The sequence below is a fragment of the Mchenga conophoros genome, linkage group LG6 (genome assembly GCF_057382185.1).
Source record: "Mchenga conophoros isolate Kocher_MC1m ecotype Shallow Benthic linkage group LG6, M_conophoros_male_GT1.1, whole genome shotgun sequence".
Lineage (NCBI taxonomy): Eukaryota > Metazoa > Chordata > Actinopteri > Cichliformes > Cichlidae > Mchenga > Mchenga conophoros.
This window is the reverse complement of record NC_140531.1, coordinates 22,990,324-23,045,260: the sequence shown is the minus strand read 5'-3', so window position 1 is coordinate 23,045,260 and position 54,937 is coordinate 22,990,324. Positions and strand designations below refer to the sequence as shown.

Below are 54,937 nucleotides of genomic sequence, written 5' to 3'. Positions count from 1 at the left end.
AAGGTTATAGGAGAGCTATATTGGTTGGCTTTTGTAGGTAGTGTATTTAGGCTATTTAGTTGTGTGGCTGGGGGAGGCATTATGTCTGATGTGGTGGTTAGTAATACCAAAGCACCACAGGGGCCAGTCCTGTTTCCATTCCTGTTTACTTTGTACACCTCAGATATCGAGTATATCAGTGATTCATGTCACCTGCAGAGGTACACTGATGACATCGCAGTGGTTGGGTGTGTTAGGGGTGGGCACCAGTTGGAGCACAGGGAGCCGGTGAAGAATTTTGTCAGGCAGAAATCACCTGCTCCTGAATGTCAGACATTCAGAGATGGCGGTTGATTCCCGGAGGGGAAAAAACTACAGGTGAGGAGGTGAGGAGGTTAAATCAGTGTTCATTTGAATGACATACTGAACTGGTGGAGCAACCGTGATGATGTGTACAAGAAGGGGATGAGCAACACACCCTACTTTCTGAGGAAGCTCAGGTCCTTCAGTGTGTGCAGAAAGATGCTTGAGATCTTCCACCTGACTGTGGAGGCGATTTTACTGTTGTCTGCTGGGGGGCAGCATCAGTGGGAGAGAGCCGTGCAGGATCAACAAACTAATTCACAAGCCAGGAGTCATCACTGGACACATTCTGGAGGTGTTTGAGTAAGTGAGGACAAGAGGTCACTGAAAAACTGCTCTCCATCATGGATACCTGTCACATCAGCTCCATTCATCACCACACAAGCAGCGGAGCTCATTCTTCCTCAACATTATTCAGTTATTGATGGCATAAAGAATACTTCAGGAAATCATCCATACTGTTATCAACACTGTGTATTAAAGCTTCTTGCTGTTCTATATCTATCTCTCTATACAAAAGGGCTCTAAAGAACCATTTAAATGAAATGTAGGTTACTATATAAGAAAACCTTTATTGAATCATGTCTAAATAACTGAATAATTTTAGGATTTGTGGGGTTTTCTTAAAATCCTGTTCTACACCATTGCAGATGAAGTTTTTTTTCATTTTGTTTGCTCTCCTCAAAGCACTGAAATCATCCATCCAAAACATTAAACAGCCAAAACACAGCCCAGAAACAATGCCTCTGCTACTCTGGATTAATCACAGGCATTGTTTTTCACAGTAACATTTTCCTATGAAAGAAAATGTCCGTGATTTTTACACACTGTATGAGCAAAATGAAGGGAATATAAATGTTTGTGAAACATGAGTACCCTGTATCCAGAATCACTCGATTTGAATGTTATGGCTGTTAAATCTCTGATATCAGCTTTATTTACTTGCATTTCTGTGGCTAGTAGACATCATCAGTGATAAACAGGAAACAACCCAGAATAGGTGTGTGAAGCCTCTGGCTACTTTAATAAGTGCATGCAACATCTCAGGTGAACGTTTCAACCTCACTACTAATTATTTTGATTCCTAAACCAAGCAGCAAGGTAAAATGAAATTTAATAGCTACTAAAAACTGAACCAAGGCAAAAAATTAGTATGACTCAAACACTCTGGATAATAATTGATGGTCTTTAAAAGTGAAATCTCTACCTCACCATTAAGTGAGGTAGACTGTAGAATAGAAGGGCCTCCTTCTTGTGGAAGTTATTTTGGAATAACGTGTGACATTTTTAACTTCTAAAATTAGTTTGAAGATCATTTTATTATACATATATAGGCGGTGGAAGGAATACTTCGAGGACCTCCTTAATCCCACTGACACGTCTTCCGAGGAGGAAGCAGAGTCTGGGGATGAGGGGAATGACCCGCCAGTTTCCGGAGGCGAGGTCACTGAGGCAGTTAAACAACTCCTTGGTGGCAGAGCCCCTGGTGTGGATGAGGTCCGCCCTGAGTTCCTGAAGACTCTGGACGTTGTAGGTCTGTCCTGGTAGACACGCCTCTACAATGTTGCGTGGAAATCAGGGGCAGTACCCCTGGACTGGCAGACCGGGGTGGTGGTCCCCATCTTTAAGAAGGGGGACCGGAGGGTGTGTTCCAACTACAGGGGAATCACACTCCTCAGCCTCCCTGGGAAAGTCTATGCCAGGGTGCTGGAAAGGAGAGTTTGTCGGTTAGTCGAACCTCGGATACAGGAGGAACAATGCGGTTTTCGTCCTGGTCGCGGAACACTGGACCAGCTCTTTATCCTCTCGAGGATACTTGAGGGTGCATGGGAGTTTGCCCAACCAGTGTCCCTCGGGGTGTCCTGTGGGAGGTGTTGCGGGAATATGGGGTGTCTGGCCCATTGCTACGGGCCATTCGATCCCTATACAACCGTTGCAAGAGCTTGGTTTGCATTGCCGGCAATAAGTCGGACTCGTTCCTGGTGGGTGATGGGCTCCGCCAGGGCTGCCCTTTGTCTCCGGTTGTGTTCATAATTTTTATGGACAGGATTTCTAGGCGCAGCCAAGTGGCGGAGGGCTTTCGCTTTGGTGGCCTCAGAATCTCATCTCTGATTTTTGCAGATGATGTGGTTCTGTTGGCTTCATCGGGTGAGGGCCTCGAGCTCGCACTGGAACGGTTCGCAGCCGAGTGTGAAGCAGCGGGAATGAGGATCAGCACCTCCAAATCTGAGGCCATGGTTCTCAGCCGGAAAAGGGTGGAGTGCCCACTCCGGGTCGGGGATGAGTTCCTGCCCCAAGTGGAGGAGTTCAAGTATCTCGGGTCTTGTTTGCGAGTGATGGGAGAAGGGAGCTGGAGATCGACAGACGGATTGGTGCGGCGGCTGCAGTGATGCGGACGCTGCACCGGTCCGTCGTGGTGAAGAGGGAGCTGAGTGTAAAAGCGAAGCTCTCAATGTACCGGTCGATCTACGTCCCTACCCTCACCTATGGCCACGAGCTGTGGGTAGTGACCGAAAGAACGAGATCGTGGATACAAGCGGCAGAAATGAGCTTCCTCCGAAGGGTGGCTGGGTGAGAAGTTCGGCCATCCAGGAGGGGCTCAGAGTAGAGCAGCTGCTGCTCCACATTGAAAGGAGCCAGCTGAGGTGGTTCGGGTATCTGACAAGGATGCCCCCTGGGCGCCTCCTGGGTGAGGTGTTCCAGGCATGTCCCACCGGGAGGAGACCCCGGGGCAGACCCAGGACACGCTGGAGAGATTATATCTCTCGGCTGGCCTGGGAACGCCTTGGTGTTCCCCCGGATAAGCTGGAGGAGGTGGCTGGGGAGAGGGAGGTCTGGGCCTCTTTGCTTAGGCTGCTGCCCCCGCGACCCGGTCCCGGATAAAATGGATGAAGATGGATGGATGGATATATATATATATATATATATATATATATATATATATATATATATATATATATATATATATATATATATATATATATATATATATATATATATATATATATATATATATATATATATATATAAAATGCAGTTAGTCAAGATTTCCTGTATCTTGCTTTTTATTTCCTTCACCAACATGCTCTCGGCCCTCCGTTCACATACAACTCAGTTCTAAAGAGTTTGTTTCTCCACCCGAAGACATTTTAAATCCTGGCCGGCACAGCAGCTCCAAAAAGTCTGGAGGCCACAGATTACAGCTTAAGTCTGTAATAACTGAATTATTTCCATGGTTAAGAAAAATACCATCACAACATCTATCTAGAAAGATGTAAACCACTAGTGTTTATTGATGATTGCTGATTGTGTGACTGCTGTGTGAAAATGTAGTGTACAGGACTCTCTACTCAGCCAAATGCTGCAAAACTGACTGATCAGTGCTTCACGGTGCAAATGGATATAATGACCCAAAGCATCTTGCAAAATAGCCCAAGAGTTTCTCAAAGCAAAAAAAGGGATATTATTACATTTTCAATGGCCAAGTCAGTCACCTGATCATAATCCAAAAGAGCATGCTGTTTAGTTATTAAATACAAAACTGAATAAAAGAAATCCCCGTAAACAAGCAGCAACTGAAGCGAGCTGCCGTAAAGGCCTGACAGAGTATAGCAAGAGAGCAAACACAACATTTGGTGCCGTCCATAGCTTCTAGACTTCAGAGACTCATTTCTTGTAAGCATTAAAAAATAATACTTATATCTAAAATTATGTTAGCTTGTCTGATAACCTTTGAGCCTCTGAAAATGTTGTGGCTGATGGCTGTAATTCAGAAAAAAGTTAATGCAAAATCTTTTTGTTCAAATCCTTTAATTAAAGATGAAACTCCATGCTTCAATCACAGTTTGTAAACTCCTCTGTGGTGGTGTGTTATTGTACAAATAGTTATCGTCCTAACTGGCTACACTGAAACTGTAGGTTTGGCAAAATAGTTTAAATAATGACATAAAAGCTCAAAATTTTGAGTTACTTCCATTAAACGAGTTTTTGCCCAATCAATGGCTCAAATTTGGAGTCTACACCTAAAAAATGTATTCAATGCTAGCAGTGAAAACATCATAACTACAGCTCACCAATGAGGGGAGTGAGGTGGTAAATTCAACAGGCACATGCTCGGTTTACGCTGTTCTTCATTCAGGGTGTCATGGATTTGTCTGGTTTAACATGTCCAGGCAAGCTGTGAGGAAGAAATCCAATCAATTGTGCTTGAAGAATGAAGTCTGCTCAGTGGTGTTGAGGTATTGATCTTTCGTAGGGGTAAACATTGCATTGTCCATGAGCTGACAAAAGTGAAGCATGGCGAGCAACATCCAAAGAAAACGAATGAAGTGAGTTCCAAAAAAAAAAACAAAAAACGTAAACCCTGACAAAGAATGATGAAAGGAGCTGCATAAACTGAAAATATTAGTCAGTGATATCACCGACTAAAAACCTAAATAAACAGTAAAAAAAAATAGAGAGAAGTAAAGAGGGAAACAATGCTGGAAAACAGAATCTCTGAACAAAGCCGTTCAGCTGCCACACACGCCTCAGCCTCCGTGTCAGCGTGATTAAAGCATCCACATCGCTCATGAGTATAATATGAATAATAAACATCTAGAATAAGTGAGAAAGAGATTGGTGGGAAGGAGGGAGAGGCTGTGAGCAATTTGTGGAGAAGCATTTATCCAGTCCTTCTGCATGGCAAGATAATCTCCTCCCATTACTACAGCACAAAGCAGTGCAGGTTTTCCATTAAGTGTATAACCACAGCCTCCCAAGCCTCTCACCCAGCCATTAGCTCTGAGATTAAGTAACTCTATTTACATACTTCAGCACTAGCATATGGTGAATTTTTTAACATTTGACCACAGCACAGGCTAAGAAACAGCATAAATCTTCTGATAGAGATCAAAAGAACTGCTTACCGTTTCCTACACTTGCCCTTGCAAATGTGTGCAGACAGACTGCCAGACTATATTAAGTTCCCGAGTAACTTTGCTACTTTTTGCAAAAAGCAAAGCCACATTAATGGCATGGCTGCTAAAGTCAAACTAAAATAAAAATTCACCCGTGACACAGCTGTGTTTTAGCGTTTTCTAGCATTTCCTACTTTCAGCTCCAAAAGCCAAAACCATATCGCTCACAGGACTAGAAAAAAAAAAGAAATTTTGTTTCTTCATTTCATCATAATAAAATGAGTTCAGTTGCTTTGTCTCACTGGGCCTTTAATAGGTGGAAACAACCTCAACAATCTGACCGTTCTACTCTATATTTTTTGCCACCTTACTTCAACCATTGTTGACCTGAAATATAAAAATGCTGTTTCAGTCGTGTTTGTTTGTGTTTGAGGGACGTGTCTGCTAATATAACACAAGAATTTCCTTCACCTAAACACACAGTAGGCTATGTTATTTTTCAGGACAAACAAAGTGTTTGTATTTGTGTGTGTGCGAGTGTGTAACCAGTTTTGAAATATGCTTTTAACATGAAAGTCATGGGAGGTTGACTTGCGTTTGGAGCCAGCCTCAAGTGGCCATTGGAGAAACTGCACCTTTCTGCCACTGGGAATAGAAAAGACTGGGAAAAGGAGTAAGGGGACATCAACAGTATCTTATATCAAGCAAAACACTTTATTTTCTTTCTTCGTGTATGCGTTAGCCAAAGACAGTTTTTCCTTCTTTGAAGTGTGGAACAGTGAGGCGCTGTATCAACATCTTATTAAGCAGCCGCCAGAGGATGTTTCCTGATGAGCACATGATGTGCATGATGCAAATTTTCCTCCTGTGAGAAACAGTTTGAGTGGCATTTGAATTCTGCTCAAGAATTGTTAAGAGGCACTCATCGCATTTCAAATCAACGTCAATAACGGGGAACTGAATGAATATAACAGACAGGTTGGCGGCTGCATTTTTTAACAGGTGGCTAGCTGCGGATGTTCCCCCAGGGTGGCAGTTGGTGTCACAGGTGGTGCTCGCGCTCCACATCACTCCGCTTCGAGGTGGGGGTGGAGTGATCGGTCGCATTGGAAGAGAGCGCTGCTCTGTCAAGGTACATTATTCTTCTCACCACATGCTAAATCCTGCATGCGGAGCTTCTAGTCTCGCACGAGAAGCCGCTCCCCCGTCCTTGTTTTTCAGTCGCTCTCAGCCCTCCCTCCCTTCACTGATATGATCTACTACCAGGCTCAACCTCAACTTCTACGCCTTTCTCCTTCTCCATTTCTCCCTCTGAGGGTTTTTTCTTCTTTTTTGACACAGACAGATTCCATTAACTCTCTCTCTGATTTGTCCTTAACTTTGACAAGCAGGGTCACACACACCCCAAAAAAGAAGAAAAAAAAAAACAGGTGTGGAATTTTTTTCCCGTCTACATTCACGCACAATGTCACCAAGCAAGTTTTCATTTTTCTAATGTTTTGTGACAGGCACAGCCAGCAACGCAAAAGAAAGAATGACCTCTGTCAAATTAAATGACAGACTGACAGAAGGATATTCCCTCAGGCTAAATGTGTTATTTCATTTTTTCCCCCCTTTGTTTATTTTATATGTGTCCCCTTGCTCTTTTGTAGTTTACGTGCACAATGCCCCCCTGTGGCATTTAGCTTCGCTGTTGTTTCACTTTCGATTGACTGTTTTCATATAGCAACTTCCTGTGCAGTGTGGAGCCAGAAACATGCCGCTGGATCTGAGTCGGGTTGCTCAGGAGCTTTGAGGTTTCCTTATTTCTTGTTTTGTCTCTCATGAGATTGAATTACTCTCCTGCTGACGCTGATCTCCAGCCTGCTGTTTCAACTCTGAAGCAAAGCTCAGCACAAACACAGCCACATTATTTGCCACTGACCCAATTAGATCCTGAATAGATACCATGATACACTCTTTCGCTGTCCTTGCCAGCTCCCTGATTTCTTAGTTTTATTCCACTGCTTTTGATGAATGACTTTGCTTTTTAGAAAAAATGACAACTCAGTGATTAATTGCACGTGGTCTTTCTCTCTTACACTGCCCCCCTCCTTTTTCTATTTCAATTTATGTTTCTGGCCCTAAAAAAAAAAGAAATCTATCTTTACCTGGGTTTGCCCCATCAGCATATTCCCATAAATAAAGCAGGGGGAGAGGTTGCGGTGGTTGCAGGGAGCGGTGGAGGGAAGTGTGGCCCAGAGGCAGAGCGGTGGGCATGTGCGAAATAGAGGGTTGAATAGACAGAGAGGGAAGGGGGAGAGACGAGCCAACTGCTTCAGATCAGGAGTGTGAAGGTGACTGCAGTGAAGAAGTCAGAAATGCGTTTTAAAGAGCAGGAAGCAGGGAGAAAAGAAAAGAGGAGGGAATAAACACGAGCTTAAAAAGAGAATGAAACATTTCCACAGCAAAAACAGGAAATCCATGAGCACTTCCAGAACTCCAGGTCCTTTCATAATGGTCTTTTCTATCAAACAACAAACAGAGCGTGACTGCAACCATGAGCATCGGGGCAGCAGATGAAGGGGGAGAATGGGAGCGTATTGAGATCGCAGCGATTGCAGCGAGGTGTGCAGCCAGCGTCCCGTGGCAGGATGTCATGCTATGTTTAATGAGGCAACCGTGCAGGCAATTAGTCCCTGATAGGACATTATCAGTCAACAATAAGTGAATACTTCATTAAACACAAAACCCTCCAATAGCCTCTCTTCTTTAGCGTCTCACTTTTGCTCATTTGTTAACACACTCAGCTCAGATAACAACAATTTACAGCTGAATTCTTTCTTAATATTATTCTTAGTAATTTGCATCAGAAACGACTAAATTTGGGAATAAAGAGTTAGAGAGGCAAGGTTGAGATGGTTTGGACGTTTGCAGATAGTGGACGTATTGGAGCTGCCGGGCAGGAGGAAAAGAAGACATCAGAGAAGATTTATGGATGCGGTGTAGTCGCTGTGAAAATCCCTAAAGCAAGTGGCAGAAAGAGGAAGAAAATACGATCTCAATAATGTGCCAAGTAAAAAAATAAATAATGGGGGTATTGTTTGGTGAGAAAATATTCAATGTGTTTTTCTTGCAACATCAGCTCCGATCCATACAGCAGTTCGCTCATCTGCATCATTTTGTACCTCGTGGCTGTTAGTTGCAGTGGGAATTGCACCTTCTGATGTATTCTGAGTATCCTTCACTCGCTTCAAAGCTGAGAGAAGTTCTGAGATGGTTGTGTTTGTAGTTTGCAGTTTTGGCTGAGCGATGTAGCGGTTTCCCATCATCAGTGGCAGCCTCAAACAACCCGAATCAAATTTATAATATGCAAAGAAGATGACCAAGTTTTGTTTTTTTTAAAGTAATGCTATTCACTGGCTTCTTGATTTGACTTTTTGATCACTATTTTTTTTTCAAAGATCCTACAGTAATAGTGAGAAAACCCCAACAATCAAACGCCCTCCTATAAGCAAACACTTAGTGACAGTGGGAAGGAAAAACTCCCCTTTAACGGGAAGAAAGATAGGCAGAACCCGACTCAGGGAGGGGCGGCCATCTGATGCGACCGGTTGGGGATGAGGGGAGAGCTAGAGATAATAAGTAATGATTAAAAGCAGAGTGTTGAGTGTTGAACAAGGTGAGTGAGGAAGAAATACTCAGAGCATCATGGGAAGCCTACAGCAGCCTAGGACTACTGCAGCATAACTAAGGGAGCGTTTAACTGTCACCGAATCGAACTATAAGCTGTGGACAGTGTCTTAAATCTGAAGCACAATTTTCCTTTTTTGTTACAGTTAATCAACTTAACCTGTTTTAAGGAAGATGGTGAATTTGATTTTTCTACTGATTATGTCAACTGCTATGTCAAAAGCTGGTCGAGTCCTCCAGATCCCTCTAAAAATAACAGCAAAATTAAAACATTTGCAGTGCAGTTGATGAGAGACATTTCTAAAATTTCTTGCACTAAAAGTCGATAACGTGAAAAATGGCCGCATCGGTGTTTCACGCTGCACTAACGGCACCTTTGCCTCCATCCTAACCAAGCTAACAGAAAAAAAAGCCGATTCTACTTAAGTCAACAATTCAAAGGTCCACACTCCATTGGGAGCTGAGTGGACCATGAAATGCACATTATTGTGTTCACTTGTCTGTTTCTGTGAAGGTAAGGGGTAAAATAAGTTTCTACTTCTCCACAAAAAAAAAGCAAAACGCTAAATAAGGGCTTTGGTTGGATGCACTAAGCATATTTGAGCGTGGCGAGGGTTGCACAGGGAATAGGTTCTTCAATAGTTTCCCACTGCTGCGCTGCCTCAACGCACAAAGAACAGGGGAATGAAGGGGGAGAGAGAGGAATGGAGAGAAAGCATAAAAATTAGATTATGCTTTCTCTCCAGCTTTTGTTTTCCTTTGAGCACAACAAAAAGCCTTTTCTCCATTTGCAGGGAACACAAGGCTGCGGGATTAATGAAAAGTTGTTCTACCGGTGGGTTTCGGTAAAATTACAACAAATTTTTCACTGAAGAGGCGAGGCATGGCTGTTTTGCATTTCTGCGCATTTTGAAGTGAGGTGACATTTATGTGAGTCACGGGTCGTGCAGCAGCTTTGTCCTGTGAAGTGAGACAAAGTTCACCAACTGACCGCTCCAGAGCAAAGCTAAATGCCAGGAGAGGAAGAACAGAGTTCATCTGGAAAGTTTACACATCTGATGCCAGAGGCTTGAAATTGTGTCATTTATGTTCCTTTTCTCTTTTTTCCCTCTTTGTGACAGTTAATATCATACACAGAAAGTTAAAGATGGTTCAGGTGAAATTTAAGGTGTACTTTCAGCAAAAACAACCAGTGTGTCTGAGCTACTTTGGCAGTCAATAAACTGCGTAGGGTTTAATAGGAGAGAGCCCCGGGGACCCGAAAGCCCATTAAATTCTGTGCCCGACTAACTAACAGCGCGAAAATCTGTGAAATCAGTTAGTTAGGAAATGAAAGGATGAAAAACAGGACTGTACGTGCCATACACACACACACACACACACACACACACACACACACACACAGCATATACTCTATACACTGAGCTGCCAATGCAGAGATATCTTCACAGCACTTCAAAAAGTGAATCCATTGTGATTATAGTGGCAGCTTTTAGCATCCCATGCATCGGCGCCTGAGCTCATTACTTAGGGAAATACTTACTTAAATTGATATCTACATTTTCTTCAACTGTCAGTTAATTAACCTCTCAAATCACACATTTTGCCCCCAGTTCTTTCTCTAGCTGCTTAACAGCCTTATTCTTCACATTTACTGCTATATATACACACACACTATATATATATATATACTTGATTTAATTCATTAAAAGTAAACAGCAGCAGCAGTATTATGACACTCTGCGTCAAGAGAGTTTCAAAATTTCCACAGATTTTACATGTGCAGCAGCTTGACGAGGTAAACTCTTATGTGCAAAGTTTGAGTTTCACTTGGGTTTTTAGCTCAACCTCTCATCTTTGCTTTGAGGTTATACTCATAACAAATCACGTTAAACATACAAATTTATCCACACACTCGTTTATCTGACTCTGTCTGTGATTAGAGATTTTTCTGGCTGCTTTGCCCTGTCCATCTGCACTGTTTGTGCACTCTCTGTGTTCAGGGTTTGTTTGGCATTTTCTTCTGAGGCTTATTTGTTATTTGCATTATTTGCCCCCAAAGGCAGGCTCAAAACTCAACACATCAAACTAACCTGACAATCCTTTGTAGCAAATAACTGCCTGATATCACAGACATCACTGTGTTTCCTCCCTTCAGATCCTCTTTAAGGCCTTTAATGTTGCTGCCTTCAGTTGTTTCTGGTTTTTACGGCATTCAGTTTTGTATTTAATGACTGAAAAGCGTGCTCTGTTGGGCTGAGATCAGGTGAATGGCTTGGTCATCAACCATACCATTTCTTAGCCTTGAGAAACCTCTGGGTTATTATCCCTTGCACTGTGAAGCACGGTCTGATTATCCTGCTACTTCTATCATCAGCAGTCACATAATCAATAAACACTAGTGGCCCAGTTCCACTGATAGCTATACATGCTCATGTTGTAACATGGCCTCCATCAAGTTTAGCACATAACTCTTCCCATCATTTTGGCACAAGTTCATCTTGGTTTCATCTCAACAGGCTGTTTTATCAATTTCTTTTCTAATCTTGGAGCAGCATGTTGATGATGGTTAACACAGCTCACAGCAAGAAGGACCTTGTTTTAAATCCACCATCTGGCCTTTGTGTGGGGGGTTTGCACACAGAACGGTACTCTGGCTTCATCCCACATGCAGTTTGTGGGTTAACCAGTGACTCGAAATTGTCTGTCTCTTTGTGTTGGCTTTGCAACAGGTTGTTGCAGAGTGTATCTGGACAGGTCAACAGTGTACCTACTTACTTCCCTGTAAGACTGAACTAGATAAGCAGCAGGAAATGGATGGATGGATGGAAGTCTAATCTGAACTGACAGGTTTTGACAGTGGGAGGTTGTGTATATTTTCTACCAACTGACCCTTTTTTGACCAATGGCGCAGCAGTGGATCAATTTTTACAAGTTCTCATTAAATGAACCTAACTTTGTTACTGTTTGTGTTAGAGACAAAAATCGAATGATTTTGGAAAGAAGAGGAGACTAGCATTAACACCTCAACCAATTAGAGAGAGAAAATTCAAATTGTTCCTGAAAGATCAGAATTATTTTGTAATTTTACAGCCAAAACGACAAAACAATTCTGCATGTTGCGTGTATTAATAGCCAAATGATGAAAAGTGTTATTGCTGAAAGTCTGCACTTCGATCAAATATTAATTGTTAAATTTGAAAGGAGCTGTAGTGGTGTACAGAACTTAAAACTACATAAACTGTGTCTTTGTCCAGTAAATTATGAACGATTTAGATGTCAAGAATTATTTGGTCTATTGTCTTCAAACACTAGCCAGAGCTCTCTGAACGTATCCCTTTTGTTTCATCTGTCAGTCTGTTGATGCCTGTTGTGCAATTCGTGACTTACACCTGCCGATAGAAGCACCGCTTTTCCGTTTCAGTGTGTTGTTATTCAGGCTCAGATTGTTTGTTTCTCCTGGACAGTGATATGGACCCTGTGCATGGATGTGATGCCGTGAAATATATATAGAGAGGGACAGAACAGAACAGAATGGTTGATCTTTGCATCTTGAATCTAAAGTTTTTCTCACCAAACTGCACGGAAATGAAATATAAACTGATCAAAACACAGAAAATGGCAAATCTGCAGGAACACAATGTCACTGCCCTTTTTGTTCTTGAGAACAGAGGCGACCGGTTAGATCTATCTACCTAATCCAGACATATTTAGCCAGATAATCACCTTTCATTATATAATCCTCAGGTTAGCTAAGACTGTACACATGCCCTTCATCCACATCTGCTATCCAAGACAAACAAGAAGAACAGTCAGGGTAAGTAGAAGGAAGAAATAATATCATATTCTTTTCTTCTAGCTTCTTTTGCTGTTTTTATATATAATAATAATTTATAGTTAAGTGTTCAATAATTCAGAACGACGACCACTGGCTGTAGTTCATTTGTAGGGAGCAGGCATTGCATGGAGAACGTCTGAGGCAGCCTGCTCACACTGGCTAATGAAACTGACAAACATTTCCTCTCTGCTTTGTAATATTTGATTATATGGATCCTGAGCTTTGCTGTACAAGCCAGCAGATGGCCAGACCTCTGTTTTCATTTGTTTTGGTTCACCATTTGTGCCCCTGTTGCTTGCTACAATGCAATTGCATCAGCTGACTTATTCAGAGCAGCTCGCTGTGTGATTATCAGGCTGGCCTCCAGAAAAACAGGCAGCGAGAGCTTGTAATTAGACTCGAATTATATACAAAGCAATGGGGAGAAATTCCCCAAATGACAGGGAAAACATGAAAACGTATCTCTTTCTCACCCTCTGTTATCCTGTCTGCACAGAGACCAAAGGCGACAGTCTCATTTTAGAGCCGTGACATGAAATCAGTGCTGGGTAGGGGAGGAGGGATGTGAGGATGAGAAAGTGGTGGTGAAGTGTTAAGATGGGTGAAGATAAGATGGAGTGCCAGGCCTGATTGCATTTCTATCGGTTGTTTATGGATCAGACACGGACTGGTTTGGCTCCTCTGGGACCGACTTTCTTCCGACTGGACAGCAGGCGAACGGAAAGATAATGCGAAAAATAAAAGAAAACAAGGAGAGTACACAGGAAGGTGAAGCCACGCCTGAACTCACAATCAATGTGTGTTTTTTGTGACTCTGATACTTTCTGTTATGCATGCCAGAAAGGTTCATTTTTGTTTCAATTTTCTTTTTAGTTAAGAAATACCTTGAAAACCACTCAAACAATTTCCCTAACTGTAGGCATAAATTTGGTTTTAATTTAATGTTCTTTAATAGTATTTTATGGGGAAATTTTAAGTTCTTGTATAAAGCGCCCTGTGGCACACTAGCATCCTTGCTTGTACTTTGCTTCCTGCCCGATGTCACAACCTTAACCTCAGCATGACCCAGGATAGCTGGCTAAGAAATCCTCGTCCAAACAGTTCAGTCTTCAGTCTGGGTGTAAAGACTTCAATTTTTACAAAGGATATAAAAGAAGTGAGTGTAGCAGAGTTTCTTTAACTCTTCATCTTTGCTTCAAGCTGTTAGTTTAAGGCTACGTTAGCCACTAGCAGTACCCTAAGAGAAAACTTTATCTTTGATTCTGCTGCTCTGCTTTTGATCCTTTAAGAAAAATAATACAATGTTTAAGCGGTGTGGTGGTCTGCTTTTCCCAAATCAAAGGCTTTGGGAACTTTTAACTTCTCATAGTCTTTGTAGCCTAGATTGTGTCAGATGTTAACAAGAATTCAACACGCTTCAAATATTTCCCCCAAATAAGAATATCTGCTACACTCATAAAAGAGAGAAATAGCCAATACGACACCACTATATTTCTGAAGTCTGGAGTTGAGCATAAAGGCCACTGCAGTTTTTCAGACGCAGAAGTAGCCATAAGTGCTAAATTGCTAGCTAAGGTGTCTAGACTTTATTTACTATAATCCACGGACAGGGATATTTAGTGCTAACATATTGATATAAATTAATAATAGATAATGGATGGTGAAAATGGTTTACTCACCCAAGATTAAAGAACAAATATCTTGAATGGCTGTATGGCAACAGTAGAGGCAGTACCTAGCAGACAGGCAGCAGCACCCATGAACACTTACTAAGTGAGGTCTGCAGCTCTTTAGACGTTGTTCTGGGTTCTTTTGTGATCTCTTGGATGAATCATCAGTGGCTTTAGAAAGGGCTTTGTAACCTTTCCAGGCTGATAGATGTCACTGACGTTGTTTTGCCTGTGTTCTTGAGTTTCTTTAAATCGTGGCATGATGTGTTGCTTTTTGAGATATTTCAGCCGGCATCACTCTGTCAGTCAGGTTCTGTTTAACTGATTTTTTGATTCAGCAGAGTTGGCAATAATCAGGCCTGAGTGTCACTAGTAAAACTAAACTCAGCTTTCTAAAAAAAAAAAAAAGTGGTTAATGCCAACTAGTTAATGTTGTAACAATGGCAATTGGATAGCTTTTCTCCCCGAATAAGTGAAATCATCATTTAAAAACTGCATTTTATATTTAATCTTTCTCAAATGTCAGAACTTGTTTGATGATCTGAATCATCTTGGGCTACGTTCACACTGCAGGTGTTAATGCTCAATTCCTATTTTTTGATCAAATTCAATTTTTTTGACTGCTTGTTCACACTACAAATAAAATGCGACAGCAAACGCGCTCTAGTGTGAACGCTCAAAGCGGCCCGCATGCGCAAAAGAAGACGTCACACACAACGCGCTCTGTTTAGACCCAGAGCAAACAGTATTGTTTGACTGATGGCCCTTAATATAAAGACTTCAGACTTTACGTTTCCCAATTTTTGCTTTAAGTTATTTTGTTATTTACATAATAATGTAGATAACCTAATAATTATCCTTATTGCTGTTTTAGAGGAGTGGTGCTTCAAAGGATAGTTGCAGATTTCTGTCAGAATCTGTACAAATAACATGCTCACGTTTCTCCAACGTTGTCTTCCCAACAGTTTCACTGACATCTACGCTGGATAGCCAGGAAGCGTTCGCGATGTCTTCTCGGGCGCTTCTCCGCCGCTGATAATTGCCGTCTGTCTTGTGTCAGTGACGTAAAAGACGGATTTAATGTGACATGACCGTTCAAACAGCAGTCGCTTTCTAAAACATCGGATATGTATCGGATTCAGTACCACATACGAAAGTGACCCAGATCGGATTTGAAAATATCGGATTTGTGCCGTTCACACTGTCATAGCATGATAGGATATGGGTCGCATAGGGTCAAAAAAAATCGGATTTGATACACTTTTGCCTGCAGTGTGAACATAGCCTAAGTGGCATTAATAAGCAAAAAAACTAAGAAATCAGGAAGGGGGCAAATACTTTGTCCTAGCACTGTGTGTAGGTTTCACAGGAGCGCCTAGAGTTCTCTGAAAACCTTCCTTTTCAGTATGTATGCACTCAATGTGGGTCACGTTTGCATGACATATACAATGTGTCTCAGCGTCCTTCACTCCAGTGGCTCTTGTGGAGTATATTTAGAATCCCTATTTAGTGTTTAACTCCCAACACCCCAGGCTGGCCCATTCGTCGTCTTCCACATCATTGCAGAACTCAAGTGCAGCTTGCTTTCCATCGTCAGCTGTGTTTGTTGTGTTGGTTTCGTCTAGTCCACCTGGCCCTCCATTTCATTACTTCAATTAGAATGATTAGGATCTAAAATTGCTTGTGTCGGCTCAGTGATTGACAGCAATTGGCCACTTAGGGAGGAGTGCTGCAGACACAAAGCGCTGCTCAACGGCTTGTGTAGTGAAACGGGTACAGGGTGTGCATGCGAGTGTGGCTGTGTTTGTTTACTCTGATGGGAGTTGTGCTCACTGAAGACGAGAGCAATTCTTTAGGCAAACAATGCGAGGCCATTACTATAGAAAGTCCAGATATCCTGCTTTCCCCACAAGTGCAGCGTGAATGTTTGGGAAAGCGGCAGAGACGCTGTGTATATGTGTGTGCTTGCATTATTGCAAGGTTTTGCAAACACTGCAAACTTTTTTCAGTATGCATGTAAATAAATAAATAAATAAATAAATAAATCAGTGTATAGATAAAATAACTTCTGACCACTTCAATTCCAAAACTGTAATTGTGGGTGGACATTAAAAATTCCTCCCCTCTCCATTCATACAGTTTAATATGCTTCAAGCGTGTTGCAATCAGGACGTATCGTAAGCACACTGATTGTGCGAAAGCATGACAGACAGGCAATCACTACTCAGTCATGGCACGTTTTGTTCCACCCAGCTGGAGCTGGGAATGTGGCTTGTTTTTTGCCGAGGTGCATTAAACGGTCCAACATAATTTAGACGACTGGCTGGTCTTCGTGTCTCTTCTCATTACAGCCCTCGTGGTCCGGGGCCGCCTTAAGTAGTGACTGTTGGAGCAGATCTTGACGGTCTGTCTTTGCAGCAGCTTCGTGGCGTGCGTGCTGGTGGTGTGAGGCGTTGGGTTTACAGCGCATCAGTGTCAAGTACGGCCGTTCATCATCAGGCGCTGATACTCAGAACTGCCGAGGCTCGTGACAGAACATTAATCTGTCTCTCAAATTGAAAGCCATAAGTTTCTCCTCCTCCTCCCTCATGAGTTCTGCACATGCGACTGTCATACACTCCCTTTCCTTTCATTTTTCTGTTCGCCATCTTCTTCTGTTGCTGTACTGACATTTCCATCCACACTGTCCTGTGGTCCATGTTTTTTGTTCTGCTGTTTGGGTATATACGCTGTGATTGCATTCAAACTCAAACTGGTCCCTACCTATTTCAGCTGAGCCCCCACCCCTGCAAGTTTTGCTATTACTAACGTTTAAAACTGGGTTTGAGTGACTCCTCTTCCCTCTGGCTCAATAGTTGAATTAAATAGATTTCTATAAATGTGATTAATGCTGTGATGCGGTGTGTAATATCTAGCCCTGTGCTCATTTTTGTTACTGCAACTTTAGCAGCTAAGACAGCCCTTTTAGCTTGTCTCTACCTTGCATTTGAAAAAGCCAGTTCATGAAGACTTTAGTGTTTAATATCAGGTTTTGTTTGGTTGTTTGTTGCTTTGTGTGAGCCCAACAAGCCTTTTCTTCATTATTTTTGAAAGCTCTTTTGGAGCCTTTGCCTTTACATTATGATATTTGTGTCTTTTCCTCTCTTCCCTTTTGACATTTTCTTTTATCTTCTGGCCAGGATGTCCGTGAAAGGTGCAAAGGGAGGACCAGAAAGTAGACCATCCTCTGCCGCCAGGTCAGTGAAGAAAAAAGTCAAAATTAACAATTCAAGCTCAGTGTGAACCCTAAACCTCTCATTTGGAGCATTTCAGTGGTGCATTTCCGTTGTGTTTGTCTGTTATGTAACAGTACATAAGCAAATTCAGTAGGAAAAGTAATTCTTGAGAGATTGTCTAGCTGATTTTAAACGGTCTTAATAGCTTTTCAAGACATTTTTTTTGGGGGGGGGGCGCTTTTAGAAATCCAAAGAGCTGTCATCAGTATCCTCCCATCGTAGCCAGCTTTTTTAATGGGAGAAAGAACTGGCTGTTAGACTCTATCAAAGTCAGTATTTATGTTTCTTTTTCTTTAAATAAATAATGGGACTCTAAGTTGATTAAGGCCTCTCTCTTTCCTAGCACATCTCCACGAGTGGGGAGGGCTGCAGCAGCTGGAAGATCACCCGTTGCAGGCAGATTTAAAAACAAGGCCCTTCAGCTCAGCCTCTCCAAGAAATTCTGGTTATTATCGTTCTCTGTTTCTAATCAACATTGATTAGGACAAGGGGAGTGGGACGTGTAGAGTTGTGCACCCAATTATGTGATACATCACCTGAAAAATAAACTTGTAGAGTTTCCAGGTTTCCAAGTTGCCCTCCTGGGAAACACTGCCTTTCTTCCTTTTTTTCTGGTGATTGATGTTACCACTGATGTCACCTGACTAGGCCCAAGCAGCTGATGCTGCACGAACAAGGGATGGAAAATATTACCTCAAAGGCACTTAAGTGTATTTGGTAAACTGCTGGAGGGGAAATTATAGACTTGGCTTTTATGATGATAGCTCTCAACAATTGGCGTGCAAATGCACTCTTCACAGCTCAAAGTCCCCCACACCCCAGGGGAAGGGCCCTGAGGAGCAGGGTAGTCGGCGTGGTAAAAGGAGCCTCAGCAACAGCTCAACAGTGGCCGCTGCCTACGTCGCCTACCTTAATAAACTTTTTGGACAGGTCAGTTCATGCATATACACATTAATTTAAACAGAACCTGACACTCAATAGTGATAAATAACAAGGTTTCATTCTGGAGTATGTTTACATTCAGGGGTAACAGCACATTTATAAAGGGCAAATATAAAAAAAACTGAGCAGGTGGTGTGGATTATTAAAAAAATAATGTACACAGTCCATATCAGCATGTCCTGGTGATGCTTTTATAGTAAAAATGCCTCTTAATTTAACAGTAACTGCACCTGAATACTGTATGTTTGTGTTTGAAGGGGAATCTCGTGGTGCAGACAGGAATCAAAGAGCAGGCACAGAGATGGAGACACAAAAGATCAAAATGGTTAGGACCCCATCACTGAGTGCTTGGCGAGTGATTACTGGAAGTTGCTGCCAGTCGCTCGTGAAATTAGTTGCAAAAGAGGGTGCTGCACCAAAGACCTTATGATTGTTTTGATCACCAACTTTTCAAGTAGAGAAACTTGAAAATGTGTGACTCAAACTGGAACTGTTCTCCTTCACTGTAGTGAAGTTGTGTCCGGCCACTGAAATCATGGTCAGACACAACATGTTTCAAGAGATGCAACTTTTACTTTGAAAGTGAGTCGTTTGAGTTGCGTGGCACTCTTCACATTTTCACAACTATGTAGGGAACAGTTGGTGAGTGTCTGCATGTTGGTGTCTTCCATGCAAATTACAGGTGGCTCAGCAACTAAACCAATCTCAAAGAGCTTGTAGGTCCAGCATGGTAAACCTCACTGTAACTGGTGTTGCCCATGGGATCACTCACCAGTCTCTAGATGTAGTGGTCTGTTGTTCAGCAATACATTTCTCACTGGCTATTAGCAACCGGTGTTAGGGTGTTTTATCCAGTTTTTCTGTGCTGTGGATTTTACACAGTACGAAGTGAAGAGCACCAGAACCCAGCTGCATGACTATCAAGTTAGCCTTTATCTCTACATGGGACAGACAGGACAGGTGGACAGATCATAAGTTGTTCAAGTCATGGTTGAATCAAAGCCTAACTTTATTTATGAATTTACTTTATATATACTGAATTATTTACACTTCATTGATTAAAAATAGATACATTTTCTGAAAAGCTGTGAAGTGGTTGTAAGTAATCCAGAAAAGTTGGAACACCTGCAGGAATTAGTAGCAACAGCTTTCAAGGCTTGATCAACCTGCACTGACGCAGAACAGCTTTAAATTGTTAAGCCATTTTGTCCTCACTTAAAAAAAAGACCTTTTTGTATAATTCTGAAATGTACATTATTTTTTCAGTTTTTGGTAATTTTACCTTTATATCAATTCAAGCTATTCATTGGACTTGAACAACTTGAACTGCAATAAATAATTGGAAAAACTAGGGTGTTCTAAAAGTTTTAACTGGTAGTATCTGTTGAAAACATGCAGTCATACTGTATGTGCATGTGTATCTCATTTATTCCATGTTTGCTGTCATCATACTTGTCTTTATCTTACTTTAGCAAGGCTAAATCTATTTTGGCATACGCTTAAATGACCTCTGACTGAATTTGTCATTTGTGGTGCTGATCAAACGCTGTAATTGATTAATGTTATATTCTGCAACCTGAAATACATCGAAAGCAAAACTGAGTTTGATTTTAGACACAAATGATGATAACCAGCCCGTAAGAGTTAATATTTTCTTCCCCCTAAAAGAGAAAAAATAGCCTTACTAGCATTTATTTATTTTAATAACAATTATGCAATACAAGCATGTGCAGCAAAAATGCAAATGTGTCTCCTTTATGCTACACAAAACACAAACACAGAACCGTGATAAAGTGGAGGTTTGCACAGTGAGTCACAGCTGAATAAAAAAACATTAAATTTAAAGTTATGCAGCCGAGCAGGAAAATTGCCCTATTTATTTAGCTGATTGTGAGCACTAACAATCAGCTGTATGTATAAACACTGCTTGTGGCTGTTTGCAGTGATCCATAGCGATCCAAAAGCAAATGCTCTGTTTGTAAACCGGTAATTGTTAATGTGGAATAGGTCACATAACCATGGAAATCAGTATCATTACCAACTGCTATTAATTCAAATATGAAATTGAGACTGTGGACTGTAATCCATGTCCTTTATGCCTTGGAAAAGAAAAAGGGGGGGGGGGAAGCACTCCAATAATTTCACAAATGATTTAATGCCTGGACTCTGTGTCATCTTCCAGTAATGCTCTGCTTGGCTCGGGTTAAGAATTGGCTCTTTTCACGGCTGATACCATGATCCCAGGTCCCTGCAGGATGTTACAGAATATTTAAAAAAAAATTACAAATGGACATGAGCCAAGAAACGATGCACAAGCATCCTGATTTTTGTTGGAAATATTAGCTGATTTACACATGAAGCACTTAAAATCATAACATACAATGATTTAATTTGACATATGCCATGTTCAACGCTCCTGAACAAATAGTAAAGTTCTTCTCATGTATTATATGAGGAAAAAGGCAGGATTTATTTTATATAACTGAATCACTAAAACCTGATAAGCAGAGAGTCTATTATAATGTTGTTTTTACACAAGATTAGGACTAATCAGATGTAACAATACTCAGCTATAGTCATTTTGGAGACACATGGTGGAATTAAAGACCACAATATACAGCCAATTCAACCCTTTGAAGATTCGATTTGAGTACAATTCTCAGTCATTTCAGGTATGTACAGAGTAATGATGGGAAGAGTCGGTTCATAATGGTCATGAATATAACAGTGGACATTACTAGTCAGTCTTCCTAATGAGCCAATATCCATGAAGCATGAATAGATGACATTAGTGATTTGCCCAGGAGAGGATATCTAATTGTTCTGAGAAAAGTAAACGTTCCCTCGGCAGGATTATAGGCTGCATTAAATTTGTCGTGCAGCTGGTAGATTAGATGGGGAATGCTGGTGTTGCACATGTTTTCAAGTGTGAGAACAAAGTTGTCCTTTTCATTAAAAACTGTAACAGAGATGATCCTCCCACAACTGAAACCATAGTCACAGTGAAAATTTGCCACGTCTTGATTTGTTGTATTTTTTGCATATTTGTCACACTTACATGTTTCAGATCATCAAAAACTTTTAATATTAGACAAAGATAAACCAACTAAATACAAAATGCAGTTTTTGTATGATGACACATTATATAATACAAGAAACTCAAAAGTCATTGAGATCTGTCAGTGAAGGAAAGGGTTACAAAGTTATTTCTAGTGTATCCCGGTGAGAGCAACAAAAGGAGAAAATTTAAAACAGCTTACCGAAATTACTCCAGGAACACATCCACGACTCATCCAAGAAGTCACAGAAGAACCCAGAACAACATCTGAAGAACTGCAGACCACACGTCCAAGAAGAAGACCACTGTTGACCAAAAACAACACAGAGACTCACCTCTGCCCTAAAACAGCTTTATGATCTCCAAGACTTCTCGGAAAATATTTTGTGGACCCACAAAACACAAGTAGAACTTTTTCAAAGGTTTTCATCCCATTACACGTGCATAAAACTAACACAGCATTTGATAAGAAGAACATCACACCAACAGTCAATCATGGTGGCAGTAGTGTGATGGTCTGGGGCCGCGTTGCTGCTTCAGGACCTGGACGTCTTGTTGTAACTGATGGAACCATGAATTCTGCCCTCTACCAGAAAGTCCTGAAGGAGACCCATCAGTTCCTGCTCTGAAGATTATGCAACAGGACAATGATCGAAAGCAAGTCCACATCTGAGAAAACAAAAGTAGCCTAGTCAAAGTCTGGACTTAGATCATATTGAGATGCTTTAGCATGACCTGAAACAAGCTGTACAATACTGCAGTGTGACTGAAAGAAAACAATTCTGTAAAGAAAAGTGACCCAAACAGTGATGTTAAAGACTCATGGTCGCATTTCATAAATGTCTGATTGCAGTTCTTGATGCCAAGGGTGGCAAAGCCAGTTATTATGTGTTGGAGGCAAATACATATTCACACGGGATAGTTGCCTTTTTCTAGTAGATGAAATCATCATTTAAAAACTTGTATTTACTCTGGTTATCTTTGTCTAATATTACAATTTCTTGGGTGATCTGAAACATTTAATTGTGACAAATTATGTGACAAATGTGTTTCAGTAAGTGCCCCAAAATTGCACCATGGACGGCTGGTTTCTGGGTTTAAAGGTTGGAGTAAATTGCTCTCCGCTGGAGCCTAAACCAAAAAAACAAAGTCATAGGTTTTCCTCTGTGTTATTTTCCCCCCATCTCCCCAACTGTGTGTCATCACCTCTCCCATAAAAAGCAAATCTCACTTTTCTACACTGCTAGAAAGCTAGTTTTCTTTTTTTTTAAGTTGGAAGAATAAAAAACAAAACAAAACCTTGTTTGCAGCTCAGTCCCGACTGTCTGCTGTTTTACAGACTTCTATTTTATAGTCATGGTCAATGGAAAAACTGCTTTTTGTGCCACAGGAGACTCATTTGTGGCAATGCTGAGAGTGGCCACTGAGAAAAATGTTGTGCTAGAGCCGAGCACCAGTTTTTCTCTTTCGCAGTCATAATATTCACTGACTCTGCAGAGGAAAGAGGGCAGAAAGTAAATGCTACAAAATGTACTTTTACTTTACTTATTTTTTGTGAAGCTGGCCTCTGTCACAAGTAATCATATTAAGTTAAAAGGTCATTTAACTGCAAACCACATTGTTTCTCTAACTGCTAGATTAATCTTTAAACACACACATGAGAAGGATTTCCTGAAATTTCCTGAAATGAAACCCACCCCAAGAGGAGCTGTGCGCCTATGAACATTTACAGATGTTGCATAACTTGATCTCCTAATAACTAACGACTGTTTCAGAGTTGCAGCCCATTTATTGGAAAAGGAAGAACATCTCACCATGACCTTGGGCTACCGTGGACAATTTTACACTCCTCTCCGACTCACTACGTCACCTGCCATGACTGATCTAGCTTGTTTTACCGTGGCGGTCTAATGTTTGAATTTACAAGTGATGCTTGGACACTGAGGTAGAGAGACCATATCCTGCAGCCTTCCTAATCTCAACACAAGTAGCAAGATTCCCTGTCAGCCTTCATCAGATCTAATCGAACAAGCGGCTGGCAGAGAGAAGAAGAAAGACAACTGATACATGTGCACATCAGACAGAAGCACAGTTGAATGCAAAGCAAATCGCACTGTACTCTGTACTGTACACTGTAATGTCACTGCTTTGTGGGTTTTTGAGAGCCTTTTCACTTCAATGCTGATGCATGCTAATGTGAAACTTCTTCTCACATGTGTACATGCGTCATACTTACAAAGCAGTGTGCTGCTCAGTGGGCCACATGAAGGCAGACAAAATGAAATGAACCATTAATGGGCTTGTTCTGACGGATGAATTCAGAGCCTGAGTTGCATGCGAACTAATCATTTCTGGATGAAAAAAAATCTAATTAATATGTTGACCTTGCTATGTGAACATGCCTTTTTGTGGTTGCAGGATCCTGTGCATGGTAAACAGTGGTGCAGCTCTGCTGGCGCTATTGAGTTTTTGTTTTTTATGCAATGACTATTTTACAACTTAAAAGCCTTGTATAAATTACTAGTGCCTTAATGTTTTAAGTAGCGCCCACATTTAGTAATATAACTGGTGCAATTGCATCTTGACGTTGCATTTATGTTACAAATCTTGCTGGCAGTTTTACACAGTGAATAATCATTTGAACGCCCGCCATGCGGCGCAGCTTCCAAATAAACGACAGGCGCCTTTTCCTGATGCTATTGTGCACTTGAACGGGATGACCTTGTGTGATTTATGAATTAGACAGGCTGAGTGCCAACATGCATTAGGAAGAAAAATATTGCACTTCTCTTTGCATTTCATTACCCGTGCTGCTCAGATTTCCCTTTTTATCTCTCACTTTTCGAGCATTTAAAAAAATGAACAACTCGAGGTTGAAGAACGGTTTGCCTTCATAAAAGTAGCAGTAGAGTAATGAAAACAGACACTTGGTTAAAAGCAAGGGTGAAACAGTAATAGCTCACAAGCAAGGGTGGCATGGGTTCTGGGGTGAAGTATTTTTTATACTTGTAGGTAGGGCTGTTCGATATAACGATATATATCGGATGACGATATGGTTTCATTTTACGCTATCGTTTGTTTCGTGGTGTCGCAAAATAAACTGTTTACGGCAATATGTTTTCATCGTTTTGATGGTCACTGTAGTGGCTATATTAATTTCTTAAAGTTCTCTCTTTCTCTTATATTTTATATAACCACACTACACCTGTTTTTATGTGTTGTGGTTAGCAACAATAACGGTAACAGCATCGCGTGTCCGCTTGTTTATGTTCCACATAAACCTTTCACAATAAAGCTCAATATCCTGTTGAGACTTTTCAAAATAAACTGAATCACGTGAAAGAGCAGATTATTTACGGATGAGAATTAAAAAAGAGCCGCCAGGTGCTAAAAAATAAACCTTAGTTTATTTTTAGAACAGGCTTTTCCCCGCAGCACGCTGTGTAAAGAAAACTGCGGCCGTTACAACTTATGTCTAAAAATGTATAGTTTCATGCATCTGTTAAAACACTCGACTCCAGCTACATGACGCGCAGCTGGAAACACTTCCCGCAAGTCGAGATTCACAGAATTTACAGAAAATGTTACATTTTTGTGATTTATATCGTTATCGGATGATAGAATTCTTGTATCGGGATATGAGATTTGGTCATATCGCACAGCCCTACTTGTAGAATATGGAACTAATTAGAAGCAACTGAAATTCAACAGTGTCTCTCTTCTGTATGATACGCAGTATTTTTTCTCTACCCCTTAAAAGCTGATGAGGAGTAATGCTTGAAGCTCTTTTTTTCTGAACTGAGCGGTTTCTGTTATAATTCAGGCCTGCTTATAGAACAAAATGACTGAGTGTGCAGCAGAAATTAGTGAGGGTGGTCTGTCCCTATGTAGCTATGCCTGGAAAGTCTTGAAAAGATAGTGTGTTGTACAGCTCACTCCATGCCCTTTCATTTAATGATGGTTTCTTGAATTTTTTTATGTCTACTTTGACCTTGAGTACTAACAAGGAAAGCAAGGATGCTAAGACATCCAGCCCCTTATGCTCCCCAAGCCCCAGTATATTATTGTTTGAAGTGAAGTTTGAAGATGATCCATAAAAAATTGTGGGAGGCAAGAAATATTCAAGTGAATAGATATTTCATCATTTTTGTACTGAGCCTTACCAATCCCAAGTCCAAGTATTGAAACACAAGCCCACAGCAAATCAGCCAACATTTGTTCTGTACGTAATCAAAGTTTGTTGTTTCTTTGAACTTAGAGATATCCTTGGGCTTCTGGTGTCTTTTTGCTAAGCAGCATTTCCATATGTCAGTCTCCATTGCTCTGTAAGATGACTGAGTTAGCATGTTTCTTGCTTTTTCCCCCCGTGGACAATGCTTTTGCAGTAGAGTTGCACACTGTTTGCAAGCCCTCGAGTCAAAACACTGTGCTGCAACCATCTCGCTAAGGACACATCATCTCAGTGCATCTACAGGATGATTAATGACATTTCAGTGTGATCTTTTAATATCTAAGCTCTTTTTTATGCAAATTCAAATCAGCACATGTTTGCAAATGTGCTAATTAGAACACTCTCTCAAGGGCATGTGATATGTGACTATTAAGTTGTTGTTGTTTTTTCAAGGGCTTACATATTGTAGTGTGTGATGGATCCTTGCAAAACTGCCAAACCACAAAGCCCATCCTTTTAAGTCTGCATTTCTTGCCTACGGATATGTATTCCAAGTGATTTCCAAGTTATAATGTCTTTTCATTAAAACTGTCTGTTTGTAGCCAAACATATAACATCATATTACTATTTTAAGCCATCAGCACACCTAAATTTCACTGTCATCTATTATTCTTAATGACTAGGTGGAGATTTTGTTCCTAGCTTCTAGCTTTGCCTCACTCTGAAAATATGGAAATGTTAGAGGGAAAAAAGGGAGAAAAAGAGATCACCCTGAGCAATTGTCAAAACAAGGCAGAGAATACTGAATGTTTCACACGCGGCTATATGCAAATTATATATCTTGTGTCAAGTGTGTGTGTGTGTGTGCACATGTGTATTTTTGCTTAACCGTACCTGTGTTGTGTTTCTTTGTGACAGTGCAAAGTTTCTGCAGCTCACTGTTATGTTATGGCTGTGCATGGGTGTATATTCACACAATGCTGGGTCTCCCTCAAGACGCCGTGTTTGTGTATGCACGCGCGCGTACACTAGCGTGTCATTTTGCAAATTAGCAAGACATGTCGCTGGGTTAAATCCCATTAGAGTTTACTGTTGGCATGCAGCAACAGTGCTGACATGATATGCATGTTATTCTAATTTAGTAGTCAAAAACAGATGATCACTGGGATGATTCTCAGGAGAATTCACAGTTTTAAAGCCAGCCTGATTTCACATCCCCCATTCTGATACTGTTGTAATCATTTCTACTGTTGTTTTCTTTCCTCTGCTGTGCAGGAGAGGCAGCTGATGCCACTGGAGATAGATGGTAAGATGTTGTTGAAGGTGTAATTGCAACGCAAGCACATGATGAAGTAAAAGATAAATTACTAGTCAATACACACACCACTCAATATTTAACTCTAGGCAAGATGGCAATACTTCTACGAGAGGCACCACCTTACTATACAAAATTCCGTGAATCTTCAAAGCGTTCACATCCCACGGTGTCAAATATTCCCTTTCTAACTGTAGATAATTTATCGGAATTTCAGGAGTGGGACTACATCTCTACCCATGCCCCTTCCGGTTCTCTATCTATATGTGACACCCAAAAATCCCCCAAATATTTTTCTATTAAGGATTTAGACTTAACCTAGCCCACTATTATTCAACGCGTGCGTATCTAAACGTCAAAAATTTCTGGCACAAGGATGCCAGTGTCACTGTTTTCTATCTCTTTTCCCAACCATGGCTCAAGTGGTTGGGAAGTGTATCTGTAACCGGAAGGTCGCTGGTTCGATCCCCGGGCTCTCTGTCCTGGTCGTTGTGTCCTTGGGCAAGACACTTCACCTACCGCCTACTGGTGTTGGCCAGAGGGGCCGATGGCGCGATATGGCAGCCTCGCTTCTGTCAGTCTGCCCCAGGGCAGCTGTGGCTACAACTGTAGCTTGCCTCCACCAGTGTGTGAATGTGAGAGTGAATGAATAGTGGCATTGTAAAGTGCCTTGAAAAGCGCTATATAAATCCAATCCATTATTATTTTTTGCAAAGTGCAGAAGCAAAATTTTGGCCCCCGGGATGTCAGGTTCTTTCTTCTCTATCCCGCCTTCCCAAAATGCAGCAGGAAGCTTTTCCCCCACTGGGATGCCAGTTTTCTTCTCAAATACTGGTCATTTGCAAGCGCAGCAGTAAACATTCCTTACACCAGGATGTCAGTTTCTCGGTTACTGTTTCCTTCTTTGCAGACCTTTCTGGGACCAGGTGCTGTTTTCTCTGCCATCTGTCCATCATTCGCAAAATGCAGAAACAATGAACATTACTGGCACCGGGTTGCCAGTTTCTTGCTCCACTATCTCTCCTTTCCAAAAAACAGTGCAAATAGTGCTGAGATAGCATTCTTTTTACAGCACCGGGATGCCATTTCTACTTCTACATTGTTTCCTCCTTTGCAAAATGGAGCTGCAAACCTCTTGGCACTGGGATGTCAGTTTGTTTCTACACTACCCCTTTTCTGCAAAGTTCAACACCTAACCTTCATAGCATGAGGGTGCCAGGGCAGCTTCCATTAACACGTGACCAGGTTTTACACCTCAAGCCCCTTCTTTACAACCAAATGATGTTCATTCCTCCCTGGACACAGCAATTTTTCCTCCCAATCTACTGGTTCCAAGCATTCCTACCAGTTGTATTTTTGCAACAGCGTTTGACCTTTGTAATGCACAGTCATTTTTGCTTCCGGGGGATGCCTTCTTTGGGGATCTGCCCAGCGTGGGAAGCACCACCAGTCCCCTCTGAGGCCTTCCCCAAACCGCAGCCTCAATTTACATTCAAGCCATCTGCCATTAAATACTAGACATGCTGTCAAACCTAAAATGAGAATGTTATCCCAGCTAGTAAAAAGATACAGTGTCCATGTTATGGTGCTGGGGCTGCTTCAGCTTCAGGCACCGAGTCGACCTCTAAAAAATGCACATTTTCGAGATTGAACTGGTGTTGAAGTGTATCACAATTTTGTCAGGTTTAGCAAAAGATTGTGGTTTGGGTTTAAATATTATTTTTCACAAGATTCATGCTGAAAAATGATGGTTTCTCTGTGCTATAAATCTGATGTCATGTGCTTCCTTTTTAAACATCCATATGTGACAACCTGGGAGTGAGAGATGTGTTTCAATATTGCTTAAATTCTGTGTCACCACGCTGACACCAAAGGGGAAGACTATTATTTAACATGTATTCCAAGTTTGGGCTACACCTCAGAATACATTTATTTATTTATGTTCTAGAATTTTTTACTTCAGATGTGCTGCCCTTTGTTCAGTGATCCTGGTGGAAACAGGCAACAAATGATCAGTTCTTTGTACCAAAGTCATACACATTTAACCTACATTAACTCATTCACTGCAATTGACGTCTATAGACGTCAATTGCAGTGAATGAGTCAATGGGTTTAACTCATTCACTGCCAATGGCTGGCAGTGAATGAGTTAAGAGCTAGTTTCCCAGACAGTGATCTAGTCAGCAGGCTCTACATTAAACAGTGCGAAACTAGACCTACCTGCATGTTGGAAAAATTAAGCCAGTGTACAAGTGCCTTAAACCTGCATTCTATCTGAAGGCCAGCAGATGCCGATAGCAAGTGGCAAAAAATCCTATAGAAGCCTACAGGAAAATGACTCTCTGTCCTGACCTCTGTAAACACTTTACAGAATAGTTTCAGTCAATAGACTCAGTCACTCATTCTGGGTCGTACTGTCTATTTTGGCTGGAGGATTCTGTGCTATGAAAGCACACACTCCACAGACTCTCTTTCCTTGATGGAAGATCTGTCTGTGGGATTGAGGAGATCCTCAAAATATCTTTTTCACCATTAGTTCATCAGTGTTACATTCCCACCATATTGCCAGAATCTCCTTGAAAGTGCAATAACTTTTGTACAAAATGCAACATTTGTCTCCAGAATCATAGACACGTACCTTTAAACACACACCTATCACACACTAAAGCTCAGACTTCTGCTTGTATCTGCACACTGTGTGTGTGGGTGTGTGCGTGCACGCTTGACTCTTGGGAAAACCCAACTTTACGGTTTGCTGCAGTCGATGGAATTTGTTTATGTGTCTGTCAGAGCTTCAGGAGGCCTTTAAGGAATTTGACTATGATGCGGATGGCTTCATCCATTACAAAGACATCGCAGACTGCATGAGGACCATGGGCTACATGCCTACAGAGATGGAGCTCATTGAGATCATCCAGCAAATCAAGATGAAATGTAAGTATTTATCTGGCAGTGTGCATCTATAAGGACCCATTTCTCCCTAAGAGGCTAAAGCACGCGTGTATAATTGATGGATCTTTCAGTAGAGTGCAGGTGTGAATGTGTGAGTCGTGTGTCTGCACAAACCCACGTGCTTGTGTTCTTTCCTGTGAGTCCTTGAGGACCTCATGTTTGCCTTTGGAGTTGGGGACATTCAAGACGTTTTAGCAAGCTGATTAATGGTCCTCATGCTGCAGGTGCTGGGGGTGTACGAGTGTTAGTCTACATGTAGAAGTGTGTGTTTACACTTAATCTTTCTCCCGCTGCCCTTAATGTTGTTTGCCTCTGCTTTCTTTTCTGAACGATCGAGAAGCAGATATGTGTGTGGTAAGTGTTGAAAGTTTAAGGTGAATCATCTTTGCAGCTAGAATTTTGCCATAGCCTGGAGTGAAGCGAACTGTATCACCTACCCGATGTCAAAACAACTTTGTTCAGAAAATCTAAAGGGTTCTATTAAGACTATACGCAAAATTCAGTGGACGGCCAGGATTTTTCACATAGATCATGCTACTATCTGCAATTATTAGGATTATCATAATATTTACTATTGTATGCTTTGAAGCCCAATATCAGCACACCTGCACATCATGAGAACTCTTATTTTCATGTTTGTGTATGGCATTATTTGAGCAGATTATATTTCTCCATAAATAAGAAGCATCATAATTATTCTCCTATGAATAGAACATCATATTTATATGCAATAACACAACATAATATGTATAACAATTCAATTAAATGCATTCACTTTGATGATGTGTGTTTTTCTTGAATTTTAATTGGCTCCCACTGAATGCATGTGAAAGGCAAGAAAAAAGATGCAGTGAGGAAGGAAACGTTAATCCTCTAAACCATGATCTGAGGTAACATTCATTTCTGATGACAGCAATATAGCTCCACCAGCTGAGTTAGTTTTTAGAGCTGTGGGGTGACTCCTGGTAGAGTATGCTTCATGTTTTATGCACTGTACAATAATGCCAGGCAGCAAACTGATAAAATGCACAAGAACCACTTACTCTGAACAATAACAACCCACATGAAAGTATCCGTCTTATCTTACCTTCACCTTTGCCTGCACAAGTGACCAAACAAACAGTTCAATCTTTACTAGGAAAAGTGAAGTGCTAATGTCAGATCAGCTACAGATCATTAAAGGACACACATTTACCAGCAAATGTCATTTCGGTCCATTAAAATACCACCATGCTCCTTGCTCTTTCTTTCTTTTCCCCTGTTGATGTTCACAACCGAAGCTCAGCCTTCCAGCAGCCAAAACAATGAGAAAAAAATGCATTACATATTTCCACAGAGACACAGTTTTCTTGCTCTTATTGTAAAAAAAAAAACCCATATTATGTAAGTGTTTTTGTTGCAAAATTGGATGACTCAATGTCATTACGGCAGAAAACTTTGATATTTCCTTTCATTATTTGTATGTAGCTGCTTTTCAAAATAGTCTTGCCTCTGGAATTATTTTAAAATACTAGTGTGACTCAGTGCAGAGCAACCAGAAAAATATGAATGAATGAAAGAATGAATGAATGAAAAGATGCACCATATGGACAAAAGTATTAGGCCACACCTCCTAATCTTTGAATTCAGGTGTTTCCAGTCCACGTAGTCTGTCTTTACAAACATTTGTGAAAGAATGGGTTTCTTTTACTGAGCAGTAAAGTAACCGGATGTCATCTCTGTAAGCAGGCATTTAGTGAATTTCCTAAATACCCCACAATCAACTGGAAGTGGAAGCTATTTCAAGACCATGTGGCAGTAGCAGACCATGTAAAGTTACACAGCCAGGTCCTTGGATAGTGTGTAAAAGTCAGCAACGCTCCTCTGTCATTAAGATCAGCACAAAGACTGTGTGCCATGAGCTTCATGACATGGTTTCCATGGCCTAGCAGCTCCTGTAGATGTAATATGTGGGTGGGCCATTACTTTTGTCCTAATAGATAATAAGAATAATACTGAACTGTGAGTCAGTAGCAACTTCACCACACCTGCTCCAATAAAGCTGGGGTTTTTTTTTCAGCTGTGATCTTTGGGGACCAGAGTGCAGCTGGCTTCCTCTCCTATACCAGATAGTAAATTAGGTTCAGCCGGTGTCCCCAGTGTAAATAATATCCTGATTAGATTCTTAGAATGACACCAACAAGGATATTGTTGTGGCAACGTTAACCTCGCTCTCATGAATATCTCCATCTAATGTGCACCCCTGCAAAAAGTGAACTAAAACTCATGCAGCAAATACAGCTAAACATGTAAAGGGGAAAAAATGCCTCGCGCTTTAATCACTACTGTCACAAGGTGTAAAACTGCAGCCATGAAACGGGTGACTCACACGTGAAGCTTTGCACATCCGTATATAACAAGAACCAGAAAATAGATAAAGTGATGCCTCACACAGTGTAGAGAAACATTTTCCATCTGCAGCTAAAAGGAAAACCTTAAGAGAAATATTGAGCACACCAGGCCTTTAGAGGTTGCAGCTGTGTGTTATATTTCATGCCGTGTCTCATACTCTGTGTTGAGTGTGGCTTTGGTGTGATCACTAAGGTGCTGTCAGCTTTTAGATATTCTAAGCTCGTCCTCTGTAGTGTAATCCCTCTAGATTGATTATGAAATTCATCCACTTTTTTTTTTTTTCAAGAACAACTATTACGCTATCAATTAAAAATAATCATAATCTCCTAAGGCTTTTGGTGGAGTTTCCTCAACCCTGTGCTCTCACACTGACCCACTTAAGGCTCAGAAATTCTTCAAGGCTGTGTCAGGAATCCCCCAGACAGCTGCTTCACAAGGGTAAAGCCAGTCAGTCAAAAAATATACTTTACCTTGAGGCAAGCATGAAAATCCTTTACCAACCCGAAAATCAGAGAATTAATTGCTAAAAGTAGGTTTTATGTAAAAATCCAGCCCCTGCTATTGTGGTAGGCAGCGGTTTTATCCATTAGCCTCATGATTCAGCATCATTTAGAGCGTTTTCCATCCGGTCAGTTTGTTGTGATTCTCTCTCTCAGCAGACTCAGAGTACTGATTAAATTTTTGAACCACAAAATGACCATGTGGCTTTATTGAAAGAGCCTTTTCCGTCCAACAAGATCCAGATAATGAAAGAAGGCAAAGCCTACTGGTCCACACTATCAAATAAGCCTGTCTCTTGTCGAACTAATAACACGAGCTATCCCACTGTATCAGTCTGTTTTGATATTTACCATGGAGAGCAATCAAACTGGCTGAGGAAGTCAACAGAGTGAGCACACGAGGCTGAACACACAGCAGCATCCATGCACTGAGGATGTTCGTAAAAATTTTCACAACTTAAATTACGTTAGGCCAGCTATACACTTATGTAAATATTGTGGTCTCTGGGAAAAATACATTGGACAGCTACAGCTTTGTATCCAGGTCTCTTAAAACAGTTTTGGATTGGTTGATAGCGTGGGTCTCATTTCTCTAAGCTCAACCAGTCTTGCTTCTTTTATCTAAGAAATACTGAAAAAGGTCAAATAAATACTATTGGCTAATAACTTGGAACTCTTGGTAAATTCTATTAGAAAATTTCCTCCTGTCTCTTTTATTGTAATTCAGTCTTTACCTGCATTGCCAAGTCCTTCTTTGTCTGTCTTCAACTGGTCCAAAATGCAGGAGCAAAGCCCCAAACAAAAACTAGCCAGCACTGATCCCTTTCAGTTCAGTATTTTCAACCCAGAATCCTCGCATACAAGGTCTTGATTAATCAGGCCCCATCTTATCTTAAAGATCTCGTTATATCATATCACCCTAGTGAGCGCTTTGCTTGTGGTTCCTTGGATATTTAAAAGTAGAATGGGAGGCAGACCCCTCAGGCCCGTTTTCTGTGGAACCAGCTCCCAGTTTGGATATGGGAGACAGAAATGCTTCCTATGTTTAAGATTCGATTTAAAACTTTACTTTTTAATAAAGCATATAGTTAGGGGTGGATCAGGTGACCCTGAACCCTTGTTCTTGTGCCCTGTCTTCCTCCCCTCTTGGCTCTGTTGGAGGTTTCTTTCTGTTAAAAGGGAGTTTTTCCTTCCTACTGTTGCCAAAGCGCTTACTCATAGCGGGTTGTTGGTTATTGTTTGTCTCCAATATTGTCGGGTCTTTACTTAACAGTGCAACAGCTTGAGAAGACTGTTGTTGTGATGTGGCGCTTTATGAATAAAACTAAATTGAATTGTGTTCATTTTTAATTTTTATGACATGATTTTCCATATGAAGGGCTCCATGCGCAGGCTCTTGTGTACAAAGCAGACCTGTCCCTGATCGTCTGATCATCTGACTCAGTTCAACGTTCTTATTTTAAATCCAGAGGCGTCCACGCCTTTGAGGTTGCACCACCTAAACTGTAACACATGCTCCCTCAACCTGTCAGGTCAGTTAAATGTTTAATAAAATAAATCTTTTTTCTTTTTCAGACATTTGTGGGAAAACGTTTTTTATAGAACTTATAGCTCTTTTATAGGTTATTTCTCCTCCCATTATTTCTGGCTATAGTTCTTATCTAATGGAAGTGTGGTTGTACAAATGAAGGGAACACTGAGACAATATATACATGCACAGAGGATATTGAGATAACAGGCAACAGATGTGGAGATGGCTGAAAATTAACCACAGACTAATGAGAAACGGGGAGCAAAACTGAACATAACGCACACGAGACACAGGCTACCAAAACAAAACAGGACGTAACAGAACATGGGCTGGACTCTGACACAGACACGTAAACAAATACAGAGAGAACAGCATCAGGGACAGGAGACAGGACTGGCACTGAGACCTGGACAAAGACACGCGAGCTTTTTGCAGACAGAAGACAAAAACCCAGACCTCAGACAGATGGCAAAACTGAGACGAGACTGGAACAGACTGAACAAAAAAGGGAACAAACCAGGAAGCGTGACTAGATAGAGCAGGGGTGTCGAACTCCAGGCCTCGAGGGCCGGTGTCCTGCAGGTTTTAGATAACATCCTGGGTCAACACACCTGAATCAAATGATAAGTTCATTGACAGGCCTCTGGAGAACTTCATCACATGTTGAGGGCGTAATTTAGCCTTTAAATCAGCTGTGTTGGATCAAGGACACATCTAAAACCTGCAGGACACCGGCCCTCGAGGCCTGGAGTTCGACACCTGTGAGATAGACTATATAGTGCCAAATCACAACAACTGCCAACTTAAGGTAAGGGCACTACAATAATGCAGAGAGAAAAAAAAACAAATTAGATGAACCCCTATGAGCAGGAACTTGGTGATAGTCAGAAGACAGGACACTGAAGCATGCTACTGCTGGTATAGAAGATTAAAATGAGTTTGGCTGAAATGTATGTCTGTAATTGGCTTACAGTGCTAAAGCCAAGTTTCCAGTCTCTCTCCGTGTGGATTTTTTTTATTTTTTGAAACTGCCATACATGGAGAAGTATCCTGTAGGAGCTTTAGCTTTGTTTGAACAAGTTATTTCCCTTTCACTCAACATCAGACTCCAGTCCATAGACCAGCCATAAGTGAAAATTACAGCAAATGTCCACTTTTCACTAGAAACTGGGGGTGAACCTAGCACCAGGTGGTCATCTAATCAGAGCAGGTGATGAGGACTAATGCTGGTTTTAAATGGGACATGCTTTCCAAATGTGCACCATCTTTGGCAGGCTGGTCAGTCAGGTCAGCCTAAAACAGAGCTAAATGAAGACTGATTTTAAGTTAAAGCCACCGAGTCTCTAGCAGCGGGCCTTAAAGCCAAACACATTGCCCAAAAAAATCGACTAAGTATGATATCTAGAAAAAAGTCACCAAAATTCTCACAGGATGTTGATCAATAAATATTTCATGTGCCCGTAACACCTACACTGTTAAAAAAATGAAATGTGCCAAATGGGAGAGGGTCTGGAGAAGCCGGGGAGAACATTATAGTCCCGGTAAAGTTGTTCAGCATGACCAGTTTGGTGGTGGGTCAGTGATGGTCTGGTGACACATATGCATCGAGGGACGCACAGACCTCTACAGGCACCAGCACCCTGACTACCATTAGGTATCAGAATGACATCCTTAGACCAATTTTAGACTGGTGGAGACATCGTTCCTCCTCCGACAATGCCTGACTTTGTGGCGAGAGTATGCAGGCAGTTCCTGGAGCATGAACGAGTTGATACCATTAACTGGTACCCATATTTGGCTAACCTAAATCCATTTGAATACCACTGGGACTGCTTCAGTCTGTTTTAGTCCATCCAGCAATGAAATTTGGTCAAAATGGACTAGCTTGCCACGTCATGTTTCTACTTTGATTCTTGGGCTGTCTGGATGTGGGTTGATCATTTTCATTTCCAGCAAACGATGTGGCATCCTTTCATTCCTAACACATCACCCAGTCTGTGTCAGTATAGATATCCAGCATGATTTTCTTCCCCTTTGATCTGATGTATTTTCAAAATGTTCCTTCCTCGTTCCCAGCTTTTTTGAACAGTGTATGTGCACCATAGCCTCACAAGGAAAGCGCACAAAGTAACTCTTGACAGTCTTTCTGTGCATATCTCCGAATGTGTGTGTACACGTGAATGTGTGTGTGTCTTTCTACAGGGGGTGGTCATGTAGACTTTGATGATTTCTGTGAGCTAATGGGGCCGAGGATGGTGGCTGAGACAGCTCATATGGTCGGGCTGAAAGAGCTCCGCTGTGCCTTCAAACAGGTAAAAAGGTCTCCAGCCAGAAAGTGTAAAAAAATATTCCTTTAAGCAAGTAAATTAGACCCAGTACTGACAGTTTTTTGAAGTGTGCGACCTTTCTTTAAAGATTGCCAAGAACTGTGTGACTCTTACCTGTAATAGAGGCCGAGGGAAGAGGGCTTTCTATGTAAGAATACAGAAGAAAAGGGAGAAAGAAAAGTATTTCTATCGATGAGATTTTCAGGCAGTCTGGTTTGCACTGTCCAGAGACCCACAGCTTATACTCTAAATACACTTCTTCATGCCACCTGTAATTGTTCTCAGCGGAGTTGCCTTGAAATGCTGCGGTGCCTCGTTGACATGGGAAATATTTATTGAGTCGTTTCCTTTGACACGAACACAGAAGCAGGTACAACAGCAGCTCAGGGCCCTCGTGTGACGTCGGTTATGGCCGAGCAAAACAAACGCGATGATGTTGATGATGTTATTTGTAAGCACAGCTTTGCACACCTGGATTCATCCCATTACCACATTACAGAATGATAGGTTTTTAATGGGTACCACAAAACAGACAGCACTGATAATGTGCTCTTAATGATTTCAACTGAGAACACATCAGAGTGTACATCAGGCCACTGAGATTCATTTATCTGTGTTGTAAATTTAGCCTCCTGGTTTGTTTTTTTTCTCACTCTTTTTTCTCTGTTATGAAAAGCAAGAGAGAAATTGGATATGAGCTACATTCAAATGCCAAATAACATATAGTTTGCAGCCAAGCCCATAACATTTTGGACAACGATATAATTCTTGTAGTTTTGCCTCCCAAATCTCTTGAATTTACCAAAAGTATTGTATTAATTCTTTATGAGTTAAAGACATTTTTAGTGATAGTTCCCCCATTTTCAGAGGCTTAAAATTTATCGGTCATTTCATGTCATGACAAATTAAGCAGATTAAAGATCTGGAGTTGATTCCAAATGATTCAGTTATGCTGAAAAATACAAATGTTCTGCAGCACTATATACATATGGACAGTATTAACAGAAATAAATGTAAAATGTACAAATATACAATCTGGTGTAAAAAACTAAATATGTAAATAAATAGTGTTACAACAGTTCGGGTTATTGCACAGTGGTGGTTTTTAGAGGGAAAAGGGAAAATGAAGGGGTGGGACTATGTTATCGGTGCACGTATGAGTTAAGGTTGGTTATGGCCTTTGGGAAGAAACTGTTCTTGAGTCTGCGGAAACTGTTGTTGAGAAACTGTGAGAGAGATGAATGAATGTACTGGGCAGTTCAGTTACAACAAAGACCACAGAAAACAATCAAAGTGGATTATCACAGAATTATTTCAATTATTACAAAAAGCATTCATGAAAAAAACCCTCTGGAGAAGGTGGATGTGAATGTAAATACACAAAGGTAAAACCCACTGACTCAAGAAAAGAAGGCAAGACTGACATTAAATAACCATCGCTTCAATTTATTTTTGTGCTGTGGGACTTTTATGCATCAAACTGTCATTAAAATCCACAAAACTGCACTGTTAGGGTTAAAAACTGGTTTAAAGTTTGAAGTCTGCACTTTGGACACAGGAGACTCAGGGAGGCTGCAAAGTCATCTTAAACTGGTGATTTGGATGGGCCAGTGGGTCTGTTGTCTCCAGAGGGATGATTTCTAAACGGTTATTGTTATGATTTTGTTAAGCTCCTGTGGTTAAACCTCAGACAGATTTTGATGTTTGAATTCAAATCCACTGTCGGTGTATGCAGGGAAAACTGCAAAAATACATATCGTTATCCACTCGTGGGCCCTGGTGTATGTTATGAATGACTCCTCTGTTTCGCCTTTGACTCATTACCATTGCTGCCAGAAACCAGAAATTCCAGCTCTGGTGTTTGAATCAATTTGTGGAGAATAGGACATTAGCTCTCACCTTTTCTGAATACAGAGCTTCAAAACTCAGGCTGAACAAATGAGAAATCATTTCAGCTCATTCTAACTTAGAGTCTCGTCAAAAGCCTTTCTCAACTACTAACTTTTCATGAGTCAGCACTGAACCATCTGCACATTCAAGCTGTTTTCAAACTCCCAGGGAGCTCACGCAGCCAATCTGCATCCACATACTCGATGCAAAACTCAATTTCGACTTTTATTGTTTCTCTTCTGCTTATTATTCCTTGTATTGTTGTTCTGTATCCAGTGCTTGATTTCATCATTATCTAACAAATTTGTAATTTAATTTTTTCTTTTTGTTCTTTGCGTGGCTTTCAGTTCTCGTCACCTATGGTCTAATTATTCGTCTTTCTTCGCTCACTGCATGTTTGTGCTCCGACCCTCTTGCTCTTAACCCTACCCGCTGCAGTTTGACTGTGATGGCGATGGAAAGATCACACTTGATGAGTTGAGGGAGGGCATGAAAACCCTCCTCGGGGAGAAGCTGAAGAAAGGCGAGCTGGAGGAGATCCTCAGTGACATTGACCTCAACAAAGATGGCAACATTGACTTTGATGGTGAGCGGTTGGGGACTTGTGTGGGAGAGGACAGACTTCAGGCAAAAATATGAAAGGGAATCATTATTTTAAAAGAGATAAAGTGAGTGCAGGGGATGGGTGCGCAGTATCATTATTAGCCAGGGGTACTTGTATGACTTCCGTAGTCAGTGGATTTTCAGGCAGGCTAATCACTTTGTCAACTTATATCAGCTGATACTCCTCTACGTATCTTGCTGGAAAATCTTATGCATTTACATTATTTACATTACCTTATTCTGCTCATAATTGCTGCTTCTGCTGCAACCTCCTTTGCAACCCACCTTCATGTCAGTTTTTAAGCTGTGCCAAATTCCCATCAGGGTCTCATCTACACAGTTTTCACAATAAAGTAACATCTACTCCTTAAGGCTCCCAAAAACCTGCTCGAATTGGTGCATCAGCATGTAAAACATCCTTTCCCCGTTGCCACTAGGTTGGCTATTTCTAAACATTTCCTCCATAGTGTAGTCATTTACATGTTTGCTTGGCGAATGAAAGGTCAGCTGTTTAATTCCAGTTGGAGACACAAATCCCCCTTTGCGGTTGTGTCAGGAAGGGCTTCTGTATGAAACTCTGCCAAACATGTCAAGCAGCCAAATTATTTAAGCCATATTCAACAACGTGCGTGTTAATTACAGCAAATTAGAGTGCCATGGCAAAGTTGATTGAAATTCACCATGGCAGCACAGAGTCACTGTTTAAGAAAAACTGGAAAGCTTTGCAATTTAGCGTGGCCAAGGACTCAAAAATATGAGGTTAATCCAATTAAATCCCTGGAAGGAGTTTGTTGAAGTATAGCGTGTATAACTGTAATGTAATTCTGGGTTCGGGTCATAGCGTATAGCTACAAGTTACTGAATACCCCAAGAACATTTTGTAAAGGGATGTTACACATGTGTCCCAGATTTTATCCATGAAGTTCAAACTATGTGACTATGTGAGAGGAAGAACTTCATTTAAATTTTATAGATGGTGCCATGAAGCCATTTTTGCACCACCCAAGACTTATGAAATATGTAAAGTTTTCACCAGACCTGATGTAATGATGTAATTGATATATGGAGGGAATGCTGTCAAACCTGTGGTAAGGAAGGACATGGTGAACCTAGTTAGAATGGGTCAAATTTGAAAGGGACAGAAGAAGAAAAAAATTGTGCGAAATGGGGTACAAAAGGTTGAGACAGGACAGGAGGGCTGGTTAAGTCAAGGTGAGCTGGCTGGAGCGATCCAATGTAATCAGAGCTGCATTAAGCCGATCAATACACATGCCTGGACACCTGTCACATGCCACATGCAAAGAGTAGACACTGCTGGGCAGCTCAAGGACTCAGCAGAAATCACATTATGCTGCACTCAGATAAACAATTAACTAACACACACATATAAACACGTCCACGTGTGAGCACGTGCAGCACTATCAATACGACGTTTGTGTGAGTGAAATTAGTATGCGGCACACCACAGGCTTAAAGCAAGCTGTGATCCTGTTCGCCTCGTCTCAGGACTCCAATCAATTATGATTGGGGACATATGAACAGGTGTGTCACTCCGTGGATCAATAAGCAGGTGCTCCTCATTATCATCAATTAGCCCCAAGGGCAGCATATTGAGTGTATCTATCCAGTCCTGACACATGTGCAGTATTACTACCAGGCACATGGCCCACAGAGATCTACGGCGCCCATGAGGACAGTGAAAATGATCGTGTTTAGGCTCAAACTGGAGATCTGATTGACTACAACAGAGCTGCTGTTACTAGTAAAAAAACAGTGTTACTAGGTTAATTTGGAATTATGCTTTCCTACCCAGTGATCAATAGTTTCACGCCAATAATAATTGTTTGAAAGCACTTCGGAGGGACAATGGAAACATGGAAGATGTGATCGATCTGCAATCTGCAGCTGGATTTCATTAACAGGAAACGTCAATAGCTGTCTTCATTGACAAGCTAATCCAGATGAATCAATAAGGTCAGCTAAAGAAGTAGTCATAACTCTAAAGTGGGTTTAAAGCAGTTAAAATTCAAAGTACCAAAGCGTACTATCCTGTAAACACTTCAGTGTTTCATAAACCTGGCGAGCACATAAACGTTTTGTGATTACAGTGTCATACGGGCTGAGAACGGCATGACTTTTTGTGATATTAGTGTCATTAGTCCTTATCAGTGGATCTGCTGCTGTCTGTCTCCCCCTGCAGAGTTTGTTATGATGCTTTCTGCACGATGACCTCTGATGGAAGAACACGGAGCATTCAGCACCCAGATTCATCAGCTGCGTGCCATTATTTCTGTCTACTTACTCCTATTGTCCTTTTTCTTTTTTTTGTGGAATATTGAATTTCACATGGCTGGCTGTGAAAGTGTAATCCACTTAGAGATCTCTTTATATTTTCATAATAAAAGTTTGAGGTTGAATAAGTGCAGTGGGCAGAGGGTGAGTTATGAAACCCTTATTGTATTTGTTAATGCTGCACTGTTGCCCTCTGGTGGCAGAGAAAGAGCTGGTATGATTTCTCATTAAACTGTTTTTACTGTATTTCCTATGGAACTGATACATGAATGGATCATAGCAGGTGTAGCTGTGATGGAAACAGGCAATGCTGCATATGATCTTGTACAATTTAGCAATATTTGCTAAATTAGTTACACAAATCTAAATAAATATTCCTGTAAGAGCAGCTTTTATTTAACAATTTGCATTTTTAGTTATGATGTCAATGTTGCAGAAAAATAATGCTCAGCTGTTCTGTGTGGGAAATCCCCCCCCCCAACAAAAACACCACCACAGCCAATGTTGAAAAAAAAAGTGCATTTATTATTGAAAATTGATAACTTAAAACATCTGAGCAAAAAAAAGCGAGGTCTGTCCAAAAAGCCTTTGTACAAACAGTTTACATACAACTCTACTCGTCCACCCCCTTGGCTTTTCTTAGATATTGTGAACGCCCGGTAGCTCAAATTAATTCTGAAAAAAAAAAAAAAAAAAGATATACAATTAAAAATAGTATTCATGCTGTGACCAAAAAATAGGGAATGGTAACCAATGCCAAAACCACAATGCAAAATGGTGTAAGGCATACGCAGTCCTCTGACTGAAGCACTGCAGGTACCATCCTTCTTCCACGCAGACAGAGAGCAGCTTTTAATAAAGAGTAATGCTAACCCAATAGCTGTAGGCATGCTGATTTTACTGGTTTCAATTTGCCATAATATTGCAAGACCCCCTTAGGATTTCAAACACAACTTATGGACACAATGTACACATATTACTTTACTCATAAATTAATTCAGTTTTAACTTAACTCAATGGGAAGCTGGATTGTTTTTTTGTTTTAAAGAAGACACTAAAAGCACTTCAAGAACCGAACCACTGGATCCTGCAGACACACGCTCTAGAGGAATCTTGTGGTCCATGACAAGTATGTGGAAGAAGGAGATTAGGAATTCAAGTTCACTGTGAGCCAACCAGAAAAGAGAAGCCAGGGCCAAACCTGAGGCTGCCAAAGGAAGAAAACATTAGGAACAAAAAAAAAAAAACTTTTCAAGGTCACGTGCTCCTCTTAAACTCAGGTTAGGAGCAACAAAATGCACGAGAAGCTGGAAGAAACATGTATTCTTTCAACAGGTCCTTTGCCGCTCCCTAGAGGCAGAAATGGAAGTGTAATGTAAGAAAAGTGTAATACTTGTATCTGTGTTTGGTACACGTGCACCAGCTTTTAGTTGCACTTGGTCCGTGCATACATCACTTCACAGTTATTCCTTTAAGTAATCTTGTTTTTACTTTTTTTGGACTTTCAGCATTTAGGATTTTGTTTCACAGAGTCACACCGCCTTTCCTCCAGATAAAAATTTTACAGCTCAGAAACAAATCCAGAGGGAAAAAAAAAGCCTTTCACTGGTCCTATCAGTGTGGAAGCATTTTTGTTGCTGTTTGGGGTTTTTTTTTTTTTTTTGGGGGGGGGGGTGCAATCTACGAGTCAAAATTGGGGGTCATTATCTCAAAATCTACTTAATAGTCACAAGTTTTAGTCCGTAATTCAAATTTATGAGATACCAGCTCTGCCTGGTATTTTTTTTTTCTTTTGTTTTTCCAGTGGCATAATTAAGCTTCCATACATCAAAGACAAAACAAACATACAAAAAACACTTTTCCCCTCAGTTCACTTGCATTAATCCCAAAAAAAGTGATTATGGGATATCCTACTCTGTCACTCAAGAGCAACAACAAGGAAATATTAACCACGTGCTGCAGTAACTTCTCTTGTTCTTGTTTTTCTGCAATTATTCAGGAAATATTTCTGGAAATTGACAATAAAGCAGATGAGAATAGTTTCTGTCTTATTTTTTTTTTCTAGATCTTTTTTCATAATCACAAACATCAAATGTTTCACTCAAAGTATCCCTGAGGTGGTTTGGCCGTATATGTTAGAGTGAATGACAGCTTTGCACTGATCGAGCCACATACTAGTGGTGGTGGTGGTGGTGGTGATGGGGGGGTCTCTTAGCTGTAACTGATGGGGTGAACTGGCAGTAGGAACGAAAGCAGGTGTTGCTGAAGGGTTCTTCTTTATGTCACTTCAAAGTCCAAAAGCTGTTTGTTTGTAGGGAAGCTCTAGTTGTTGGGGATGCTCTGCAGATATGTGAGGATGTGCTGGATCTTAACCAAACGTTCTTTGAGGGTGGTCATGGACAGGACAGACAGCTGGTATCGAGGGTCGATAGGCAGAACAGCCAGCAGCCACCAGCAGCAGGCTGGACCATTCGGAGTCGCCTGGAAGAAAGGAGGAAGAGTGTAAGCAGCTTTCAAGAAAGCACAAACCTTTGCCGTGAGACAAACTGAGCCCAACTCAGTTGAGGGTCCTGGTACTATGTTTAACATCAATGAACAAGGCAAATGTGATACTCTCATCTGGAGCATGTTGAGAAAATCTCTGAAAACTAGTACTGATAAACAGACAAAACCCAAATTATTACACTCTGAATCTCAAGGATCTGAGCAGAACTGGATGTTGTAGTTTAAATTATAGAAATATTCAGTTTTTTTTTTTTATTATTCTGGCTTTGAGAAAAAGCCTTTCCCTTTCTTCCAACCCCAACAGTGCATGCATATTAAATTAAATCCTAATCTTTCATAGAAAGTCTCATAACACAAATGCAGACTATGAGTATTTTGGACTTTTAATGTATTAAGTCAATTATGAGCATGCCAAACCCCCCCAGTAATCAATAACTCCAAAATCTCCTGATCATCTGCCACTTTTATTTATCTATTCGTTTTTTGTTGCTGCAGACATCTCAGAAGTCTAATTAGAAGTGTAATTAAATCCATTCACCCATGAAACTGATTCAAATCAATCTGCTCATAGAGATTTTTAAACTCTGTACCAAGTCAGTGTTTAACTTATTTCTAACTTGGTGCTACATTTATTACTAAACTTCATAGTTTTTCCTTATGTGCAGCTAAATGCAGTACTTAACGTATGACTGTGCCAGAGTCAGGAAGCCTGAGCCAGTTAAAACATTTGCACTTGACACAGTATTAGAAGTGAATGGTCTTTACTATTGTGTGTGCTACAGTTAACTTCAAAGCAAATAATCAGTTTATTTCTCTATAATAATGGAATAAAAGGTCAGTGTCGTGTCTTTGCTAGCATGTGGTAAAGTCTTTTCATGACACTGTTCTGATGCAACAGGGCAGCCAGGATTAGCTATGAAGCACCCTTTAAGCTCTTTAGCCTATATTGTCAATAGACTCCACCCAGTGGGTGTCCAAAGAAGTGAGCTGTAATCCCCTTTAACGCTGCAGGCTGCAAGTAAAAGCTACATCTGAGCGCACACAGCACCTACGTTAAGGTATTAAGATCCCTGACGCAAGCGAGTACGTGGCAATGCGGGTCTCCCAAAAAGGCAAGTGTGTCGAGTTTCAAATGGTCCAGTTTCATATAATAATTTAAAGTCCAAGTGATGCAAGATTTACTGGCCGTGCGCTGTTTCCAAGAAGACGACCGCTGTTGGCAAATTCAGGAGATACAAGTTCTGATAATAATAAATCAACTCTGCTGCCAACTCCCTGCCGTGCAGTATTTTTACAAACTGTTCTGCTGTACAAACAATATAAAGTGACTCACACCATTAATACTTTTCCCCCATATTAACTCCCACTGCAGGGAGGCACACCTCAGCAGAAGTTTAATTATGCAGAAGGTTTCATTTTCCAGCTCACTTATTCTAAATTAACCATGAATTACAAGTCATCCTCTTGTTCATCAAATGCAGTTTTAATTTATAACACACACATGTGCTTGTGTAATCATTGCTGCACTTCAAGACATCAGTGAAGTGCAATATTTTCTGTGTAATATAACAGTAAACACAAAGGACCCACAGAAAGCTTTGCAGTTAAATGCAAACAGCTTACATCCATCTCAATAAGCTCAAGCATTCGATTACCATTTGTTGGTTTATGTGAGATATTTGTAAGTGTGTCAGATACTATTTAATCTGCACAGAGATATTCAGATCTTCACAGATGGAAGTTTGGATATGCTGTGAGACGTACCTGGATGTCAGCTTCTCGTTCTGGCATTGGTCCAAAGTGCTGCAGGATTTGGTTGTGGAAGTGGATCTTGAGGTTCTGGAACCAAACTCGGGCCTGCTCATACACTGCGTCATGCAGCTCTTGTAGTCTTGCTAGTTCTTCACTGTCTTCCACCTGGCAAGCAAAGAATCGTTTGGCCTGGTTAAACTTAAGATACTTGATTTTTCTCCAAGAACAAAAAACAGGATTCCTTCCACCTAAATGACATTCGCTGTGGTTCTTACTCTGCTATCCTCCAAGTGCTCAATATCTGCAGTACTGTAACCGTCTTTCAGTCCTCGGGACAGGACCCGGAAGCGTTTTCCTCCAATAGTGTCCACTACCGAACGCCCATCGGGGAGGAAATGGACACTCCTGATGATCAGCATGCAGCCGTAGTCTGCAAACCTGCAGGAAGGCATATGACTGTTTATTTAGAAAATGTAGCTGAGGTAAATTGTTCTAATGACCCCTGAAGGGCCTTAGGTAATTAATTACATGCAATAACATGTCTACTGACATCTACCAGTCATGAGCAGAAAAATCAATGAAGACTTTGAACAAGTGCTTTCATAACTATCTTCATGTTGCATTAAGACTTTTGTTTAGTGACTTATGCAAACCACAACACAGTGCCTGTGCTTGCATACTTACCCTTTTTCGGGGTCACTGATGCACATCCCAAACTGCTGGGTGCCTGTGTCCATGCAGCGGCGAATCATGAGGCGGTAACGTGGCTCAAACACATGTAGGGGACAAGGCACAGTAGGGTACGCCATGGTACACACAAAGATAGGCACATTCTTTGTCAGGCTGGGGAGAAGGAATTAAAGGGAAACGAGTTTAGGACTTTTCTATGATGTGCATAAAACACTTACTGATAAACATGATGCATGAATGAAAAGGCTGCTCACTCAGAAAGCTCTCTGGTCTCCTCCTGGTGAGTTTTAGTCCTCTCTGCATACTCCCGGCTCAAGTACTGTTTGATCAGCATGTCCAGGAGTATGGTCTCCTTAAATTTCCTAGATGCCAGATACTGAAGCGAGCGGGAGAATGGGTTAATAAAAACAGGAAGCACAGAGCACCTTAAAAAATTAGCAGAACACCAGCACAATTTTGGTAAATTTGTGTCTCTCACCTCTTTGAGACTCTCTTTACAGAGCGGGCACTGGGGCATGTGATCCAAGCAGCGTTCCAGGCAGTTTTTACAGAAGGTGTGGCCGCATGGTGTGCTTACAGGCTCATAAAACAATCTGCATTGGTCACAAAAATCCAACAATCAGCTTGTTGTTCTAGATGTAAGCAGCCAGGCTGTTGAGTCATATCCATGAGCGCTGATGTAAGCCAGCAGTAAATGTGGCGCACAAGGCAGTGCTTACCTCATGCATAGAGAACACTCCAGGTCATTGGAGTCCAGCAGATCCTTGGGAATAATTCTCATTTTAGGTTTGGTGGGGGGGGTTTTGGAGCCTTTTGCCACACCTTAAGACAAGAAGAGGTATTTTAATAAAATTTAATTGAATTCAATTTGGGTTAGAAATTAAAAACAAAACAGCAGAAAGCTGTTCAATGCACCTTGCTTTTTATGCTTGCTACTTCCGCTGTCCACTACACAGGGCTCTATGTCTGACACTGACAACTTCCTCTTCAGGAGGCTTCCTTTGTCCTGGTCCCCCAGTTGAGGAGCAGAGCAAACTCTCTTTAGACCCTCCTCACTACAATTAGAGCTATGCGATCGTAGCGAATGAGCTCGGCTCAAACCAGGTCGCTCCACACTTTCCCAGCGTTTCTACACAATGACACAGGACAGAGGTTAAGAAGATGATGGTGGTTCTTTCACTGGTGTGGCTACAACTGCCATTATTAACAAATTCATTATTAAACTCTGCGATTGAGCTCCATTGTGTTAGTACCTCCTGGTTTTCCAGATGGTGCGCAGAGGCAGCACGGACTTGGTGGAGGTGTTGCCTTTGAACTGGTCTCTGTGGCTGGGCTTGGGTATCTGCCACAAGGATTTTACTGCGTAAGTGAGTCAGTGTGTTCTGTGTTGTTTCCCTCAGGCCAACCTTCACATTCTCATCACCGGGGGAGAGCAGATCACACAAGATCTGTGAAAGAAATCAGCGTGTTATTGGAATGTCACCTAAAATCATCAATGCCATCCTGGGAAGCTTAGAAAACCTGAAGAAGAAACACTTCTGGGTACTAGAGGACTCAGATAGTGTTAGAGCCGGTGTCCCATATTTGTAAGATTTGCTCATTCAAATTCAAATGAATCATCAAACACTGGCTTTAAACTACATATCGTGCCACACAGGTTGAAGGAATACAGTTAGGTCCATACATTTTTGGATACCGACACACGTAACACGGGCCTAAAGAGCAGACTCTAAGCTTTATTTCAAAGGGTTCAACAAAATACTGTCGTCACCACCAAAGAATTACAGCCACTTTTATACACTGTGAATTTTCTTCTCAGGTTCATGCAATACTCTTTTTTTCACACAGTAATAATATAACAGTTTAATTTTCAGGCCTCAAACATATAGTGTGCAGCGAGGGAAGCATAGACTTATTTGTCCTCTCTGCACAACGGGCTTAATGAGAAAAGAATAAACTACACACTACCATTTGTTCCTTCATTGAAGTGATTTATGTTATGTTCAAAATAAATAATTAATTCCCAGATGTCAGTAAAACAACACTCACAGTTTTAGATTAATCCCAGACTATAAAAACAAAACGTATCAATGAACATCTAAAATTTAAAAGTAGTAGTAGCTTATTGTCTACTACTGACAGAGCCTGAATTATAGATCATTTCACACATGCTTCACTCACTCGTTTTCCTCTACATCGTTTTCTCCAACACTGCATATTTTAAAAAATATTTCATCAGAATATTTCCACAGGAAACTACGTGCAGCAAATAAGGCTTGTGATAAAGCTGGTGAAAGTGATGACCCTGCCAGAAATGTGTATGTATCACAACTTCTGTTCTTCATTTTTACCCTTTCACTCTTATTTTAACAGATGTGTAACCATATGCTGAGCGTCATTTCAGTGTTGTCTGAGCTTAGTCATGAAAACGAGGACAGTGGGTGTCATTTTCATATTCATTAATTAGTTGATTGGTACATTTTGGTACTGAGGAGGCTGGTACAACTCGTACAACCTTGGTTTATTGGCTCATGCTGCCGAGCTTCCACGCTGTAGCAGAAAGATGCCTAGTTCACTTCTAATTTCCAAATCAGAAACATGAGAAATTTAGTTAAGATGCCAACACACCCAGTAACCCAAAATGACCAAACGAATCAATTTTTGAAACGCGATTACAGAAAACGCTTGTGTCGGCAGCTGAACACAGACCAGGTTAGGCACATAATGGCGAACTGTCACGCTATGCAGAGAACGAATGTAGTCCTGCATACATTAGTCAGCTGCATGTCACTTATGTAACTACAATACTGTGCTCTGTCTGATCTTTAAGTGGTACTAACGTCATTAGAAGCACAGTCATAAGATCTGACCCACTAACAACTTTTGCAATTCTAAGATGATCCCAGGGAGATCGAAGGAACCAGCAACGTTCATGGTCATGGAAGTACAAACCAAAAGCAATGTCATTTGTGTGCATCCAATGTCCCTCATACAGTCCACAATCATCACCTTGAGTAAAGCACCAACAGTAAATGCTTCATATTTCCATATTTCCAATAGCTTTAATGTCCCATGGCCTATGTAACTAATTTCTTACTTTCTCTTTTCAATTTAAATATATCAGCATCAATGACCAGAATAATAAAACTGTAAAGGACACTTGACAATATAAATCCTATTAAAAACAAAGCAACGCAACAGCTCCTTCCTTTCAGGATGCTTATAAAACCTAATGTCTCTAACATGCTCCCAGTTAAATGAGTAATTCAGTAGTTAAGATTAAGATGTCATTACAAAAGGCGATTACATTAGGGTTGTAATATAATAGCAGATGCTAAATAAACAGACAAATGGCTCTAAAATAAATAATAAATGAATAAGGAGAAGGAGAGCTTTGTGTTCCCAGCTTAGACACTCGTGCCCTGGACCTAAACTACTTAAAATAGTTAAAACGGTATGAATTCCACTTCATCCCTGGCAGCAGACTCACAGCAGACACCGTAATCCTCTCACCTTTTCCACTTGTCTTTTAGCACAGGGAAAGTCCTCATCAACAGCCAGGCAGTGGAGGAAGACTTGGAGAGACTCGTCCACTTGGCCCATCTCATGCAGCACCAAAGCTTTCCTAAATAAAGCCTGAAAGAAGACGTGCAAATGTGACTCTCAGATAAGCTTCAAAAACACAAGCTAAAGGTGTAGCTTTATATATATATATATATATATATATATATATATATATATATATATATATACACACAATGCTTTCAATGCCTGTCAATATGACTATGCATGACATAGATAAAATCACAAAACATGTCATAGGCATTCGACACAGACGTTTGGTGTCGTGCTTGTGATGTAATAGTCATTAATGTCTGTGACCTTAATCGCTGCATTCTCAGTTGCCATCGAGAAAACCTTGACTGGTCATGACACTCTTTTGTAACATATTTACCCAAAGAGAAGCTCCTTTATGTAACAGTAAAAATAGCAGCCCGCTGTTAAAAGTACGGCCTATAAGCAAACAGTGAGATCGGCAAAAAGTATAATTCACTGGTCACTAATCCAACATAAACCTTGAAAGGTGTTCTATATCAATGTGGATGAATGAATAAACCTTGCTGCTGTAAACTGGTCTGCAATTTACAGGTCATTAGCATATAACGACACTAATGACACAGTTAATGAGGCCGCTCTCTCTCCATCTGTGGGGCTGTGACGGCAGCAGTCTTAAAATACACCTTTTCTAAGTAAAGGCTGGCTGACCGATATATCACAACAGGTGAATGCACACTAGACTCGACTATGCAAAAGGTAGTTGTGTGAGTTCGTCCACTATCCTTAGGGAGTTCTATGCTAACTTACCCAACACCAGTCATTCAACCACATAAATCCCTCAGACTTTTACAAATTTTACAAAGTCATTCTGTTTCTTTATTATTTATTAGTCATGCTTCATTTCTATTTTTAAAGCAGACTACCATATTCCTGCAGTATCACTGAGTGACCTACTTCAGCAGAACAGCTGGATCGGGGACAAACGTTAGTGTCTTCCAAAGCCTGGCGGTACTGTTTCAGACCCATGTACGCCTCCGCTCGAGACAGTCGCGCCACCACCGTCATGTCTGGATCTGCAGAGGACAGGATGAAAAGGAGAGGGGAAAGAAAAACGTTTAATGGCCGGAGGAAATTGCTTAAACCTCAACACTTGCACAAATACAAACCATTCAGTTGCTGCATGATTTGACATGTATGTGACATGCAACGCAGGTTAAACCTCAAGTAATAGCACACACATTATGCAATTAATCAGGACCCTGCATTACATATTAACTGTGTCAATGAATTCTGGGCAAACAGTGTAAAAGGAAAACAAGCTGCAGGAGCCTGCAAGACCAGAGAGATTGGTTGACTTTATGGTTCTGTCCACTGTGGTAGTTTAAATTAAAAAGAAAAAGCACTACAAAACATGACATATGCTTTAAACACAATGACAGGCTTTTTTGAAAGGCAGACTGCTTTGTTGTTGGTATAACAGCTGCCATTAAGGAGGGCCTAAAACAGCTCTAAATATTTCCACCTGTGACAAAGACTAAACATTAAGATGAAGATATATTCCACTGGCTATGTAATCAGCCTGCCTCAGCCTTTTAAAGCAATCTGTCTGCGTGGCAGATGAAGTTTGTTATTTAACTACTGTGTCATCATAAACCACATTGCATACTGTCAGTGCTAATAATGTATTACGTTTCCCTGAGAGAGATTATCTCATTTCTATGGAGCATTTGAGATACTAATTGGAAGGGTAAGGGTAGTTTGTCTTGTCATCGTTACATCAGCGAAGCACCCACTCTGTGTCTGGAACTTTCTATCCTCCCCTCAGGTTGGATGCAAAACTGTGGGTCTGCACTGTCGTAAGCTGGTGCTACGACTGCAATAGCACCTCAGCGGCATCGGTGTAAAGTCCTCTACCCACTGTTGAGTGACAGAAGGGTAATGCTGCTATTATCTTTATGTAACCTTTAATGTGTACAAATCACTGCTTTTGGGACGACCTGAGAGACAATCCAGGAAGAGGGCAGGCTGTAATTTCATATTTTGTCATTTGTCATCCGGCACACAGCCCTTCCTTTTAAAATAATTGAAGCAGCAAACGAGAAACAAAAAAAGGAACACACAAATATATGATGTTAATTTGAAAGCAGGTAACTCCAAGCGTCTAATGTAGGGGAGGAAGTGCATTTGGGTTGTATTGATTATTTCTTAATTTATCCTCAGCAAGCTCCATGTTACATCCAGAAAAAACAAACCATTTACCATTTTAGGGGGAAGGGGGGGGGGGGGGGGTAAAGTTTTGCTTTAAGTTACTCAAACTATCAAGTTTAATGAATAGACTAGATTTCCTTCGTTGTGTGATTGAAAGTAATCAGAAATTTAGTAATCCGGAAATAAAAAAAGAAGGAAAAGAAAGCCTGTTCTTCTTGTAAGACAGCAGCATACCCACAATGCATCACACTGCTTTACTTTCTATTTTTGTTTTCACGAAGGCAGGGTATGCCATCCTCTGGTCTGTCCTCTTTAACCTGGGAACTCAGTGTACATGCGGGCAGTTTACAGTATGACTAGTTTGTTTTTACCGGACAGAGGAGCATTACTCACTTCAATACACCCACATAGGGGTTTCCTATCGATACTTGCATCTGCACCTGCGAAACTCAATGCCAACAAACCTCCCACATCACTAGCAGGCTAACTTCAAATAAATAAACCAGCCTGGTTTAGTTTTTTTCATTGCATAACTTGCTGCCTTTGCTGGGTGTGTATACGGACCCCCGGCACCTTCTAAGACATTTATGAAACCGTGGTTCGCCCAGACATAACAATTACAAAATACAACCGCCCTCCCCCCATAAGAAGTTACAAAACCTGCTCCAATATGTGTCACGACCTGCCTTACGCAACGTGCACAAAGCGCGCATGCCCATCTTGTGCCATTTCGTAAGCTGGGCCCAGCAGATAGGCAGAGCAAGAGGAGACTGGCGTCAGTATAACACATGAAATTAACTAATTACTACTTAAAAAATATGTTGGTCACCATGTTGTCGCCTCTGAACCCATTGAGGGCAGGGGCCATACACGTATCCCGCTCCCGTCACTACTACACAACGCCGCTTAAGTAATAACACATCCGCACTCCAGTCATGCCTGCTCGGTGAGAGTGCGCAGTAGACACACCTCTCCCGAGTGCACGGCTGGCACTGTTAACAACACTGACCTGACTGAATCACGTCGGTTGCTAGGTCCACGGCTTCTTGGTAGCGTTTTCTTCTACAGAGTGCGTCCACTTCCATTACTTTTTTCGATTTTTCCACCTCCTCCGGGAACCATTTACTTAGTAGTCCGCACAAAATCACGTTCACTTTCTCCTCGCCCCTCACGTGTTCAGTACACAGTTTACATTTGTCAAGCAGCCGTCGCTGTAAGCATCGTTTACAGTATGAATGTCCACAGGCTAAGGTCACGGGTTCACCTAGAAAGCAGTGACAGTTAGGACACTCCAGCACGTCCTCCTCCGCGGAGCTCTCCGCCGCATCCCGGCTACTACGGCCCGACAGCGGCTCTGGCCCGGCCGCTTTCCTCTTAAAGTTGCGGAGGATACAGTCCACGAAAGTGCTGAGCTGCTCGGGCTGCACAGGACTGTACCGCATAGCAGCTGAAAACCAATCAATGGCTTCTCTAAGGCAGTTTTCGGACGCTAGAGCGTTAGCTTTCTGAAGTATAAGTTCATGGTGGTTCTCCTCTTCCGAGACGTTGCCCGAGTCAGCACCGAAGAAGAAGGCGCTTCTCTCCTCCAGGGCGTCCGCCGCTTGCGGCTGGAGCGACATATTAGCGTCTAAAAAGATGAGCAATAATATGTTATAGAGACTTACTGCTAACGTGTTTATACATTTTACGGCTGCCGTGGTCCTCAGCGGTATATTGAACGCACTTTCCCATAGATACCCGATTGTTACATAAAAAAAATAATTGTCACGTGAGCAGCAGACTCGTGCCGTGATTGGTCGGGACCTCTCGGTTACAAAACCTGTGCTTGAAAGTTTCATAACTACGGAAGAGTTGCCAGTGTGCTAAATGTCAACGCTCTAACTGGAACTTCTTAACCCCCCCAAGTCCTTCACAGTCAAATAAAACCAAACAGAAGCCATATTACTGCGAAAGTTTGAGCGGGAGGTTTTGAAACCAGGGGAAATAGGAAACCTACTAAAAGGCATTCATAACTGCTTGTGTAATACGATTTTGTAACACTTTCCCAAGTGTCAGTTTTATGTAATTAATTTCATGCACCTTATGTTTTCCTTGTTCTTTCGACTTTCTCAGTGTAGTTTCATACTTTCATTTGCTGCCGGAAATATTTACTGTTTGGTTTTTTAGAAAGTTTTGCACAGAAAAGCAAAGATCACAACACCCGGTCACTGCTAGGATTACGTCACAGCCATATCAGAATCAGAATCAGAATCAGAATACTTTATTGATCCCTGGGGGAAATTATTTTTTGTTACAGTGCTCCATTTTAAACCAACATTAAGACAAGACAGACAATACACTAACTAAGAATAGTACAATATATACATATATATACATACATACATACATAAGTCACTTATAAATAAATATTTGGAAAAGAAACATGTGTAGTTGTAGCAGCAAACAGTGTGTTAAGTGGATGCGTTGTACAGGGAGATGGCCACAGGCAGGAATGATTTCCTGTGTCGTTCAGTGGTGCTTTTCGGTAATCTCAGTCTCTCACTGAACGAGCTCCTGT

The 54,937-nt window shown here is 41.2% G+C and overlaps 2 protein-coding genes across 3 annotated transcripts; one reads left to right on the top strand and one right to left on the bottom strand.

Annotated features, from left to right (window-relative positions):
- The first annotated feature begins 12,664 nt into the window (after positions 1 to 12,664).
- Positions 12,665 to 41,913, top strand: cabp4 (calcium binding protein 4). Of its 2 annotated transcripts, XM_085276833.1 has the most exons (9): positions 12,665 to 12,729; positions 17,600 to 17,656; positions 18,039 to 18,140; positions 18,496 to 18,625; positions 27,142 to 27,172; positions 29,972 to 30,115; positions 36,758 to 36,867; positions 39,211 to 39,358; positions 41,576 to 41,913. In XM_085276833.1, exons 2-9 carry the CDS (start codon positions 17,601 to 17,603, stop codon positions 41,602 to 41,604), a joined length of 750 nt encoding a protein of 249 aa, XP_085132959.1. In that variant the 5' UTR covers positions 12,665 to 12,729; position 17,600; the 3' UTR covers positions 41,605 to 41,913. The 2 variants fall into 2 exon arrangements, with proteins under 2 accessions (XP_085132959.1, XP_085132960.1); XM_085276834.1 differs by lacking the exon at positions 18,039 to 18,140.
- Positions 41,689 to 54,122, bottom strand: lonrf1 (LON peptidase N-terminal domain and ring finger 1). Its single transcript, XM_085276832.1, has 12 exons — positions 53,390 to 54,122; positions 51,127 to 51,245; positions 50,128 to 50,250; positions 47,868 to 48,062; positions 47,530 to 47,743; positions 47,334 to 47,436; positions 47,093 to 47,207; positions 46,869 to 46,990; positions 46,609 to 46,767; positions 46,200 to 46,362; positions 45,937 to 46,089; positions 41,689 to 44,148 (listed from the first exon to the last, which is right to left on the bottom strand). Exons 1-12 carry the CDS (start codon positions 53,997 to 53,999, stop codon positions 43,990 to 43,992), a joined length of 2,235 nt encoding a protein of 744 aa, XP_085132958.1. The 5' UTR covers positions 54,000 to 54,122; the 3' UTR covers positions 41,689 to 43,989.
- Between the last annotated feature and the right edge of the window lie 815 nt (positions 54,123 to 54,937).

Bases quoted from the DNA above. Each gene is read 5' to 3' on its own strand.
- cabp4 (XM_085276833.1), top strand. From the start codon at position 17,601: ATGTCCGTGAAAGGTGCAAAGGGAGGACCAGAAAGTAGACCATCCTCT. The intron at 18,626-27,141 runs GTCAGTTCATGC...TCTGCTGTGCAG, and splicing joins TTAATAAACTTTTTGGACAG to GAGAGGCAGCTGATGCCACT. The intron at 39,359-41,575 runs GTGAGCGGTTGG...CTCCCCCTGCAG, and splicing joins TGGCAACATTGACTTTGATG to AGTTTGTTATGATGCTTTCT.
- lonrf1 (XM_085276832.1), bottom strand. From the start codon at position 53,999: ATGTCGCTCCAGCCGCAAGCGGCGGACGCCCTGGAGGAGAGAAGCGCC. The intron at 50,251-51,126 runs GTAGGTCACTCA...GTCTTCTTTCAG, and splicing joins GATCCAGCTGTTCTGCTGAA to GCTTTATTTAGGAAAGCTTT. The intron at 46,991-47,092 runs GTGAGAGACACA...CGCTCGCTTCAG, and splicing joins GTAAAGAGAGTCTCAAAGAG to TATCTGGCATCTAGGAAATT.